The following is a 72,089-nucleotide window of genomic DNA, read 5'->3' on the forward strand; positions in this document are numbered from 1 at the left end:
TCTAAGAAATCTGGATGAGAGGCGAACACCCTATGGGATCGCTTGGTTCTTGTAAAAGATACCGCATTATCTGGAGCCGAATTAGGGTCATCAACCTTTAGCACGATTGACAGCTTCAATGAGGGAATCCACAGTCGATTGAAACTCCAGGTCCAAGGACGCCTCAGACTCATACTCAGAGTCATGATCGCTGCAAAGCCCTGGAGAGGGTGAGCGAGAAGTGGAGTTACCAGAGGCTGAATGGCGTGGTGAATGCTCAGGAGAGGTAGTGCGGATCCGTTTTTTGGATGACCGTACCTCCTTCAGGTGAGAGCAAGCCCCTGCTGGCCGATGATTCCCCTGTAAGGGAGGGGTCTCTTAACCCAGGTAAACGAGTGCCCCGCTCCCCAGAGGGGTCATGAAGGGATTCAATCGCTTTGGCCAGCGAAGCCATGGATTGTGAGTGACGCGGCCCACTCAGGGGGGCTAGATACACTAGGGTCGGTTGCGGCGGAGGGCTCCTGGGCACATTGGGCATCACAGGCTGGGCAGAGAGGAGGCCGAGGGAGAGGAGCCTGGCAGGTGGTACACGCAGTGAAAAAGGTGGTATGAACCTTTGTAGCCTTTTTATCCCTTGACTGCGACATGACGTATCCCAATATAAGTAAAAACGCTGCTAGTGGAAGCTATGAGGTGGTAAAGCTGCAGGGAAGCACATAGTGCAGTCTCCTTACCCAGGTAGTGTGTCCCGCAACCAGATGAGGCGGCGTGCTGAGTAGGGGAGAAGACCGGCTTCCAGGGCTTGACACGTGCAGACTAAGGGCGGCCAGAGCAGCGGTGTTGCAGGGATGATGGCTGCCGAGATTTGGGGGGTAGTCTCGCATAGAGCGAGAAGCCCAGGTCTGTGGGCAGAGCCGCTGGAATGATGCAATAGGTGGGCGGGGCCTATCGGGATGCGGCCTACACAAAGGCCGAAGCCGGGGACTAAATTTCTGGCTGCGGCCGGCGCGCACCCGCGGACTGCCGAGAAAGAGCCGCGGAGTCCTGCGGGGACCGTGCCGCTATGGAGCCCTCCTAAGCCTGCCGGAAAAGGACCCCTCCTGGGTGGCACTTACCCCGACATGAAGGGGATGCCAAATTTTGCAGGTCAGAGCTGTGCCCGGAGTAGATAGGATGGTGCAGGGTTGGGGGAGCCTCCATCCACCATCCCCCTTGAAAGGGGGGTGGAGAGGAACCGTCCACCTCCTTCCATCATCCGCTCTTTTCAGTGGTGATGCAGTGGGGGCTGCATGGACACCACAATGTAAAGTGCCTCTGAACATCCAAGGGTCAGACCTGGTGGGCAGGGCGAGATGTCCGGCAACAGGCCTGGCTGCAGAAGAGGATTCGTGGCGGTGACACTCCAGTGCTCGTCTGTTAAGGGAGGGGAGGAGAACGGTGCTCTTGAAGGGGCCCGTCGCCCCTAGAATCAGCTCAGGCAGTGGCATCCCACGTCGCAGGAGAGGATACGGAGAGGTAATACTCCCGTGCTCGCCTGTTGTAGGTTCGGGGAGATCAGAGCCTTGAAAGGTTCCGTCGCCCCCTTCATCCGGGTAGAAAGGTTAAATACAAAAGGTAAAAGTTCTGGTCTGAATAGCAGACCCAGTGTGCCTCCTACGGACACTAAGCTTGAACTGGGTCTCTGGAAGCCAGCACGAGGGTGTATACTGCAGGGGAGGAGCTAACTTTGTCTCAACTTAGTGTCAGCCTCCTAGTGACAGCAGCATAACACCCATGGTTCTGTGTCCCCCAATGTGGTGAAGGAGAAAATTGGATCTTAAAAAAATAGCGTCACAAGCAAAACTTCAATTTTTTTCCTTTTTTTTTTTTTTTTTTTTTTTTTAACAAAGCTGTGAATTTTTTTTCACCCCTAATATATTCATAAACATTTTAAGTTTATGTTCATATGACATCTTTAAGACATGGAGATGGTTTTCCTAGGCAAAGTTGCTTCAGAACACAACAGAAGTCTTTCCCGAAGCAGCTTTGCTGGGGGTTAGGACAGTTGCTAGCAGAAGCCGCCAGAAAAATATGCATGCCATTTCTTTTAACTGCTGTATGATTTCTGAACCCTGAAGCGGATAAAGGAAGCGACATCAGATGACATATCCGTAGCAATGCCATTTTTATGCATTATTTTTTGTTCCGTTTTTTTAGGCGAGTTAGGCAGATTATGTCTGAAAAAACATCAAACGCCATAATCATACTGACCTGTGCAATGACTTTGCCAGGTATTAGCCATCAACCAGTGAACACCGTAAGAAAAAAACATTTCACCACAATTGGAAAGTTCTCCCTGCTTTTCAGAAAAAGATATAGCAAAATAAATAGTGTCATTCATAAAAATACCTTGTCCCACAAAAGAAAACAAGCCCTTATACATCTAGGTCAAGTGAAAAATATAAAAGTTATGGCTCTTGGAAGAAGTGGAGGTAAAAAGGAAAGCTGAAGAATTCAGTCACCGGGTCCTTAACCAGTTCTTCACCAGGCACATTTTCAGGTTTCATCGTAAATGTGATTTTAAAACGGCGCTAAAAAAGAAAAATTCTCATTTGGATAGTAAGATAATATTTGCCTCTTTTTTGCGACACATGGCGCATAATGTTTACATTATTTTATATACGGTACATTTCATTTTTTGTTGATAGAGGAAAAATGTAAGAAAAATAGGAAATATGTGTTTCACTTTTTTAATTTTTATTATGGCCACAAAAGACTGGTAAGAACATTTTAAATTGTATTCCCCTTTTTGTACTATAAGGACTGCAACCTGTAAGTAGCATTTGTAAAGCGAAGAACTGAGAGGCAGATTTCACCAGGAATATAAGGAAATATCTGAAAACCTGAGAACTCACAGCAGCCATAAAAGAAAAAACAAAGTCTCATAAAAACAGGTTTTCTTTTAAGACAAAGCAGAGAGTGGATTTAAGAGGATAAGAAAGTATAAATGAAATACATACAAGTCTCCTTCCTACTGGATCTAGTCCTGGGTCTCAGATTCCAATGTAATAGAAACATTAAACAAAGAGCTGTGGACTGACTAAATTCTCTCGGCTGCTCCAAACATGGCAGTTAGCAGGATGCAAATACTGAGTTAGGCTACGTTCAGACTGGCGTTGTGCTAGTGTGCGTCGCGTTAGCGTCGGGCGACGCACGCGTCATGCGCCCCTATGTTTAACATGGGGGACGCATGCGTTTTTGTTTGTTGCGTTTTGCGACGCGTGCGTCTTTTTTGCCGCTAGCGTCGGACCAAGAAAACGCAACAAGTTGCATTTTTCTTGCATCCGATTTTCGGCAAAAAACGACGCACGCGTCGCAAAACGCAGCGTTTTTGCGTGCGTTTTGCCGCATTTTTCGGTGCGTTGTGCGTTGCGTCGCCGACGCAGCGGCGCACAACGCTAGTTTGAACGTACCCTTATTGAAGGGAGCAGCTGTCAAATGTATGAGGCCACCTATCTGCCAGGAAGACCTAAAGTTGAGTGAAAAAGTGTTTGCCCCTCCTGATTTCCTATTCTTTTGCATGTTTCTCACACTTCAGTGTTTTAGATCAAACAAATTTAACCCCTTAACGACCGCCGATACGCCTTTTAACGTCGGCCGCTAAGGGTACTTAAACAACAGCGCCGTTAATTAACGGCGCTGTGGAAAAAGTAAATAGCGCCCCCCAGAGTCGGATTTTCTCCGGGGTCTCGGCTGCTGGGGGTAGCCGAGACCCCAGAGAACATGATTCGGGTTTTTTTTTTACCGGCCCCGCTTTTGCGATCGCCGGTAATTAACCGTTTACCGGCGATCGCAAAAAAAACAAACACTCGATTTCCCTTTTAATTTCTCTGCCCTCCGATGTGATCGCACATCAGAGGACAGAGAAATGGGGTCCCAGGTAGCCCCCCAATACTCACCTGTCTCCCCGATGCTCCTCGTGGCTCCCGATGGGCGCCGCCATCTTCTTCCGGCAAAAAAATGGCGGGCGCATGCGCAGTGCGCCCGCCGGCCGGCACCGGGAGGATCTTTGGGGTCTCGGCTGCTGGGGGTAGCCGAGACCCCAAAGAACATGATCGGGGTCGGTTTTTCCGACCCCTGTTTTGCGATCGCCGGTAATTAACTGTTTACCGGCGACCGCAAAAAAAAAAAAAGCAAAGTGTAATTCTCTGTCCTCTGATGTGATCGCACATCAGAGGACAGAGAAATAGGGGGATTCGGGGACCCTATCATACTCACCGGTGTCCCTGGGTCCTCCTGCTGCTCCTCCTGGCCGCCGGGGAAAAGAAAATGGCGGGCGCATGCGCAATGCGCCCGCCATCTATCGCCATCTGACGGCCGGCAGAAGAGCAGTTGGGGCTAAAATTAGGGTTAGGGCTAGGGTTGGGGCTAAATTTAGGGTTAGGGTTGGGACTAAATTTAGGGTTAGGGTTGGGGTTAGGGTTGGGGCTAAATTTAGGGTTAGGGTTGGGACTAAATTTAGGGTTAGGGTTGGGGTTAGGGCCAGGGTTAAGGTTGGGGCTAAATTTAGGGTTAGGGTTGGGGCTAAATTTAGGGTTAGGGTTCTTTCACACTTACGTCGGTACGGGGCCGTCGCAATGCGTCGGCCCGACATACCGACGCACGTTGTGAAAATTGTGCACAACGTGGGCAGCGGATGTAGTTTTTCAACGCATCCGCTGCCCAATCTATGTCCTGGGGAGGAGGGGGCGGAGTTACGGCCACGCATGCGCGGTCAGAAATGGCGGACGCGACGTACAAAAAAACATTACATTGAACTTTTTTTGTGCCGACGGTCCGCCAAAACACAACTGATCCAGTGCACGACGGACGCGACGTGTGGCCATCCGTCGCGATCCGTCGGCAATACAAGTCTATGGGCAAAAAACGCATCCTGCGGGCACATCTGCAGGATCCGTTTTTTGTCCAAAACGACGGATAGCGACGGATGCCAAACGCAAGTGTGAAAGTAGCCTTAGGGCTAGGGTTAGGGTTGGGGCTAAATTTAGGGTTAGAGTTGGGATTAGGGTTAGGGTTGGCATTAGGGTTACGCTTGGGATTAGGGTTAGGTTTGGGATTAGGGTTAAGGTTAGGGTTGGGATTAGGGGTGTATTGGGATTAGGGTTAGGTTTGAGGTTAGGGTTGAGATTAGGATTAGGGGTGTGTTGGATTTAGGGTTTCGATTAGGGTTATAGTTAGGGTTGACATTAGGGTTGTTTTGGGGTAAGGGTTGTGATTATGGTTAGGGTTAGTGATTAGGATTATGGATCGGGTTGGAATTAGGGTTTGGGGTGTGTTGGGGTTAGGGTTGGAGCTAGAATTGGGGGGTTTCCACTGTTTAGGTACATCAGGGGGTCTCCAAACACGACAGCCAATTTTGCGCTCAAAAAGTCAAATGGTGCTCCCTCCCTTCTGAGCTCTGCCGTGCGCCCAAACAGTGGGTTACCCCCACATATGGAGCATCAGCGTACTCGGGATAAATTGGACAACAACTTTTGGGGTCCAATTTCTCCTGTTACCCTTGTGAAAATAAAAACTTGGGGGCTACAAAATCTTTTTTGTGGAAAATAAAATATTTTTTATTTTCATGACTCTGCATTATAAACTTCTGTGAAGCACTTGGGCATTCAAAGTTCTCACCACACATCTAGATAAGTTCCTTGGGGGGGTCTAGTTTCCAAAATGGGGTCACTTGTGGTGGGTTACTACTGTTTAGGTACATCAGGGGCTCTCCAAACGCGACATGGCGTCTGATCTCAATTCCAGCCAATTCTACATTGAAAAAGTAAATCGGCACTCCTCTTCCAAGCTCTGCGGTGCGCCCAAACAGTGGTTTACCCCCACATATTGGGTATTGACGTACTCAGGAGAAATTGCACTACAATTTTTGTGGTCTAATTTCTCCTGTTACCCTTGTGAAAATAAAAATTTGGGGGTAAAAAGATCATTTTTGTAGAAAAAATGCGATTTTTTATTTTCACGGCTCAACGTTATAAACTTCTGTGAAGCACATGGAGGTTCAAAGTGCTCACCACACATTTAGATAAGTTCCTTAAGGGGTCTAGTTTCCAAAATGGTGTCACTTGTGGGGGGGTTCCACTGTTTAGGCACATCAGGGGCTCTCCAAACGCGACATGGCGTCCAATCTCAATTCCAGCCAATTCTGCATTGAAAAAGTCAAACGGCGCTCCTTCACTTCCAAGTTCTGCTGTGCGCGTTCTGCTGTGCGCCCAAAAAGTGGTTTACCCCCACATATGGGGTATTGGCGTATTCAGGAGAAATTGCATAACAAAATTTATGGTTACATTTCTGTTTTTACAAATGTGAAAATAAAAAAAAATGGTTCTGAATTAAAATATTTGCAAAAAAAAGTTAAATGTTCATTTTTTCCTTCCACATTGTTTCAGTTCCTGTGAAGCACGTAAAGGGTTAATAAACTTCTTGGATGTGGTTTTGAGAACCTTGAGGGGTGTAGTTTTTAGAATGGTGTCACACTTCATTATTTTCTATCATATAGACCAGAGGTCCCCAACTCCAGTCCTCAAGGCCCACCAACAGGTCAGGTTTTCAGGATTTCCTTAGTCTTGCCCAGGTAATAATTGCATCACCTGTGCAATGCAAAGGAAATCCTGAAAACATGACCTGTTGGTGGGCCTTGAGGACTGGAGTTGGAGACCTCTGATATAGACCCCTCAAAATGACTTCAAATGTGATGTGGTCCCTAAAAAAAAATGGTGTTGTAAAAATGAGAAATTGCTGGTCAACTTTTAACCCTTGTAACTCCCTAACAAAAAAAAATTTTGGTTCCAAAATTGTGCTGATGTAAAGTAGACATGTGGGAAATGTTATTTATTTACTATTTTCGTGACATATCTCTCTGATTTAAGGGCATAAAAATACAAAGTTTGAAAATTGCTAAATTTTAAAAATTTTCGCCATATTTCCGTTTTTTTCATAAATAATTGCAAGTCATATCGAAGAAATGTTACCACTAACATGAAGTACAATATGTTACGAAAAAACAGTCTCAGAATCAGCGGGATCCGTTGAAGCGTTCCAGAGTTATAACCTCATAAAGTGACAGTGGTCAGAATTGCAAAAATTGGCTCGGTCATTAAGTACCAAATTGGCTCTGTCACTAAGGGGTTAAATAAATATTAGGCAAAGATAACACAAGTAAACACAAAATGCCGTTTTTAAATGATAGTATTATTAAGGGGAAAAGAAATCCAAACCTACAGGGCCCTGTGTGAAAAAGTGATTGCCCCCTAAAACTAATAACTGGCTGGGTCACCCTTAGCAGCCACAAACGCAGTCAGTCACTTGCGATAACTGGCAATGAGTCTTTTATAACACTCTAGAGGAATTTTGGCCCTCTGATCTTTGCAGAATTGTTGTAATTCAGCCACATTGGAGGGTTTCCGAGCATGAACCGCCTTTCTAAGGTCATACCACAGCATCTCAATAGTATTTAAGTCAGAACTTTGACTAGGCCACTGCAGAGTCTTAATTTTTCTTAAGCCATTCAGAGGTGGACTTGCTGGTACATTTTGGATCATTGTCCTGCTGCATAACCCAAGTGCGCTTCAGCTTGAGGTCACAAACAGACGGCTGGACATTCTCCTTCAGAATTTTTTGGTAGACAGTACAGGAAAGAAATATATCTTGGTACCGTGTCAGCCAGTGGATAGAAAAATATTTAGAATTGAGAGTCCTCAGTGGTTGATACCTTTTAATGGCTAACTGAAAAGATGGTAACAAATTGCAAGCTTTCGAGACGACACAGGTCTCTTCATCAGGCAAAGACTAAAACAAATTCTGAAGAATCACATATTTATCTATGTTGTGCATAAATATGTGATTCTTCAGAATTTGTTTTAGTCTTTGCCTGATGAAGAGACCTGTGTAGTCTCGAAAGCTTGCAATTGAACTCTCAATTCTAAATATTTTGGTAGACAGTAGTATTCATAGTTCCACTTACCACAGCAAGTCTTTCAGGTTCTAAAGCAGCAAAATAGTCTCAGACTATCACCACCATATTTTACTATTGCCATGATGTTCCTTTTCTGAAATGCTGTGTTACTTCTACGCCAGATGTAATGGGACATACACCTTCCAAAAAGTTCAATTTTTGTCTCGTCAGTCCACAGAGTATTCTCCCAAAAGTCTTGAGGATCATCAAGAGATTTTCTAGAAAAACCGAGACAAGCCTTTATGTTATTACTCAGTAGTGGTTTCTGTCTTGGAACTCTGCCATGCAGGCCATTTTTGCCCAGTCTCTCTTAGGCCGGGATCACACACAGCGAGATACGGCCGAGTCTCGCAGGTTAAAGCCAAGCTCTAGCACCGGCACTCCAGAGCAGAGCGTGTGGCCTCAAGGGAATACATGGGAGCTGCACGCTCCGCAGTGCCGGTGCCAGAGCTTGTTTTTAACCTGTGAGACTCGGCCGTATCTCGCTGTAGTGTGACTCCGTCCTTATGGTGAAGTCATGAACACTGACCTTAAAGGGACTCGGTCACCTGAATTTGGAGGGAACAATCTTCAGCCATAGGGGCGGGGTTTTCGGGTGTTTGATTCACCCTTTCCTTACCCGCTGGCTGCATGCTGGCTGCAATATTGGATTGAAGTTCATTCTCTGACCTCCATAGTACACGCCTGCGCAAGGCAAGATTGCTTTCACTGTGGTTTGCTGGAGTCCAAAAGCTTTACAAAATGGCTTTATAACCTGACAGGCCGATAGATCTCAATTACCGTTTCTCGTTTTTTCCAGAATTTCTTTTGATCAGGGCATGATGTCTAGCTTTTGAGGATCTTTTGGCCTACTTCACTTTGTCAGACAGGTCCTATTTAAGTGATTTCTTGATTGAGAACAAGTGTGGCAGTAATCCGGCCTGGGTGTGGCTAGGGAATTTGAAATTCCCAAAGATGTGATAAACCACAGTTAAAACATAAATTAAGGAAGGTGTAATCACTTTTTCACATAGGGCCCTGTAGGTTTGGATTTATTTTTCCCTTAGAATAAAGGCCTTCATTTAAAAACTGCATTTTGTGTTTCTTGTGTTATCTTTCTCTAGTATTTAAATTTGTTTGATGATCTGAAGCATTTAAGTGTGACAAATATGCAAAAAAAAAAAAGGAAATCAGGAAGGGGGCAAACACTTTTTCACACAACTGTATGTCTGGGCAGGTGAAAGTCCAACATTGAGGGCAATGAGAAGTGTGTACACATATGATGAACATGCCCTGATAAAAATGACATTTGCTGAACGTGCCTTGGGTTTACACCATGAGTAATACAGACAGCCAGAGCACAGATGTCAGACACCAGAAGTATACGTAATAAACCATTTAATAAGATTAGAAGTAGTTTGTACACACGATTTTGGATGTTTGGTGTGCCTCAAGATAGAGTTGCTTCAAAACAAGCACAGATGAAAAGTCAAAATCCTAAGTTGCTCTGACATAGGTCCTACAAAGAGCAAAGCAATAATCAGCTTCATTTCCTGATATAATTCAGTGAGCGGAACACAGATCTTAACAGTTTGCTGGATAACAGTTTAGCAGATGGATGGCTCTTCTATGGCTTGTGCTCCTTCAGTCACGGCCTTTACACACTTGGCCATAGTCTGTGATGCACGGGTAATGGGATCTGCAGAACGAGAGAGAGAGACAACAATGAGTCCTGAATACAGCTATACAAGACATTTTCTAGTTCGCACTGGGGATGAGCGAATAGCTTTGGACAACTCCTTATCCGAATAGAGGCATCGAGAACCCGGATACCAGGAGCGCTCCCGATAATCGGCTGTTCCAAGCCGCAGCTGCATGTGTCACGGCTGTGTGACAGTCACAACACATACACAGAAAGCCTGTTTGTTGTGACTCTCACACAGCCGCGACACATTCAGCTGCGGCTCGGAACAGCTGATTATAGAGAGCGCTCCAGGTATCCGGGTTCCCGATGCCGCTCTTCGGATAAGGAGTTATCCAAAGCTATTCGCTCATCCCTAGTTAGCACCATTCCAAAATAACAAAAATCTTTGAAAACCCCGGTTATAGTTTGCAATACAGTATTGATCAGTTTTATAACCAATTTGTAAATCTATTTCATTTCAACAGTAAATAAAAGGGGTTTTCTGGCCTGAGAAGAAAAGTCTCCTGCCACCCTATGTGTTTACCAAACAACGGCCAAGAACAAATAGCTCTATCACATCATATACGATATATTACCAATAAAATACATAACAGGAAAAGTAACAGGGATAGTGACACCTAAGTACCATGCCCAGCAAAAATATGATGCAATACAAGTGTAGGAGGGTATAAACGAGATAAACAGTCGGACAATGAAGGGAGGGATGATGGGACAAAATTAGTACACTCAAGGGTTAATATTATGGCTTACATAAATATGCAAGTGCACAGACAATATAAATAAATAGTCACAGTATATTACAGTACATCAATAGTAAAATATGTAAAGCAATCAAAAAAACAACCATACTATAGGCGGGGCCCCCCCCCCCCCCCGAGGAGGCATTGATCACGAAACGCGCGTCGGGGCCTCTCCCGTGTCCGGCATTTAGGTTGGTATCACCTTCATCATTATGCAGCATTTTCTGAGATGTCTACTCTGGGACTTGGGGACTTTAATTATTAATGATAACTTTACTCGCCTATAGTATGGTTGTATTTTTGATGGCTTTAAATATTTTACTATTGATGTAATATACTGTGACTATTTATTTATATTGTCTGTGCACTTGCATATTTATGTAAGCCATAATATTAAACCTTGAGTGTACTAATTTTGTCCCATCATCCCTCCCTTCATTGGGCTTATTTGTCCGACTGTTTATCTCGTGTATACCCTCCTACACTTGTATTGCATCATATTTTTGCTGGGCATGGTACTTAGGTGTCACTATCCCTGTTACTTTTCCTGTTATGTATTTTATTGGCTACTTTTTGTACTAACTCTTAATAAAAGTAATACATTTAATTGTATTCTGCTCTGTGATTCACTTTTTTGCTTGTGGTAATACACCCTATGTGATAGCAGACGGCCAACTTGTGGAAGTGAGCAATGCAAAACTATCACGATTTCCCAGCACTTACCTAATCAGCAGTCACGAGTCATTGAGAAAACAAAAAGAGACTCTAGCCGGCACGTGACTAGAGTTGAGCGAATATGTTAGGAAATGGTCGCCGAATCTGATTTTGCCATATTGGTACGCTATTCATGGCGAATTTATGTTTGATGATCGGTTCTAAACATATTTGTTCATTCTTACTCCCATTGACTCCAATGATGTTCAGCGAATATTGGAAAAATAATATTCGCCACCGATCATAATCGGGATCAAATTTTGAAAAATTCGCTCAACTCTACACGTGACCACAACCATGAAAATCACATACTTGTGGTCTAATGACAAAGGTGAAGTCAGCACAGTGTGCACATCACACACTGGCACAATTGGCAGCCTGCAGTCACTAATCACAGCCCGAAAAATTCCCTTAAAGTATGTGCACATGGTGTCTTAATAGGCCGGCAAACTTACTGAGGTTTTCTTAGGCAAATATAATATTAGAAAAAGACAGCATTTTTTTTTTCCAAAAGCAGCTTTATTAGCAAATTTCCGATTGTTATTGCAGTGGTTCTGCTGCCGGCATCTTTTTTTGAATAGTTTACACTATAACTAGCGAGTGACTTCCTAGCAGAATCAGTCTGTCGGATGAGCATGTAGCTTCAGTTAACCATTTCACAGTTTTCAAACTCTAAAGAAGCAGAACAAGACTGAATGGAGTCTCATGGCCAAGTTTTTGTCCAAGAAACTAAGGTTTGAAGGAGGATCTGGAGTGTTTCAGCTCAATTTCACCTGCAGAAACACAGCAAAAAGACCCAGTGTGCGCACACCCCTAAGGTATTCTTAGTACATATTAGTTTATTGCCTATGTGTTTTTATTATTTGTGACATCATTTCATATTTGCACTGTTATGCTAACAATTTATACTCCCAAGGGTATTAACATTTTCAACACAGCTGGACTTGCCCATTTCACTACACATTTGTGAGTAGCCGCAGCACAATCTGCAGTAACTGAGGTTTGTTACAGATTTTGACTTTCCATTGCAGCACACAGGAACTGACCTGCTGCAGATCTCATTCACTTTTATCTTACCTTATTCCACTACAAGCTTTACATCCAAAAATCTAGATGGAAAATCAGTAGCGATTCTGCGCTAATGAACAAGCATCATTATTTGGGCTGTGCTGGCTCACACCAGTTCTACTCTGGTCCCAGTACACAACACCAGTGAATAATGAACCTTTGCTGATCTGTAACACAAGCCTATTTATTGACGAATATATATTTATATAGTGGCCATTATATTTGAAGCTAGAAGACCATTAACCCCTTCATGACCATGGGATTTTTCGTTTTTCCGTGTTCGTTTTTCACTTCCCTCCTTCCCAGAGCCATAACTTTTTTATTTTTCCGTCAATTTGGCCATGTGAGGGCTTATTTTTTGCGGGACGAGTTGTACTTTTGAACGACATCATTAGTTTTAGCATGTCGTGTACTAGAAAACGGGAAAAAAATTCCAAGTGCGGTGAAATTGCAAAAAAAGTGCAATCCCACACTTGTTTTTTGTTTGGCTTTTTTGCTAGGTTCACTAAATGCTAAAACTGACCTGTCATTATGATTCTCCAGGTCAATACGAGTTCAAAGACACCAAACATGTCTAGGTTATTTTTTATCTAAGTGGTGAAAAAAAATTCCAAACTTTGCTAAAAAAAAAAAAAAAAAAAAAAAAAAAAATTGCGCCATTTTCCGATACCCGTAGCGTCTCCATTTTTCGTGATCTGGGGTCGGTTGAGGGCTTATTTTTTGCGTGCCGAGATGACGTTTTTAATGATAGCATTTCAGTGCAGATACGTTCTTTTGATTGCCCGTTATTGCATTTTAATGCAATGTCGCGGCGACCAAAAAAACGTAATTCTGGCGTTTTGAATTTTTTTCCCGCTACACCGTTTAGCGATCAGGTTAATGCTTTTTTTTAGTTGATAGATCGGGCGATTCTGAGCGCGGCGATACCAAATATGCGTAGATTTTATATTTTTTTAAATTGATTTATTTTGATTGGGGCGAAAGGGGGGTGATTTAAACTTTTATATTATTTTTATTTTTTTCACATTTTTTTTTACTTTTTTTTTTTACTTTTGCCATGCTTCAATAGCCTCCATGGGAGGCTAGAAGCAGGCACAGCACGATCGCCTCTGCTACATAGCAGCGATCTGCTGATCGCTGCTATGTAGCAGAATTGCACGTGTGCTGTGAGCGCCGACCACAGGGTGGCGCTCACAGCGACGGGCGATCAGTAACCATAGAGGTCTCAAGGACCTCTATGGTTACAATGGAGACGCATCGCCGACCCCCGATCATGTGACGGGGGTCGGCGATGACGTCATTTCCGGCCGCCCGGCCGGAAGCGGTAGTTAAATGCCGCTGTCTGCGATTGACAGCGGCATTTAACTAGTTAATAGGTGCGGGCAGATCGTGATTCTGCCCGCGCCTATTACGGGCACATGTCAGCTGTTCAAAACAGCTGACATGTCCCGGCTTTGATGCGGGCTCACCGCGGAGCCCTGCATCAAAGCAGGGGATCTGACCTCGGACGGTATAGTACGTCCGAGGTCAGAAAGGGGTTAATCCCTGACTTACCTGTCATATAGAAATCTTTAATTGACAACTGAGGAGCAACCAACGGGTCAGCGAGGAGCTGCTGGGCCGCAAGCTGAAATCCAAAGAAAAAACATTACTTGAGATCTGGGTTTTCCAGGCGACTTTCTGGCCAGCGTGCCGCTCTGAGTACCTGTGAGAGCTCCACGGCCTGCTTGAAATAATTTGCTTCTTCCACATCATCGTATCGCACCAGGTTAGGAGACACTTCATGTAGTCTGTTCCTTACGGCATCGAGGTTGTCATATGGGAGTGTCACACCTGCCAACTGTAAGACGGAAACATGTCAGATAAATGGAAGAAGATTAGTGATCAGACAGTTTCTTCAGCATTTCATAACTCCGTGCTGGACCATTCCTCCAAAATATTTATTAACCCCTTTGAGACTGGCCATTTTTCAATTTTTTTTAACTCTTTCCCACAGGCACATTACAGGATTTTCCTACACTTGTCTCATGTATAAGCTACACTGATAAAACAGGTATAGTGGACAGGCATTTGTTACAGCAACATTGCCCATTAGCCTCCAGGGAAGCGTGTGATTACATCATAGTACCTCGGACAGGGCCCGGATGATTTTCCAGTCTTCTCTTGCCATTCCAGGTGGACTGACTGCAAGCAATGTTTTCTGCGCTCTGCCTTCTGTATTGACATAAGTACCAGACTTTTCTGTATAAGCAGCTCCGGGAAGTATGACATCTGCCATAGGAGCCCCTACATCTCCATGATGACCTGGGTAATTGGAGTAGAATATAACATAGAAGGAATAATAATCTTATTAGAAAAGATCATATTTAACTTAAGAGTGTGTAGTGGTTCAGGAACCTCCTCAGGCTCAAACAAAGCCAGTGTAATACGATAAATACTAGTCAGGGAGGAGGGGGATGCAGCTGTAATATCTGTAACTTGGCATGTGAGAATGTGTGCGGTGACACCGAGGTCTCAGTTGTAGACTGCATACACAGTATATATAGACTGGACGCAGGGAATATAGTACAAGCCTCAGTGACTCACCTTGGTAGATAATGAAGCAACCTTTCGGCAAGTCCTGACGAGTGATGCATCCAGCATCTGCACCAAGCAGGAAGAGAACTTTTGGAGGATTTTTGCGTATTGCGTCCACCCCTGGTTTATAGCCCAGATCTAGCGCAGCAACTTGGCTGGCAACTCTGGTGAGACATTGAAAGACTGAACATATTGGTCTCTGTCCCAAACAAGGGGTCCAATATCTTATCTACACATCAGGATGCAGTTCAACGTTCACTTTGAGAGGACTCAAACTAAGAGCACGCGCTTGATATTTGGGATATCGACAGAATAATCCATAGTGCAAATACTGTTCCTGGCCAGAAACCGACCAAACAACTCATATGGCCCACTGTGATAAATCATCAATATGCTCATGCTAGGCCTACAATTGGAAAGCCAAGACTACAAACTAAAAACTAGGAATACACATGTGTGACTGTACAGGACACCGACAAAAACCCAGGAGTTTCCTATAGCAATACTTCAATGCTACTTAAGGGGCTGTCTGGTGAAAATAAGTCATCACCTATCTGCAGGAAAGGTGGTAACTTACTGATTGGTGGAAGTCCGACAGCAGAGACCAGCACTAATCGGGAAAACTGTATTCCCATTACAAAATGGAGTAGCACGCTCTATGAGGCTGCTGGCAAAGCCTAGCACAGCGGTCAGAAGTCCCCAAGGGAATGAAGAGAATGATGGTCGGGCCATGCGCACTGTTCCTCTATTCTAAGGGGTAAAAAGGGTTCCCCATTCTGTCGATCAGTGCAGGTCCCAGAGGTGAGACCCCAGTGAAAAAGGGGTTGTCTGGTGAAAACATGTTAAGTCTGAACTGTGAGCAACAAGTTACAAATGATGTAGCCAAAACTCTAATATAAGCAAATCATATGTACACCTACATCGACCGGCAATATGAGGAACGGTTAAGGTTTTCCCTACTAAACTGTCCATATAGCCAATTTATATGCTAAATTGACCCTCCACCCTGGTACTGTAAAGTAACTACACATTTGTCATATATAGGTACATTCTGGAGCCCTCCGATTCCCTTACACAACCTCCTCATGCATCCAAGATGGCTGGTGCAGTGGCGTATGGATTAGTGGCAAGTGTGACCCATACCTCCACAGCACCACAGGAATGGCAGGGGAGGCTCAGACTTACCACTGCTCCATAAGCAACTGCTGTGTCCATCTTAGATTCAGATAGACCGGAACACCATTCTCAATGAACAACACAGTGGAAGGCAAAAGAGGCATCAGGTAGAGTGACCATACATGACACAGGCACCAGGTAGCGCCCACACATGACAGAGGCACCAGGTAGAGTAACCATACATGTCAGGAGGCATCAGGTAGAGTGACCATACATGTCAGGAGGCATCAGGTAGAATGACCATACATGTCAGGAGGCATCAGGTAGAATCGGGTAGAGTAACAATACATGACAGAAGCACCAGGTAGAGTAACCATACATGTCAGGAGGCATCAGGTAGAATGACCATACATGTCAGGAGGCATCAGGTAGAATCGGGTAGAGTAACAATACATGACAGAAGCACCAGGTAGAGTGACCATACATGACAGAGGCACCAGGTAGAGTGACCATACATGACAGAGGCACCAGGTAGAGTGACCATAGGATTTTGCGTGACCGAGAGGCTTTTTGGATACTGTGTCTAAATATCCGAGCACCCTCTGGTTTAAATCTCAGAAGAGAAATGATGTTGTACTATTAGCTTTGTTGTATGTCGTAACAGATAATTTTGTTTTCTTTTTTCCATCAATATTTTTCCTGATATTTTTGTGCATTTTAATCTGATTTTTTTTTTCTTTCTTGTGTATGTTCTCACCAGGTTGGATTTTGGGTGTATGTTGATTGCCTTTTTAATTACTTATTTCTCTCACCTGTTTTGTTTATTTATATCGACCTGCTGAACCTCTTTCCTCATGCTGAAGACTAAGAACATGTTTGTGTTCAAAACGCGTTCAGTGAGGGCTGATATGTGATCCTATGCCCAGCCACTTATTGGGATTGACAATTTTATGGATTTGTTTCAATAAAGTTTATTGGATTTTAATACATTAGAATTTTCCCTTTTTCCTGGAGCAGGATTACCGAACCCAGAGTGACCATACATGACAAATAGGCTATGATCCAGATGCTTTGCATTCTCTGTGTGAGCAGTGCTGCAGATTATTTGTTTGCAATGGTGTGCCAAGCGGCCAATCCCTGATTGTAGGCTGGCTGTCTCATTGGTATTACCGTAGTCGCCATCTTTACTTGGGCCCACTGCACCATGACAGTGCATTTGATTCAAGGCATAGACAGGTAAGCACCTTTGCCTGTTTTTCTGTTTTTTCTAGAATAGTGGAGGTTTTATCCTCTTTTTCCTCCTTCTGTGGTTTTTACAAAACAAATATGTAGTTACTTTTCAGTGCCAGATTGCAGGGTGGCTATAGTACCAAACAATGGAGCCATCCTTGTACCACGACACTTCTGACCTCAGAGCTATAAACCGATGATATTTCAGCAATAATCATCATCACAAGAAGCTAAGTAAAGCAAAATAGTTATAGAGGAGCTATAGCTTGACGTTTTAGTTTAAGTGTTGCTTTATCCAAACTTTACCTCTGCAGAATATTCAGCACTTTCCAATTCTCTGAGACCCCGCTACTGCTCCTGGCATTTTGGGCAACAGCAGATACAGCGGCATGGATTGCTGCCCCATCTTTGCGCTGCAAAGCACTGCTGCCTACCACAATCATGGGTTTTTTGGCCTGGTTAAGAACCTACAAATACATACAGAAGTAAGATAATCACTTTACAGAGATGCAGTTATTCCAAGTAACCAAAAAAAAAATACAACACACCATAATCAGTGAAGCATCAGGAATAACGTAAGCATAAAAACTGTCTGCTTTACACCTGGGGACTGGTGATTTTTTTTTGTTTTTTTAAAAAGGGGTCATATCCAGGGCCTCATTTCGGCATCAGGTGGTGAGAAGCGCTGCGGATCTTGCAATGGCCACCTTCTAGGGATCAGCAGGCCTTGTACACAACAGTCAGCTAATTAGAATTGGAAAATAGCGGGAGATTTATCAGAAGCAATGGAAGCAGTGGCCGATCCTCCCGATTACAGAGGTGAGAAGCGCTGGGAAACCGCTAACTGCAGGAAGAAATACTGACTCCAGAGACGGCAGCAGACATTAGGGACATTTATTATTGCACTTAAACCCTTTTGCAGCACTGGCACTAAATTATGCCCCAACACCTCCACTTTCTCAGACGCGTACAGCACTGGTGTATTCCTCATATGATGGCTGCAATATCTTCACAGGAATGATGCATACTCAAAGAAAAAATGACAACATATCTATAACATGCCAGTCAAAGAAACCATGGTCTACAACATCTTCTTGTCACACTGCACAATTCTCCGCAATGATCGTTTGTCCCATTTGTAGTAATGGCTATACTCTACATCTGGCAGGCACAGACTATCCTGAGCTGGACATACCTTACTGAACGGATGTTTCCCACTTGCAATATCCTTGATTATCTGAGGAGACTCTCCCAAATGGTCGTAAGTGTAGGTCAGATCGACAGGACTTCCTACCACAGCCACCTGGAGGTCATTGTGAAGCCAGCTTATCAGAAGACACACATGGTTAATTCATTTTAAGATTTTCAGCAACTTGATTATAATAAAATGTCAGCTGGAGGAAATGTACATTTTTCATATAAGGAGCACATCTGATGCCACCACCATGAAGTGGCCATATCATGCAGCGGATATCAGTGGGGACACTCGGAGCCGGATGGGGGATGACCGGGTAAAAAGGGACAAACCTCTTGCGAATTCTTGCATTAAATAGTGGCGCTTCATATCGTGGGTTGGTACCAATAAGCAGTAAGACGTCAGCTTCCTCCACACCAGCAATCCTTGAATTCAGCAGGTAATTTGATCGCAGGTCAGAGCTATACATCAAGGGAAGAAACAATTAAAAAAGATTAAGGAACCGCAGCAACTTAATGCTAAGTTACATTTGTCCCACAATCACAACCTATCACGTGTCCACGGGCTGGATAGTTGATAAATTGTTTATTGCCGGGGTCCCGCCACCAATCACGAGAATGACTGGCCTCACGCTCTCCATGTGAATGGATCCGCAGGTCAGGGTGTGCACTGCTGCTCCAGTCAAAGTCTATGGGGCTGACTGGGATGTAGTCAAGGTCACAGACCCCAAATTTTCAGCAACATATCCTGGGGACAAGTGATAAAGGGATTCTCCCACAAACACAACTTAATACGACATGCAGCTCAAAAGTGGCTGTCTCATCAAGAGACCCTGTGACTATATACAAAACCAGTAGCCCTGCGCTCCGTGAGCCACAACAATGAGACACTCCCAGTCATGTCATTCTACATTTCCTATAAATGTCTGCCTCGCTGTTGCTTCCTTGTCCAAGTCAATTCACCAGATCACAGGCCCTTCCAGCTCGGAGCGGACAATCTCCGATGAGAGAAACCGTTTAAAAGGGTGGTCTGGGCTTCTAATATGGAAGTCAAATCTTCCAGATAGGTCATCAATGTCAGGTCAGTAGGTGTCTGACACTCGGCACCCCCACTGATCAGCTGTTGTCATGTATAAACTATACAAATCTTTATTAAGTAATCACAACACATATAAAAGCATTAAAAATGAGAGTATCAGACACAGGCAAGGCACACACAGGGCCTGTAAACACACATATCAATAGCAATCTAAACATTCATATGCAGAGAGGAGTTGCATATACACCTCAAAAGTGAAGGGTGGAACAAATACAGTCTTACCAAGCAGAAAAACCTAAATAAAGCAAATAATATACCACAATGAGGCAAACATGATCCAAACATATTGGAATAAGTATCCCAGAGGCAGATGTCTGTTAAAACTAGATGACATGTAGACTATAAAATAGCATAATAGAGAAAAATGTCTGACAAATCTCATAGAATGCCCTATGAAAACAAGATTTAAAAAAGGCAAAGAGGGAACATTCCTGGACTGAACTACATATGAACCAAGAAGACCATGATAAAATTCCCATAATAAGCAATATGTGAAAATAAGCATAAACCTATGTGGCAGCACCCCTGATGCGCATTTCGCGTACAGCTTCCTCAGGAGGATTTTGTGGTTAATTACGGTATGTGGGGGGACAGCCCTTAAAGGAAACCTGTCACCCCCTAAATCGAAGGTGAGCTAAGCCCACCAGCATCAGGGCTTATCTACAGCATCCTGCGCCGGAGCTGCAGCGTGAATACAAGAAGAGGACGTCATCGTAAGAAGATGGGAGGCGCTGGACCAGACCGCGACACCCATTGGACCGCAGCGGGACCGCCCCTGGGTGAGTATAATCTAACCTCTTTTTCTCATCTTTTAGGATACATCAGGGGCTTATCTACAGCATTACAAAATGCTGTAGATAAGCCCCTGATGCTGGTGGGCTTAGCTCACCTTCGATTTTGGGGGTGACAGGTTCCCTTTAATAATTTTAGCCCATTGGGTAACGAAGGCTAAGCATTGCATGGAGTTAAAGAGCACATCTCTGTTCAGTGTGTAGCCGCCTCTGCCGAGACCTATAGGTCACCTACTACCCCCCGATGTGCGATTTTCGGCAGAAGTGGCTAGACACTGAACAGCGCTGTTCAGCTCCATTCAACAATTTCCTATAGCTAGCCCCAAGACTGATAATATCTCGTCAGTTGTGGTCCCGAGTGTCAGACCCCTACTGACATCAATGATCTATCCTAAAAATTGGTCATCAATATTAGATGCCCGGACAACGTCTAATATTTTTTATGATATTTTTTGTGCAATAAAAATGACATATTAACTTTACTTAAGGCGATTCCAACATTATCTAGGTGTAGGAACAAATAAAAAGAAAAACAGAAAAATTTTTCAACAGTTAAAATGCAAAAAAAAATGGTCACTTATGGAACAACCTACGGTAACTATAAAAGGGTCACATGATTTAACCCCCTATGGTGAATGTTGTAAAATATAAAACAAAAAAACACATAAAAAATGCCATTTTCTGATCAGACAACCAAACAAATGAAAAATGTAAATGAAAAACTTGGGGCTAAAGAAACATTTTAGTGGAGAATCTTTTTCATTCCATTTTCTGTTACGTTTTAATTTAATATTTAAAATGGGGTCTTGTTTTTTGGCTCCTCAAAGTCTAAGCCAATTAAAGGCCTCTACATTTTGAAGTCTAACATCTAAAGGAGACATCTGGTAAATGTTATTTATTAACTATTTTGTGCTGTGTGACTGTTTTAAAAGCTCAAAAATTCAAAGTTCAAAAATTGATAATTTTTCTACATTTTTTAGATATTTCAGAGGTTTTTTATAAATAAAAATAAAATCACATCAACCTAAATTTCACATTAAAAAAGAAAAATGCGTAATGGAAAAAAACAATGTCAGAATAACTGGGATGGAAGGTGAAAATTGACTTAGGTGGGAAGATGTTAAAATAAAACTGAAGTACTATTTTTATTAGACAATTAATGTAAAGTCTATTACCCAGCTCCAGAATTTGGGAAAACTTCTTCAGTACACAGAGAATCCGAATTTAGACGGTTGAGCAAATCTTTGAGAGCAACTAAAGCCTCAGCATCCACCAGGCCTCCAGCAATAGCAGCAACATCTTTGCCCTGGACACACTGCAACTAAAATAGAAGATTTATAATTGGTAACGATTGTATAACTAGTTCTGCCACAATATACACAAGTACACAAGATGTATTGCATAATGTTGAAAGAGGGTGTCCCACCTAGTGAACTTCTTCACCAGGACCCCTTGGCAATCAACTAATAGTTGTAGGTCCAGGAGCTAAAAACCCAATTGAGGAAGCAGAAGAAATGAGGGATGCCATTAGGCTAGGACTACATGGCAACTTGGGCAGAAAAAACTTTTATGTTGCCAAATTTTGCTGGTTGTCACTGCTACATCGCAAGTGCAATACAAGTGAATGGAATCAAATTACGACCGCGAGCAAAAAAAAAAATCTACTATGGCTGGACTTTTTTTTACTTCCTTGTTGCAGTCACAGAACCCTCTGGGTCACAATATGATCGCCTTAACTGCGGTATAGTAGTGACACCCAGTAAACTCACCAAAAGACACAGCCCATTTTTGTTGATTTTCCTCACCATATTCGTAGAGCAATAACTTGTTTTTCCTTTGATGTTACTGTGTGAGGTCTTTTTCTTTGGGTTTGGGGGGAGGATATTTGTCTGAATACGGTATATTTGTAATGTTTTTATATTTTATTATATAGTTAAAAATGGCTTCATGTAACCAGGGTTGTGAAGTCGGTAAGCCAAACCTATGACTCCCCAGCACCGCTCACTACTGAGCATGTACATAAAGTGCAGCACAGATTCATCTCATCTACGACTCCCCAGCACCGGTCACTACTGAGCATGTACATAAAGTGCAGTACAGATTCATCTCATCTACGACTCTCCAGCACCGGTCACTACTGAGCATGCACATAAAGTGCAGCACAGATTCATCTCAATTAAAAGCCGAGATCCTTAAATCAGAAAGAGAACAGACATTTATAGGACATTTCATGATGTACAATAACAAATTGTATTGTGGTACCGTGTTAGCCAGAAAAATCGATGTGAATACTTTTCTGCCCAATGATGACAAACGTATTCTAGGAGTGATACCTTTATTGGCCAACCAGAAAATAATATGTTTGCAAGCTTTCAGAGAACAGTGGCTCCTTCTTCAGGCAAGATTACAAATAGTATTTGTAATGTAATGTATTTGTAATTTTGCCTGAAGAAGGAGCCACTGTGCTCTGAAAGCTTGCAAACATATTATTTTCTGGTTAGCCAATAAAGGTATCACTCCTAGAATACTTCTGTCATCATTGGGCAGAAAAGTATTCACATCGATAGGACCTTTCATAACTTTCCTAAATTCTTATGACAACATTTACATCACATCCTGCATTGTACTCCTGCACCCAATTTATTATGTATTTTAGCAGTAAGTCGGTCCATTTTATACTGACTACACATCCACCTCCAGTTTTGCATTTAACACAAGGTCACGTAGTCCTCTACAATGGGAGGCACTTTGTAATAACCCTCTTATCTAGTCACATTGGGTCACAAGGAGAGTACCTTCTGCCCCTACCATGACATCTATATGTCCTGACAAGAAACACGAATAGGGTTTACACTTATGGGACAACCTATTTAGGAATTCATTACTCATGTTTCTTGCACTACACTTAATGCATGCATTATTTTAGAGGTCTATAACGCTTACCACTCCAGCCACCCTCGTCAGTACATCTTCCCATGCAGCTGGAACCAGATAACCTTTGTCATCCTTGATCATTGGTTGAGTAAGTCTTTGACGCTTCAACCCATCATAAGCAAATCTGTTCACAGATAAATTATATCATTTGCGTAGAACATTAAAAATATTGTTGGCTAGATGCAAAGTAGTGAATAATGGGGAAAAAAACAAACCTGGTTTTATCAGAAATCCATTCTTCATTGATATCCTCATGCATTTTAGGCAATATTCTCATCACCTCTCCACCTCTAGTGCTGACCACAATGTTACTACCCAGAGCATCCAGGACATCAATGGACTCGGTTTTCCTATTTACAGTGTCAGACAAATAATTAACGTTCTTCTTTAGGGTTTTTTCAGTGGATATATAAAACATATCAAAGTTATAGATGTCCGGTTTATTGCGTCCAACTGTTGGAGACAATTCCCTATAGTACTGACTCATTAATTCTTACATAAACAAATTAAAAAATGGAAAGTTTCTGGTCTGATTGTCCACTTCTTGAGGAAACAAAAACTATATCCATTATAAGTCAGGGTTTTTGTTTCCTGAAGAAGAAGTGGGCTACACTTAGAACTGCATACAAAAATAAAAACAAAAGTAATTTTATATTATCTCCAGCATTTGACGTTTCTGTATCAGCTGGCAGCGTGGATACAGACCACAGACTTTCCATTTTTTTTTTATGGTGAAATCACCCGTGGATCTGCAGCAGCCATACAACCTGGGATCAGGTTAGCAAATATTCATACCCTCCTTGATTATTATTACCAGATAGCACAAAAATAGGGGTGTTATCTTTTCTCCTCAGCTGTTTACACCCAATATAAAAAATAAGCAATTTAACCAATGTTCACAGTTAAGCATACTGAACATAAAATTCACAAGTTTCAGATCTTTACGTACCTAGTTTCCCAGGGTCGAGCAGTGAATGCATATGGTTTGGAAGTTAACGCTCCAACAGGGCACAGATCTATGATGTTGCCAGACAACTCTGACATAAACATTTTCTCTACGTAAGTTCCAACTTCCATCTCATTTCCTCTTCCTGTTGTTCCAAGGTCGTCAACACCAGCAACCTCACTGGCAAATCTGTGAAGAAAGACCCCATTTACAAGAACCAGACACCATTTAAAAAAATGTCTTGAGCTCAAATTATAGATTTAAAATGATTGGACATTACAATTATACTGGGTAAGTATACTTATATTAGGCATTTCCTATAAAAAAAAAAAAAAAAAAATTATTTCGCTATCTACTGTGTGCCCTTAATCAAAATTACTTGATAATTATTGGAAAAATTACAAATCTAGAGATGAAAAAATGATAAAACTTTATTGGCTCTCAACAACAATTTTGTACATAGCACATAACCCCCACCCCATTTAAACATGGATGGGGCACAGACTAATACTTTCGGCTATGTGCACAAGTTCAGCATTTTTAGCCTTTATTTGGCCGATTTCCGCCAAAAAAACGCTTACATAAGCATCCTATCATTTTTAATGCATTCCGTATTTTTTTGTGTACATGCTGCATTTTTTTCCACGGCGGAATCACATTCCGGAGAAAAACGCAGCATGTTCATTTTTTGTGCGGAATCACTGCGATTCCGCACACATAGGAATGCATTGATCCGCTTGCTTCCCGCATGGGGCTATGCCCACCATGTGGGAAGTAAGCGGATCATGTGCGGTTGGTACCCAAGGTGGAGGAGAGGAGACTCCAGGCCCTGGGAACCATATAATTAAATTAAAATAAAAAAATTGTGATATTCTCACCTTCCAGCAGCCTTCTCGCTCCTCGCGATGCTCCAGTTCCCAGTTATGCCTTGCGACAAAGACCTGTGATGATGTAGCGGTCTCGCGTGATGCTACGTCATGTGGGGTCATTGCCGCGAGGCATTACTGGGAAAGGGAGCTGCCGGGAGCATCGTGAGGAGAGGGAAGGCTGCGGGGGACATCGGAAGGTGAAAGTATCACGATTTTTTATTTTTCTTTATTATTTTTAATATTATGTCTTTTTACTATTGATGCTGCATAGGCAGCATCGATAGTAAAAAGTTGGTCACACTTGATCAACCTGTCAATCAGTTTTCCTAGCGATGCTACAGATCACTTGGAAATCGCTAGCATTCTGCAAGGTAATTACGCTTGCAAAACGCTAGTATTTAGCGGGAATACGCATGCCAATTCTACGTATTTCCTGCGACAGGAGTTGCGGAATTGCAGCTTCAGGGTATGTTGCCTCCATTGATCAGTTGCAGACAAATTGTAACAATTTGTGCAGGCCACTGAAAAGAATAGTCATCCTCATTACACATAGAGGCACTAGGTCAGCCAAACTGGAAGCCACGCTCCATTGAGGTCCTGAGCAAGAAAGTCTCCCTCTGTAACATCCATATGATCTGGTAGAGCATACGAGTAGGGGATATTAAGCAGTAAGAGGCATAAGCCAGTCTATTATATAACACTAGATGGTGGCCCGATTCTAACACATCGGGTATTCCAGCTTTAAAAAAAATGTATTAATATTTCATAATTGAACTTTCATATGAATTTTATAAATGTTACTCAAATATATATGTTCTATCAAACTATGAACAACAGTGATAAGCAGTTCTGCTGGAGCTAGAGACATTTCTTACTTCTTGTGTGTCACTGTTCTCCACTGCCCTTATCTTATACTTGGTTAACCTCATTCTGCCCCAACCCCCCTACTTACAATGTATGAAACTGAAACTGAAAATGTGTTGCAAATTCTTAGTAGTAAAGCTCCTCCTCTAGACTAGATGTTTGGTGTGCGTCTTCCAAGCATCTCACAGCTGCTACTCAGAAGAGGAAGACTGTAAGAAGTATTATCCTTTCAACAAACTTTGCATCAGTTAACTGTGAGTACATGAGGAATAACAGTATTACTGACCACTATATCAGTTGTACGACTTGGCAATAATTTTGTACAATTGTTTTAAGGAAAAAGAAAATTTACAAAAGAAAATCCCATGGCAGACAATATGATCAGTGATGACAAAAATTCCACATTAAGTGTCACCTGCTTAACCCAGCAGAAAGTACGGCGGCGTCTAATAATCACTAAAATTGACAAATCTCCAGGCCCAGATGGGATACACCCCCGAGTACTGCAGGAATTAAGTACAGTCATTGATAGACCATTATTTTTAATCTTTAAAGAGTCCATAATAACAGGGTCGGTACCACAGGACTGGCATATAGCAAATGTGGTGCCAATATTCAAAAAGGGGACAAAAACTGAACTCGGTAATTATAGGCCAGTAAGCTTAACCTCTACTGTGGGTAAAATCCTGGAGGGCATTCTAAGGGATGCTATACTGGAGTATCTGAAGAGGAATAACCTCATGACCCAGTATCAGCACAGGTTTACTAGGGACCGTTCATGTCAGACTAATCTCATCAGCTTCTATGAAGAGGTAAGTTCCGGACTGGACCAAGGGAACCCAGTAGATGTAGTGTATATGGACTTTTCAAAAGCTTTTGATACGGTGCCACACAACAGGTTGATACATAAAATGAGAATAATGGGGATAGGGGAAAATATGTGTAAGTGGGTTGAGAGCTGGCTCAGGGATAGGAAACAAAGGGTGGTTATTAATGGAACACACTCGGACTGGGTCGCGGTTAGCAGTGGGGTACCACAGGGGTCAGTATTGGGCCCTCTTCTTTTTAACATATTTATTAATGACCTTGTAGGGGGCATTCAGAGTAGAATTTCAATATTTGCAGATGACACTAAACTCTGCAGGGTAATCAATACAGAGGAGGACAATTTTATATTACAGGGTGATTTATGTAAACTAGAAGCTTGGGCTGATAAATGGCAAATGAGCTTTAATGGGGATAAATGTAAGGTCATGCACTTGGGTAGAAGTAATAAGATGTATAACTATGTGCTTAATTCTAAAACTCTGGGAAAAACCGTCAATGAAAAAGACCTGGGTGTATTGGTGGATGACAAATTCCTATTCAGTGGCCAGTGTCAGGCAGCTGCTACTAAGGCAAATAAAATAATGGGATGCATTAAAAGAGGCATAGATGCTCATGAGGAGAACATAATTTTACCTCTATACAAGTCACTTGTTCAATCACACTTAGAATACTGTGCACAGTTCTGGTCTCCGGTGTATAAGAAAGACATAGCTGAACTGGAGCGGGTGCAGAGAAGAGCGACCAAGGTTATTAGAGGACTGCGGGGTCTGCAATACCAAGATAGGTTATTACACTTGGGGCTATTTAGTTTGAAAAAACGAAGACTAAGGGGTGATCTTATTTTAATGTATAAATATATGCGGGAACAGTACAAAGACCTTTCTGATGATCTTTTTAATCATAGACCTGAGACAGGGACAAGGGGGCATCCTCTACGTCTGGAGGAAGGAAAGTTTAAGCATAATAACAGATGTGGATTCTTTACTGTAAGAGCAGTGAGACTATGGAACTCTCTGCCGTATGATGTTGTAATGAGTGATTCATTACTTAAATTTAAGAGGGGACTGGATACCTTTCTGGAAAGTATAATGTTACAGGATATATACACTAGATTCCTTGATAGGGCGTTGATCAAGAGAATTAGTCTGACTGCCGTATGTGGAGTCGGGAAGGAATTTTTTTCCCCAATGTGGAGCTTACTCTTTGCCACATGGGGTTTTTTTTTGCCTTCCTCTGGATCAACATGTTAGGGCATGTTAGGTTAGGCTATGGGTTGAACTAGATGGACTTAAAGTCTTCCTTCAACCTTAATAACTATTATTTGGATTGTGAATGCAGAATTAAAAACCTGAGAATGTCAAAGAAGCGTCATATTAAATCAGCTGTATTTGAACATTTCACCATCACTCAAGATAGAAAACATTATGTCTGTCAGTGTATGACAAATGATCCAGACGAAAACAAATGCTGTGAAGCCAAGATCAGTGCATATTCAGGCAAAGATAAAAATGCTCCTACCAGAGCTTCTAATTTAAAGAGACATTTTACAGCGCTTTCATCTAGAAGTACTGAAAGCAGTGAATGAGAAAGACTGCACCAAACCAATGAACCAGTGCCCAGCTCTTCCAGCCAAACAAAGGAGCAGAGAACTTTGCAGCCATTAGTTGCAAAATATTTTGTCAGTGACAAAGTTACTGTGACGATGACAGTAGACACATTTAAAAAACAGATCATAGAGCTTGTTGTAAAGGATAGTGTGCCTATTTCAATATTTTCACTACCAGCTTTTATGTGTCTGAATGGGGAAATGGCCCGCAAGCTTGGTGTTTCTCTGGAGAGAGAGAGTATTAGAAAATTAGTAATAGAAGAAGCTTTTAAACAAAAGGAAGAACTTAAAAAAACTCTCAAGGGACGCTTTCTGTTTCTTAAAATGGATGCCTGCACACCTCACAGAGTGAACTATTTTGCCGTCAATGTCCGATTTCTTTGTGACAAAAATGAAATAGTTACCAAGACATTGGCAGTAAAAGACACCAAAGCTCATCACACCAGTGAGTTTCTCCAGGTCTTGGTGGAAAAGGTTCTGCAAGACTATGAACTTAAGGCCAGTTTCACACGTCAGTGTCTCCGGTACGTGAGGTGACAGTTTCCTCACGTACCGGAGACACTGACACACGTAGACACATAAACATCACTGCATCTGTTCAGATGTCAGTGATTTTTTGCGGACCGTGTCTCCGTGTGCCAAACACGAAGACATGTCAGTGTTCGTGGGAGCGCACGTATTACACGGACCCATTAAAGTCAATGGGTCCGTGTAAAACATGTACCGTACACGGACGTTGTCCGTGTGCAGTCCGTGTGCCGTGCAGGGGACAGCGCTACATTAAGCGCTGTCCCCCCCGCTGGTGCTGAATCTGCGATTCATATCTTCCCTGCAGCAGCGTTTGCTGCAGGGAAGATATGAATAATAGTGTTTAAAATACAGATCTATCTGTCCCCCGCCCTCCCACCCCCTGTGCGCCCCCCCGTTGTTCTGAAAATACTCACCCGCCTCCCTCGCTGGCTGTCGCTGCTTCCTGGTCTGGCCGCATCTTCTCCTGTATGCGGTCACCTGGGGCCGCTCATTTACAGTAATGAATATGCGGCTCCACCTCCCATAGGGGTGGAGCCGCATATTCATTACTGTAATCGTCGGCCCCACGTGACCGCATACAGGAGAAGATGCGGCCAGAACAGGAAGCAGCGACAGCCAACGAGGGAGGCGGGTGAGTATTTTCAGAACAGGGGGGGGCGCACAGGGGGTGGGGTGGCGCACAGGGGCTGGGGGGGCGCACAGGGGCTGGGGGGGCGCACAGGGGGTGGGAGGGCGGGGGACAGATAGATCTTTATTTTAAACACTATTATTCATATCTTCTATGCAGCAAACGCTGCTGCAGGGAAGATATGAATCACGGATTCAGCACGATGCAGGGGACAGCGCTAAACTTTAGCGCTGTCTCCTGCACGGTGCATGTGGTACCCAGTGGGCACACGGGCAGCACAAGTGTGCCACACTGATGTGCCACGTACGGACACGGATAACTCCAGTACCGATTTTATACGGTACTGGAATTATCTGGACGTGTGCAACCGGCCTAAAAAAGAGCAAGTTCTTTCTGTCGTAACTGACAATGCTTCAAATATGATAAGTACTATTAAGCTAATGAATGAGAGTAATGATGGTGACCAGCAGCTAGAAGAACATTCTGGGTCCACAGACACACAAATGTTTGAAATAGAGGAACACAGTATTGTAACTGAGGAGCAAACTGAAGTTGCTTCAGATGAACAGCAACATGATAGTTTAGATGATCTTGTGTAAACTGTGTCAATACGTTCTTTCATTCATCACATGCGCTGTGTTGTGCATACGCTACAGCTGGCTATAAGGCTATGTGCACACGTTCAGGATTTCTCGCAGAAAATTCCTGAGAAAAAAACGGACATTTTCTGCAAGAAATCCGCAAGAAAACCGCATGCGTTTTTGCCGCGGTTTTTTCCGGACACTTCCCAATGCATTTTGTAGTGGGAAATCCGCAAAAAAACGCAAAATTAATGAACATGCTGCGGTTTTTACCCCGATGCGTTTTTTTTTTCACGGAAAAAAACGCATCATGTGCACAAAACATGCGGAATTCATTCTAAATGATTGGATGCTTATTGTATGCATTTTTTTTGCGGTTTTATAGCGGTTTTATCAGAAAAAAACGCAACGTGTGCACACAGCCTTAGAGACAGTCTGCAAGAAGGACATGCTGCTGCACTGATTGGCAAGGTGAGAAAATTGGCTACTGTTGCCAGAACCCCTAAAGTTGACTCAATTTTGAAGAGACGTGCTGGAAATGGGGCTATTATTGATCAAGCCACACGATGGGGCAGTGCTTACTTAATGATTCAGCGCTTGGTTGAACTGAAAACCTTTCTTGTAGACATGGCTAACCCTCAACTGACGCAAAATGAAAGTCAGTGGAATCAGGTGACTGAGCTGGAAAAATTGCTAGAGCACCCATTTACAGTGACAAAAAAATTACAAGCAGAGGACTTAACTCCAGGTATTTTCTTAAAGGGGTGGAAGAACCTGATGTTTCGCCTGTCCCAAGGAGGAGGGTTAATTGCAAGTGGCATTGCTACATCAATGAAACGGAGAGAGGAGCTACTATTACAAAATAACATTCTTTTGGCAGCTGTTTATGTAGACCCAATGCATCGGATTCTTCTAGATGATCAACAGCTAATTAAAGGAAAAAAAGCTCTGTTTGAAATAGCAGTAAGGATGAAAGGGTTGCAGAACAGTCAGGAGGAACAAGAAGAATTTGGTTGTCCTGCCACATCTTTACCCTCATCAACTGATGAAGAATTTAATTTCGAAAAATATTTGGATATTTGGATCACAAGGACCGTGCAAAGCGTTCCCGCATAGAAGAGTCATCCCCATCAAAGAACACAGCCAGTACATTTCAGCAGAATTTTTCATGTGCACTAAAAGAAATTGAGAAATTTGACCGTTCATCAAAAATAACAGTGCAACAAGCGATTCCTCTGTATCCTGACATTGTCAGAGATGTTGCCCGAGTGGTTACTGCTTTGCCACCAACCCAAGTTAGTGTAGAGAGGTTGTTCTCTGCTCTCAAAATAATTCGATCAGATTTGAGGGCATCCATGAAGGAGGATCTGACAGAGACAATACTTTTTCTGAGGACAAATTTATAGATTTCTTCTTATTAACTGCATAACAGTGTTTATTGCATATTTACTTACAAGAGTTTAGAAAAGTTTATAAAAGTTATTTTCTATATTCTAATTGTATTATAATATAGTTTTTGCTCTAAGTGGTCTGATTACTTTTATGATGGTGAGAAACTGAATAAGCACGATGTTAATATTTGACAACAGTAAATTTATTGTTACGAATTGGCCATTTATGAAGGAGTCGGAGCCGGAGCCTGATTCGGAACCTGATAAAATCCAGGAGTCAGAGTCGCAACTGTGGCGTGAAAATCACATTGTCTGTTTTTTAACATTTTATTTGCATATTATGGTGGAAAATAAGTATTTGGTCAGAAACAAAATTTCATCTCAATACTTTGTAATATATCCTTTGTTGGCAATGACAGAGGTCAAACGTTTTCTGTAAGTCTTCACAAGGTTGCCACACACTGTTGTTCGTATGTTGGCCCATTCCTCCATGCAGATCTCCTCTAGAGCAGTGATGTTTTTGGCTTTTCGCTTGGCAACACGGACTTTCAACTCCCTCCAAAGGTTTTCTATAGGGTTGAGATCTGGAGACTGGCTAGGCCACTCCAGGACCTTGAAATGCTTCTTACAAAGCCACTCCTTCGTTGCCCTGGTGGTGTGCTTTGGATCATTGTCATGTTGAAAGACCCAGCCACGTTTCATCTTCAATGCCCTTGCTGATGGAAGGAGGTTTGCACTCAAAATCTCACGATACATGGCCCCATTCATTCTTTCATGTACCCGGATCAGTCGTCCTGGCCCCTTGGCAGAGAAACAGCCCCAAAGCATGATGTTTCCACCACCATGCTTTACAGTAGGTATGGTGTTTGATGGATGCAACTCAGTATTCTTTTTCCTCCAAACACGACAAGTTGTGTTTCTACCACACAGTTCCAGTTTGGTTTCATCAGACCATAGGACATTCTCCCAAAACTCCTCTGGATCATCCAAATGCTCTCTAGCAAACTTCAGACGGGCCTGGACGTGTACTGGCTTAAGCAGTGGGACACGTCTGGCACTGCAGGATCTGAGTCCATGGTGGCGTAGTGTGTTACTTATGGTAGGCCTTGTACATTGGTCCCAGCTCTCTGCAGTTCATTCACTAGGTCCCCCCGCGTGGTTCTGGGATTTTTGCTCACCGTTCTTGTGATCATTCTGACCCCACGGGGTGGGATTTTGCGTGGAGCCCCAGATCAAGGGAGATTATCAGTGGTCTTGTATGTCTTCCATTTTCTAATTATTGCTCCCCCTGTTGATTAATTCACTCCAAGCTGGTTGGCTATTGCAGATTCAGTCTTCCCAGCCTGGTGCAGGGCTACAATTTTGTTTCTGGTGTCCTTTGACAGCTCTTTGGTCTTCACCATAGTGGAGTTTGGAGTCAGACTGTTTGAGGGTGTGCACAGGTGTCTTTTTATACTGATAACAAGTTTGAACAGGTGCCATTACTACAGGTAATGAGTGGAGGAAAGAGGAGACTCTTAAAGAAGAAGTTACAGGTCTGTGAGAGCCAGAAATCTTGATTGTTTGTTTCTGACCAAATACTTATTTTCCACCATAATATGCAAATAAAATGTTAAAAAAACAGACAATGTGATTTTCTGGATTTTTTTTCTCAGTTTGTCTCCCATAGTTGAGGTCTACCTATGATGTAAATTACAGACGCCTCTCATCTTTTTAAGTGGTGGAACTTGCACTATTGCTGACTGACTAAATACTTTTTTGCCCCACTGTATGTAGTATATAGCACAGTCCACGCAGTATATAACACAGCCCACATAGTATATTGCACAGCCACGTAGTATAAAGCACACCCCACGTAGTATATAGCACACCCCACGTAGTACAGTTATATGAAAAAGTTTGGTCACCCCTATTAATCTTAAGCTTAATGTTTTATAAAAATTGTTTGTTTTTTTCCAACAGCTATTTCAGTTTCATATATCTAATAACTGTTGGACACAGTAATGTTTCTGCCTTGAAATGAGGTTTATTGTACTAAGAGAAAATGTGCAATCTGCATTCAAACTAAATTTGACAGGTGCATAAGTATGGGCACCCCACCAGAAAAGTGACATTAATATTTAGTAGATCCCCCTTTTGCAAACATGACAGCCTCTAGTCGCTTCCTGTAGCTTTTAATGAGTTCCTGGATCCTGGATGAAGGTATTTTTGACCATTCCTCTTTACAAAACAATTCCAGTTCAGTTAAGTTTGATGGTCGCCGAGCATGGACAGCCCTCTTCAAATGATCCCACAGATGTTCAATGATATTCAAGTCTGGGGACTGGGATGGCCATTCCAGAACAGTGTAATTGTTCCTCTGCATGAATGCCTGAGTAGATTTGGAGCGGTGTTTTGGATCATTGTCTTGCTGAAAGATCTATCCCCTGCGCAACTTCAACTTTGTCACTGATTCATGAACATTATTGTCAAGAATCTGCTGATACTGAGAGGAATCCATGCGTCCCTCAACTTTAACAAGATTCCCGGTGCCGGCATTGGCCATACAGCCCCAAAGCATGATGGAACCTCCACCAAATTTTACTGTGGGTAGCAAGTGTTTTTCTTGGAACGCTGTGTTTTTTGGCCGCCGTGCATAACGACTTTTTGTGTGACCAAACAACTCAATCTTGGTTTCATCAGTCCACAGGACCTTCTTCCAAAAAAAACATGGCTTCTCCAAATGTGCTTTTGCATACCTCAGCAGACTCGGTTTGTGGCGTGCTTGCAGAAACGGCTTCTTTCGCATCACTCTCCCATACAGCTTCTCCTTGTGCAAAGTGCATTGTATAGTTGACCGATGCACAGTGACACCATCTGCAGCAAGTTGATGCTGCAGCTCTCTGGAGGTGGTCTGAGGATTGTCCTTGACTGATCTCACCATTCTTCTTCTCTGCCTTTCTGATGTTTTTCTTAGCCTGCCACTTCTGACCTTAACAAGAACTGTACCTGTGTTCTTCCATCTCCTTACTATGTTCCTCACAGTGGAAATTGACAGGTTAAATCTCTGAGACAGCTTTTTGTATCCTTCCCCTGAACAACTATGTTGAATACTCTTTGTTTTGAGATCATTAGACAGTTGTTTTGAGGAGCCCATGATGCCACTCTTCAGAGGAGATTCAAACAGGAGAACAACTTGCAAGTGGCCACTTTAAGTAGCTTTTCTCATGATTGCATACACCTGGCTATGAAGTTCAAAGCTCAGTGAGGTTAGAAAACCAAAAAAAGTGCTTTAGTAAGTCAGTAAAAAGTAGGTCGGAGTATTTAAAACAAGAAAATGATAAGGGTGCCCATACTTATGCACCTGTCAAATTTTGTTTGAATGCAGATTGCACATTTTCTGTTAATACAATAAACCTCATTTCAAGGCAGAAACATTACTGTGTCCAACAGTTATTAGATATATGAAACTGAAATAGCTGTTGCAAAAAAAAACAACTATTTTTATAAAACATTAAGCTTAAGATTAATAGGGGTGCCCAAACTTTTTCATATAACTGTATATAGCACACCCCACGTACTATATAACACAGCCACGTAGTATATAGCACAGCCCATGCAGTATACACTATGTTCCAAATTATTATGCAAATGACATTTTTCTCGGATTTTCCTAAATGGTCGATGCAAATGACAGTCAGTCTAATAAAAGTCATCACCCGTTAAAGTATACATCGAATTTTATTGAAGAAACCTCCCAATGATAACAGTATAATCTCCAAAATGAATAAAAACTCAAAATGCACTGTTCCAAATTATTAGGCACAGTAGAATTTCTAAACATTTGATATGTTTTAAAGAACTGAAAATGCTCATTTGTGGAATTTGCAGCATTAGGAGGTCACATTCACTGAACAAAAAAGCTATTTAACTCCAAAACATCCTAACAGGCCAAGTTACATGTTAACATAGGAACCCTTCTTTGATATCTCCTTCACAATTCTTGCATTCTTGAGTTATTGGAGAGTTTCTGCTTGTACGTCTTTGCATGAAGTCAGAATAGCTCCCCAGAGCTGCTGTTTTGATGTGAACTGCCTCCCACCCTCATAGATCTTGTGCTGGATGATACTCCAAAGGTTTTCTATAGGGTTGAGGTCAGGGGAAGATGGTGGCCACACCATGAGTTTATCTCCTTTTATGCCCATAGCAGCCAATGACTCAGAGGTATTATTTGCAGCATGAGATGGGGCATTGTCATGCATGAAGATGATTTTGCTCCTGAAGGCATGTTTCTGCTTTTAGACCATGGAAGAAAGTGGTCAGTCAGAAACGCTATTTACTTTACAGAGGTCATTTTCACATCTTCAGGAACCTTAAAGGGCCCCACCAGCTGTTTCCCCATGATTCCGGCCCAAAACATGATTTCTCCACCTCCTTGCTGACGTCGCAGCCTTGTTGCGACATGGTGGCCATCCACCAACCATCCACTACTCCATCCATCTGGACCATCCAGGGTTGCTCGAAACTCATCAGTAAACAAGACTGTTTGAAAATTAGTCTTCATGTATGTCTGGGCCCACTGCAACCGTTTCTGCTCATGAACACTGTTTAGGGGTGGCCGAATAGTAGGTTTATGCACCACAGCAAGACTTTGAAGGATCATACACCTTGAGGTTCGAGGGACTCCATAGGCACCAGCAGCTTCAATTAACTGTTTGCTGCTTTGTAATGGTATTTTGGCAGCTGCTCTCTTAATCCAATGAATTTGTCTGGCAGAAATCTTCCTCATTATGCCTTTATCTGCATGAACTCTGTGCTCTGTTTCAGTCACAAATCTCTTCACAGTATAATGATCACAAAGTTTTTGTGAAGTATCTAATTTTTTCATACCTTGTCCAATGCATTGCACTATTTAACGCTTTTCAGTAGCAGAGAGATCCTTTTTATTTCTCATATTGCTTGAAAACTTTGGCCTGCTTAATAATGTGGAACATCATTTTTAAGTAGTTTTCCTTTAATTAGAATCACCTGGAAAACTAATTATCACATGTGTTTAAGATTGATTTCAGTTATCTATTGAGCCCTGAGACACAATATCATCCACAAGTTTATTTGAAAAACAAAACAATTAAATCTTTATGACACTTAAATCCAATTTGCATAATAATTTGGAACACAGTGTATAACACAGCCCATGCAGTATATAGCACAGCCCAAGTAGTTTATAGCACAGGGCACGCAATATATAACACAGACCACGTAGTATATTGCACAGCCACGTAGTATATAACAGCAACGTATATAGCACAGCCACATAGTATATAACACAGCCCACGCAGTATATAACACAGGCCATGCAGTATATAACACAGGGCACGCAGTATATAACATACCACACGTAGTATATAGCACAGCAACGTAGTATATAACATAGGCCACGCAGTATATAGCACAGGGCACATAGTATATAACACACCCCACGTAGTATATAGCACAGCAACATAGTATATAACACAGCGACGTAGTATATAGCACAGCCACATAGTATATAACAGCCCACGCAGTATATAACACAGGCCACGCAGTATTGACATAGGGCACGTAGTATATAACACAGGGCACGTAGTATATAACACATCCGACGTAGTATATAACAAAGCCCACGTAGTACATAGCAGTGTGGGCACCATATCCCTGTTAAAAAAAACAATTAAAATAAAAAATAGTTATATACTCACGTTCCGTCGGCCCCCGGATCCAGCCCAGGCCTTTAGCGATGCTCCTCGCGACGCTCCGTTCCCAGTAATGCCTTTCGGCAATAACTCGTGATCATGTAGCGGTCTCGCGAGACCGCTACGTCATGATCTCGCGAGACCGCTACGTGATCTCGAGTCATTGCCGCACTGCAATCTTGGGACCAGAGCGTCGCGAGGAGCGGGAAAGGTTGCGGAAGACGCCGGAAGGTGAGAATATAATGTTTTTTTAATTATTATTTTTAACATTATCTGTTTTTACTATTGATGCTGCATAGGCAGCATCAATAGTAAAAAGTGAAGCGGTGTTTAAATCCCGCCCCAATATCGCTGATTGGTCGCGGCTGGCCGGCCGCGACCAATCAGCGACCCGAAATTTCCATCACGGAAGTTACAGACAAACAGACGGAAGTACCCTTTAGACAATTATATAGATAGATCAGTAATGTACAATAACAGGCTGTTACCGAATACATCTGGTACACTGAATGCAACGTGTCATGATGGTCTTCACTAAGGGTCCGAGGTTCTTGTCCTCCACAGCACGTTTTCCTTCCATAAACCTGCTTCTATCACTACCAAACATCATTGACTGATCCTGCAAGAGAGAGAAAAAAGATACGTTACACAGTTCATCTTCATTCGGCTTAATGAGATGTTCTCAAGTTATCCCCTATCCATGAGAAAAGAGAGAACATTCCAATTGCTGGGGATCCGACCATCATGACCACCGATTCCGAGAATTGAGGCTCTGCAGAGCATCAGCTAAATGTAGCGGAGGTTGATCATGCACACTGCCTCTCCATTCACTCTAATAGGAGCCCAGAATCTCAGCCAAGCGCTGCACTTGGCAATCTATGGTGCGGTAGTGGGAATGAACGACCTGAGCTCCATTCACTGGGGGCTCTTCAGAGCCTTGGTTCTCAGGAGTGGTGGGGGCCACGGCAATAGAACACCCAACCATCGGAACATTATCCTTTATCTTGTGGATAGGAGATAACTTTTAACTTAAGAAAAACCCTTTACTATTCATTTAAGAATAGTACAAACACATATAAACCGTACATTACTGCAATACATGCGCGTCTACTCCACTTCTGCAGTATCTACTCAACATGGAGAACTGTTCATAGGAGGTCCAACGCTGCAAGTTATACCTTTCTGCAAGTTCTAACTATTTACACGGACAAACTTTACCTGCAAGTCACATTCTCCACCTTGATCACAAATAGGACAATCCAATGGGTGGTTTGCCAGCAAGAACTCCATTACTCCTTCCCTAATTGAAGCAAAAAGTGAACAGGTCATTATAGGCACAGAAATTGGTGTGCAGTCTTAGCTTTTCCTTCAATTCATGTTTTAAAATCAACTACTTTAAGGCTGTGTGCACACGTTGCTGATTTTTCGCGGTTTTTCGCGATAAAAACGCTATAACACCGCAAAAAAAAAAACAGCATACAATATGCATCCCATCATTTTGAATGAATTCTGCATGTTTTGTGCACGATGCGTTTTTTTCCGCGAAAAAAAAAAACGCATTGCGGTAAAAAACGCAGCATGTTCATTAATTTTGCGGGTTTTTTGCGGATTTCCCAAAATGCATTGGGAAATGTCCGGAAAAAAACGCATAAAACAAAAGCACCAAAAACGCGCAAAAAACGCATGCAGATTTCTTGCAGAAAATTTCAGGTTTTTCTCAGGAATTTTCTGCAAGAAATCCTGATTGTGTGCACATAGCCTAAGCCATTACCACTGATATACATGTTCAATGACCCTCTGGTTTGCTCACCTTGCTTTTCTGCTTTTTTCTGAATTTGTCAATATATTCCAACCTTTCATGACGGGCATAGCACAAGCTGCCACCGGCTGAGAACAGATGGAAAGTTGTACTGTGAGATTACTTTAAAGTGCAAGCCATTGGTGCTGTTTTACACATAATACAAGGTTAATAAATCAGTATTCTATATCATGAAAACAACAGTGCACAGAGAGGTTTTTATCATTTCTGGTGCCACAAACTCAAAAACAAGTGCAAATATATTGCTTTTCTCTGTGCACCAGCTCCAATGCTTCTAAAAAGTAGGTCATGTTGAGAAAACGGGGCATGGAGATTCACAGCACCACAAATTTACTAAACTACAATGTACAGAAGCTTCACCAGATGAAATTCCCCATAGATTATAATTTCTCATGCACTGACAGCACAAGGATGGACAGGCATTCGTCTTAATAAATTACTTCCATAGAGCAGAACAGAATATTGTAACTACTGGAAGTAATAGAACTGCAGGTGCAGCTAAAGGGATGTCTGGGTGATGGACTTATAGCTTTACACACCTTGGGAGCTTTCTCGATCTCTACAAGACACATGCGACAATTTCCAGCTACTGACAACCGTTCATGGTAACAGAAGCGCGGTATCTGTATGCCCACCTTCTCGCATGCCTAAGGGGGAGAACGAATGAGGCAGGTTTCATTACTTTAACACAAATTTACAATAATAAATTACAGTTCCCAGTCATTTATTAAAATCTCTTGTAATTCGGGATGGAAATTATGACCACTGCCCTGATTTATTGGACTATACCGAAATACAACAACAGAAAGAGACACACTCCTGGGTGAATGGTGGCCTTTGGATATGTTCAACCGATGTACCAGGAAAGCAACGAACGTCAAGGAAAACAAAGGCTAAATGTGAACACAGCTGAGCTATAATAATAGTGTATGCAAGAGAAAACCAAGAGAAGAGTCACAAAGTTCGAACAAAATAAAACAGTAGAATTGCTGTTTAGGAACAAGGAATAGAAACATGCGACCAGCCAGCGGTCACGGACCTTCGTGGTGGGCAAACAAGCAAAAGAAGGCAATCGCTCACCGCAGATATGAATGGAAATGTGTTTGACATGGGAAATGAATCTTATGTGCTGCAGCCCACTGAGTGGAGATTTACTTAGCTAAATATGAAAATTCAACAACAATTTGCCGAAAAAAACAAGTGTTTGCTGGGCGGACCGAAAATCACTACTCAATGTAAGTGTATGATATCCAGAACGAGGATCCCATGGACTTACACTGAGAGCAGGTGACCGTTACCTCTGACTTCCGGTCAGTCAGGAACTTTGGTCACAAGATGGTAGAATGGGACTGAAGCGCCGCTAAGAACAGAAGTTGGAGCCTAGTAAGTATTTTACTAGGGGCAGGGAACATACATTAGTGATACCACTCCAGCAGTGAAATAAAAGGGTTTTAGTCCCTTTCTACACCGTCCTTGACAAGGAGACTGGGTCGCTGGAAAAGGACATGGCCTACATTGCACCAAGATTTGGTACCAATGTCTCCCACGAAGGAAGATAACTAATAGATGGTATAACTTTAGAATAGAAAGTATAAAGAGGCGCCAGATTGAACCACTGGGATAAATCATGAGCATTCTAACATTATCTACTGTAAATGTCCATGGTCTAAGAATTAGTATCGATAAAACAGGATTTTTGGTTGCTTACCGTAAAATCTGTTTCTTGGAGCCTCCATTGGGGGACACAGGAACCATGGGTGTATGCTGCTGCCACTAGGAGGCTGACACTATGCAAATAAAAAAATTAGCTCCTCCTCTGCAGTGTACACCCCACCGACTGGCATTAAACTCTTCAGTTAGTGAGAAAGCAGTAGGAGAAAGAACAAGGTTGAAAAACCATAACCACAAACTTGAGAACTGTAAACGTGAGAACAGTCAGAGAACATATAACAAAAACATTGGGAGGGTGCTGTGTCCCCCAATGGAGGCTCCAAGAAACAGATTTTACGGTAAGCAACCAAAAATCCTGTTTTCTTTATCGCCTCTCATTGGGGGACACAGGAACCATGGGACGTCCCAACGCAGTCCCAAGGGCGGGAAAACAGACTTCCATCAGGTCAGAGGACTCACCACTGCCGCCTGCAGGATCCTTCTGCCTAGGCTGGCGTCCGCCGATGCGTAGGTATGGACCTTGTAAAATTTGGCGAACGTGTGGATGGAAGACCAAGTTGCCGCTTTGCAAAGCTGTAGGGCGGAAGCCCTGTGGTGCACCGCCCAGGAGGCGCCGACTGCCCGGGTAGAGTGAGCCTTAATCCCAGGAGGGGGCACTCTGTTCTTGACCCGGTAAGCCTCCAAAATTGCCGTTCTGATCCAGCGAGCAATAGTCGCTTTAGAAGCCGGCTGGCCTCTGCGCGTGCCATCAGGAATGACGAAAAATGAATCCGTCTTCCGGAAAGAGGATGTTCTATCCAGATAAATCCTCACTGCCCTGACTAGGTCCAGCTTGTTCAACGATCGCTCCAGAGGATGAGTCGGAGCTGGACAAAAGGAAGGTAGAACGATGTCCTCGTTGAGGTGGAAGGTGGAAACCACCTTAGGAAGAAAAGAAGGTGGAGGTCGGAAGACCACCTTGTCCTGGTGAATGACCAAAAACGGAGGGCGGCAAGACAGTGCCGCCAGCTCGGAAACGCGGCGAATGGACGTGATGGCCACAAGAAAGGCCACCTTCCAAGATAAAACTGATAGAGGAATCTCCCTAAGAGGTTCAAAGGGAGAAACCTTCAGAACGTCCAGTACCAGGTTTAGGTCCCATGCCTCCACAGGGGCCCTGTACGGCGGGACGGCGTGGGCTACCCCCTGAAAGAAGGTCTTAACCTGTGGCCGAGAGGCCAAGGTCTTCTGAAAGAGGATGGAAAGCGCAGAGACCTGACCCTTCAGGGAACTAAGAGCCAGGCCCGAATCCAGTCCTGCCTGAAGGAAGGCCAAAAGAGAAGGCAGGGAAAAAACCATAGGCGGCACGCGGTTGGACTCGCACCAACGGAAGTAGGCCTTCCAGGTGCGGTAGTAGATCCTGGAAGACGAAGGCTTCCGAGCCTGAATCATGGTGTGAATGACCCGGTCCGAAAGGCCGGACGCTCTTAGAACCGCGGTCTCAACAGCCACGCCGTTAAACTGAGCGACCGAGAATTCGGGTGGCAGATAGGACCCTGGGACAGCAGATCGGGCCTGTCTGGAAGGCGCCAGGGAGCGTCCGCGAGAAGGTTGACGAGCTCCGCGAACCAAGCTCTCCTGGGCCAATCCGGGGCGATCAGGATGACCGGCACCCCTTCCGCTTTGATCTTCTTCAACAGTTTGGGAAGTAATGGAAGGGGTGGGAACAGATAGGGCATCTCGAACTGTGACCAAGGAATGGCCAGAGCATCGACGCCCACTGCGAGAGGATCGCGTGACCTGGAGACGAATTGTGGAACCTTCCTGTTGATCCGAGACGCCGTGAGATCCACATCCGGAGTTCCCCATCGAAGACAAATCTGATGGAAGACCTCCGGATGCAGGGACCATTCCCCCGCCGCGAGACCCTCGCGGCTGAGGAAGTCGGCGGCCCAGTTTTCTACGCCGGGGATATGCACCGCGGATATCACCGGAACCGTTGCCTCTGCCCAAAGGAGGATCTTGGACACCTCGGCAAGGGCCAAGGAGCTCCGAGTCCCCCCCTGATGGTTGACATATGCCACAGCCGTGGCATTGTCCGTCTGGATCCGGACTGGAAGGCCCCTGAGAATCCTTTCCCAATGGCGGAGGGACAGAAAGATGGCCCGAATTTCGAGGACGTTGATCGGCAGCGCGGACTCCTGTAGCGACCAACGGCCCTGAACCGTCAGGTGGCGAAAAACCGCACCCCAGCCGATCAGGCTGGCATCCGTTGTCACCACCTGCCAGTGAACCGGAAGGAAGGACCTGCCCTGGGAGATGAGAGGAGACGTCAGCCACCAGTTGAGAGACCGCTTGACCCGAAAGGAGAGTCTGATCGGCCGATCCAGGGAGAAGACCGACCTGTCCCACTGAGACAGAATGGCTTGCTGAAGGGGTCGAGAATGGAATTGGGCGAAGGGAATCGCTTCCAAGGTAGCTACCATCCTCCCCAGAACCTTCATGGCCGATCGGAGGGAGGGAGGCCGAGGACCCTGGAGCAAGAGAATGTCCCGACAAAGGGTGGATCTCTTGTCCTTGGGAAGGAAGACTCTGGACTGACGAGTGTCGAAGAGCATGCCCAGAAAGATGATGCGCTGAGAAGGAATAAGGCAGGACTTCTTCCGGTTGACCAGCCATCCGAAACGGGATAAGGTGTCGAGAACAATGGACAAGCTTTCGTGGGCCTGAGCAAAGGACGGAGCCTTGATGAGGATGTCGTCGAGGTATGGAAACAGAACCAAGCCTCTGACTCTCAAAATGGCCATCAGCGCCGCCATGATTTTCGTGAACACCCTTGGCGCGGTTGCGAGACCGAACGGCAGGGCGACGAACTGAAAATGATCTTGTTGCACTGCGAAGCGCAGGAAACGGTGATGTCCGGGAAATATTGGAACATGTAGGTAGGCGTCCTGGATATCTATAGAGCATAGAAATTCCTGAGCCTCCATGGAAGCAATTACTGAACGAAGGGATTCCATCCTGAAGTGTCTCAGGCGAACCCTCCTGTTCAACAATTTGAGGTCCAGAATGGGACGAACCTTGCCGTCTTTTTTCGGTACCACAAAGAGGTTCGAGTAGAAACCCGTGTACCGTTCCTTTTCTGGGACGGGAACGATTACCCCGGATTTGAGCAGAGAAGCGATGGCTGCGAAGAAGCCCGGAACCAAAGCGGGATCTTTTGGAGGACGAGATTGGAAGAAACGATCTCTGGGTCGGGAGGCGAACTCTATTTTGTATCCCGAAGACACAACTTCCCTGACCCATGCATCCTCTACTGCGGAAATCCAGACGTCCCTGAAACGGAGAAGACGGCCCCCCAACCTGGGAGTTGGGCTGGAGTCTTGCCGAGAGTCATGCGGAAGTGGATCTTCCAGTCCTGGGCCTGGACGATCTACCCTGGGAATAGCGAGGACGCCAGGACGGAGTGGGCCTGAAGGACACCGCCTTCTTCTCTTGACGTGCCTGTGGCCTCTGTTGCTGCTGGGAAAAGGAGTTTGACGCAGCGAAGCGACGAAAAGGCCGGAACGAGCGAAACTGCCGTCTAGGAGGAGGGCGACGAGGTTTAGCCTGGGGGAGAAGGGAACTTGTGCCCCCAGTGGCGTCCTTAATGATCTGGTCCAGCTGGGAACCAAAGAGACGAGAGCCCTGGAAGGGCAGACTAGTGAGGGACTTTTTGGAGGACAAGTCCGCCTGCCAGGCCTTGAGCCAAACGGTCCGGCGGATGGCAACGGCATTGCTGGAAGCCTGAGCCGCACAAGACGCGACATCCAGGGAGGCGGAAACCAGGTATTCACCAGCGTGGGAAATCTGGTTGGCAAGTTCCGCTAATTGCGCGGGAGGAGCCCCGTCCAGGATACCTCGCCGCAGATCCTTGGCCCATTTTGAGATGGATTTTGAGGCCCAAGTGGAAGCAAAGGCCGGGCATAGCGCTGCTGAAGCCGCTTCGAAGGCAGATTTTGCGAAGGATTCTATAACTCTGTCGTTAGAGTCCTTCAGAGACGCTCCGCCGGACAGTGGGAGCACCGTGTTGGTGGACAGCCTGGACACAGGTGGATCCACCGAGGGAGAGACCGTCCAATTGGCGGTAAGATCTGGTGAAAAAGGATATAACACCCCCAGGCGTTTTCCCCTCTGAAAACGTCTGGTCGGATTCTCTCTCTCTCTGGTCAGGATTTCCTCGAATTCAGGATGAGGGGCAAAAAATCTTGAAGGTGGTTTGGCCCGTCTAAACGAAACCGCCTGATCTGCGGGTTCCGTAGAGGGATCCTTAATGCCGCAGGTTTGGTTTATAGCCCGAATGAGGTTCTGGACCGACTCACTCATGGTGGCGATTTGGCTAGGATCCAACTCCGACATCTCCTCTGAGGGCGCATCAGATAAAGCCTCGCCTGACTCAGGGGAGGAGGAACGGTGCGACACCAACCGCGGGGGAGGGCCGTGCGGCGAGATGGAACGCGAAGAGGACTCAGACCGACGTTGCTGTCTGGACCTTTTGTGGCTAATCAAGGAGGGCTCGGGCGGCGGTTCCTGCGACCCGCTGGCCACTGCAGGGGTCTGCAGGGGTAACCGATCCAGCGCGGACACCAGGGTTTGAGACACCCGTGTTAAATCGGCCACCGATTGTGACAGAGAAGCGGCCCAGCCTGGGATGGGGGGATCACTCTCGGGCGGAACAGCCGGGGGATCCTGGGCGGTGGGAACAATCGGGTTGCTGCAGGACTGACACAGCGGGGAGGACTGACCTGAGGGAAGTTTGCTGTTACAGGACGAACATGCAAAGTACGTGACTAAGGCAGAAGATGAAGAGGTAGGGGGACGAGAGCGGCCCCCTTTAGAGGTAGACATTTTTAGGGACCCTGAAGATGCCAGTGGGTTAGGGGACAGTGGGCAGAGGGGGGTGTCAGTCTGCAGTGCAGCTACTCACGGACCCGGTCCTGGAAGATGTCCCACTTGTCCTCGGCGGAGAACTTCCCTGAGGTGCTGATTCTGCGATGCTGAGCCACAGAAGATGCGAGTGCTGCTGCTGTGAGAAGCGGTGCACACCGGCCGAGGGACCCACGAGGAAGGGGGTGGAGCCAGACGCAGAGGCGCCGGTGGGCAGGGCGCAGTATGTCGGGCGGGAAAGAAGCCCGCCCGCAGAACCGGAAGTGAGGAGCCGAGAAACCGGAAGTAGGCCCCGGCGTAAGCCGGGACCTAAATTAGAGACCGGCGCCGCCGGAGAAGGGAACCGCGGCGCCGGAGCAGCGCGCCGCAGAGTCCGAGAAGAGCGGCAGTCCGCCAAGGCTGCCCGAACGGAACCGGCGGGGCCGCGGCGCCAGAGGCAGGCCCCGGCAGAAGCCGGGACCCAAACTAGAGGCCGGCGCCGCCGGAAAATCGCGGCGCCGGAGAATCGCGGCGCCGGAGCGTCGCCAGAGGATCGCGGCGCCGGAGCGCCGCCTGAGAATAGCGGCGCCGGAGCGCCGCTGGAGAGTGGCGGCGTCGGAGCGCCGCAGAAAGCAAGCGGCACGGCACCCTGCCAAGGACGCCGTGCAGACACAGGACACACCGCGGCCGCCGAGAAGCGAGACCGCAAGGGGGAGCGGCGCGGCAGCCCGCCAGGCCGAGACTCCACAAGGGAGACACCGTGGCTGTGCGGCCGCCAATGAAGGAGAGCCCCGGAGGAAAATGAGCCACAGCCCCCGTGGCTGTCCCTGGGATCCCCCCAAAACAAACGCCATGAGGGAGGACCGGGGGACATCTGGAGAAAAGATCCCGGGGGAATGGAGAGCCCGCCAGGGGGAAATACTCACCTAAACATCCCACGCCGTTACTAACCTGAGGGGAATGAGACGTCCACGGAGCTGTGATGGACGTCCTCGTCTCCTCCGACCGACAGGCTCTGGTAGGCGAGTGGGTGGGGGACGGAGCCAGGACCGGACTTCTGAGCACGCTTCTGTGCTAGGATCTTGGTCCTGGAGAGGGATCTATGAGGATACGGGGTGGCAGTACACGCCGTACTCATAGTCCGTATTGTGGGACTACAGGCGTGACTGCTCACCCTGTATCCCTCTGGAAGAAAACCTGAAAAGAAACGACGCACATTGAGGTAGATAAGGGTCTAATGAAAGACCCGTGTCCACCTCCTACTGACACTAAGCTAAACTGAAGAGTTTAATGCCAGTCGGTGGGGTGTACACTGCAGAGGAGGAGCTAATTTTTTTATTTGCATAGTGTCAGCCTCCTAGTGGCAGCAGCATACACCCATGGTTCCTGTGTCCCCCAATGAGAGGCGATAAAGAAATAGACCTAAATATATAAAAATGGTAAATCACAACCTCAGAGTGACACACAAAACGAAGTTTAGGTAAAAGGTGTTATTTAGTGCCCCATACATCTCGAGTTCCAGTCCTTGTGCTCGGCTAGAGCCTGACTGATCAGACTAGGATGGGTGCACTATAACTCTCCATGCGTGTGACCAAGAGGCGCTGGATAACCCCTTTAAGAAGAATTCTTGGGTAAGCATTCATGGTAAAAAAGAAATTATATACATCCTAAATACTAAAAAGAAATGAAGAAAGAATAACTGGAGTGTACCTGCAGCACTGTGGTGCCAGGCTCCACCATTATCGGTTTGCCATCCACAAACACCTCCAACATATTGCTGGCAGCTGTGCTTGTCTGTCGGACTATTAAAAAGAAATAAATTAGTATAAAAAACACAACAGAAAATATTAATAACATCGAAGTAAAATAGCTTTTTGTTAAGGAAGATTTTAAAAAAATCTGAGACAAATTGATACAAAAATATCAAATGAACTGAGTCAAGCAGACAGGAAAGTCCCATAGGACAACGCAGTAACCGGGTGCGGGATAGGCAACGCAGTAACCGGGGAGGGATAGGCAACGCAGTAACCGGGGGAGGAATAGGCAACGCAGTAACCGGGGAGGGATAGGCAACGCAGTAACCGGGGGAGGGATAGGCAACGCAGTAACCATGGGGCGGGATAGGCAACGCAGTAACCGGGGAAGGGTTAGGCAACGCAGTTACCGGGGGTGGGTTAGGCAACGCAGTTACCTGGGGCGGGATAGGCAACGCAGTAACCAGGGGGCGGGATAGGCAACGCAGTAACCGGGGAAGGGTTAGGCAACGCAGTTACCGGGGGTGGGTTAGGCAACGCAGTTACCTAGGGCGGGATAGGCAACGCAGTAACCAGGGGGCGGGATAGGCAACGCAGTAAGCGGGGAAGGGTTAGGCAACGCAGTTACCGGGGGTGGGTTAGGCAACGCAGTTACCTGGGGCGGGATAGGCAACGCAGTAACCAGGGGGTGGGATCGGCAACACAGTAACCGGTAACACAGTAACCGGTGGCGGGAAAGACAACGCAGTTACCGGGGGCGGGAAAGGCAGCATATAAAACAACTGGAGATAATGATCATAGAATATTTATCAAAGCTTGTATAAGGGAAGAATGGAACAGCAGCCAATATCCCTAAGGCCACGTACACATGACGTCTTTCTTCAGGCAGAATCCGCTAGAAAAACTTATGGTTAAACACTAAGAATAATGAATGTTAGCACTTCTAAGTAAAAACGACTTGCTCTGCATGTATTCAGGTGTCTTGAATGTCTTTTAACCACTTCAGGTTTCTAACATTAATAGGTTAAAAAAGTCATGTCTATTCTTCTGGTGTTTTCCTCTTTACAATACAAGCCAAAGGGAATGCTGAAAAAACGCCCAGCAGTCGCCCAGATGTCTTTTGGAGCATTTTCCAACTTGTTTATTTTTTATTATAAAAATGTTACTGGTTTCTTCATTTTTCAATGGAATGAAAAAACTTCTGAAAAGAAAAAAAAAAGCAAAAAACAAATCCCCCAAAAATTAGGAAAAACCTTTAGAAAAACATTAATAAAACGACTGAATAAAAGGAGACAAGATGTTACAGGGAAAAAAAAATGAGTTTCCTGAAGCATCTTCTACTTGAGAAAGCTGTCGGTTTCGCCTGAGCTCAGAAGACGCGGTGGGCTCATACCTCAGTAAGGGCACGGCTTTCCTTTTTCAGCATTTGTCTGGTGCTAGCTGTAATAAATCCTCCATTGTGTACAAGCATCATTTCCATCTAACCACCCAGCGCATACTCACCATTGCTTTTAGTGGCATTTGTCAGAGCTCTGCACACGGCAGGAAGAAGCAGCATGGTGCTGAGGAAAAAAACAAGTGACATATAAAAGCATGACTTAGTGAGAATGCTACCATATTGTCTGTGCAATGACTAAAGAAAAACAACTAGAAAGCAAATAAAACAGATTTTTCGCCCTGTAGTCCGCCCACTGGTTACATGCGGGGTATGACAGTGTGAGCTGCAGGTTAGCGGCCCGGACCCTCATTCTGTCCCACTGACAGCACATGGACCAATGGTAGACGATGCGCCAGTGCAGATGAGAACTGTACTCGGACACCTGGTTTCTGTATAAGCACGGCTAGTCTCCTCTGATTAGCATGTAACTAGCAGGCAGATCCTCCCATCTTCTGCTATACGGCGAGCGCTTGGGGCTGTACACAGAATCAGTCACGTTCACAACTTGTGCATATGGCTGGTCCACAAAGCTCAGCACTTGGCTACATTTTAACTTATAAAAAAAAGTTTACATATTTTCATCAAATGTCGAGTTCACCAATCTGCAAGCAACAGAAGTAAATTCAGTAAGCCCATTCTACAAGAAAATATCCGTGCAGAATAATGGGTACAGTGCAGATTTTAGGTGCAACAGTGAACTTATTACTGCTGTGGATTCCACACACAGAAGTCCCGGGCCACCACTGAAGACCCTGCTGAATAGGGCTAATCTTCATGTAGGCCCAGGGGAGTGGAGGCATTTATAAAGTGCAAGAGAATAATAATAATCTTTATTTTTATATAGCGCTAAAATATTCCGCAGCGCTTTACAGTTTTGCACACATTATCACTGTCCCCGATGGGGCTCACAATCTAGAATCCCTATCAGTATGTCTGGAACGTGGGAGGACCCGGAGGAAACCCACGCAAACACGGGGAGAACATGCAAACTCCTTACAGATGTTGTCCGTGGTGGGATTTGAACCCAGGACCCCAGCGCTGCAAGGCTGCAATGCTAACCACTGCGCCACTGTGCTGCCCTAAGAGAAGCGTGGAGAACATCCCTGCAATCAATGCTAAATCTATAACGTACACATTTTGATTCGGGGCATAGCGGAAGCCATTTGTAGTCACACCGAGGGAGCATGTAGCAACGTATCACACCCCATATGCGTCCTGACTTTATCTCATAGGCTCTGCTCTCAGATGTTGGGGAGAAGTAGACGCCCTGCACAGATCCCGCCTCCCACCATTAAAATCTTCTCTGGTGGGAACAATGACCTGACTCCCATGGACTTTAGGACAGTGAAGGTCCTAGTGATAGATGCGCTTTCATCTTTATGTCTTTCAGTTCCTATAACTTATGGATCCTCTCATAGCTGGAAATATTGTTTGCTCAGAATGACTGTTCAAATCAAGTACAGGCGCTCGGTGCATCATGGCGAGGTCAATCAAATGAAGAGTACACCTTCCCATCTGTTTGTTTTCATTGATCTGATCCTCTTTAAAGCCAAAGCTGTCAATCAAAGAGCGGGGGACCGTGGAACCACGGGATATAATGGGTACATGTTCTATCCACAATAATTGGATATCAGACATAATACAAAACTTGCATGTGTGAATGGAGACTTAGGGTTTGTTAACATGTATGATTTTGGGGAATATCCGCTCCCAAAAAAAGCCTAAAAAAAACAAAAACACTAGAAAGGCTCTTCCTAGCAGACCTCCCGGGCACTGTGGTAGCGCTGGCTGCAGCCCTCCCGGGCACTGTGGTAGCGCTGGCTGCAGCCCTCCCGGGCACTGTGGTAGCGCTGGCAGCAGACCTCCCGGCCACTGTGGTAGCGCTGGCTGCAGCCCTCCCGGGCACTGTGGTGGTGATGGCAGCAGCCCTCCTGGGCACTGTGGTGGTGCTGGCAGCAGCCCTCCCGGGCACTGTGGTGGTGATGGCAGCAGCCCTCCCGGGCACTGTGGTGGCGCTGGCAGCAGCCCTCCCAGGCACTGTGGTGGTGATGGCAGCAGCCCTCCCGGGCACTGTGGTGGTGATGGCAGCAGCCCTCCCGGGCACTGTGGTGGCGCTGGCAGCAGCCCTCCCGGGCACTGTGGTGGCGCTGGCAGCAGCCCTCCCGGGCACTGTGGTGGCGCTGGCAGCAGCCCTCCCGGGCACTGTGGTGGTGCTTGGAGCCGCCCTCCTGGGCACTGTGTTGGGCTGGCAGCAGCCCTCCCGGGCACTGTGGTGGCGCTGGTTGCAGCCCTCCCAGGCACTGTGGTGGCGCTGGCAGCAGACCTCCCGTGCACTGTGGTGGTGTTGGCAGCAGACCCTCACGGGCACTGTGGTGGTGCTGGCAGCAGCAGACCTCCCGGGCACTGTGATGGTGTTGGCAGCAGACCTCCCGTGCACTGTGGTGGTGTTGGCAGCAGACCCTCACGGGCACTGTGGTGGTGCTGGCAGCAGCAGACCTCCCGGGCACTGTGATGGTGTTGGCAGCAGACCTCCCGGGCACTGTGGTGGTGCAGGCAGCAGCCCTCCCGGGCACTGTGGTGGTGCTGGCTGCAGCCCTCCCGGGCACTGTCAGCAGACTGCCCGGGCACTGTGGGGGCGCTGGCAGCAGCCCTCCCAGGCACTGTGGTCAGGGCCGACATCAGCACCCGGGCAAGTGCCGGGCGCTGAGCAGGCAGGGGGCCCACTCGCCGTCGGGGACACTGGTATGCTATAGTGTCGGCCCCCACGAGTGGACCCCCTGCCTGCTCCGGGCCCCGGCACTTGCGATACTTACCTCTCCCGGTTCCAGCGCTGCAGCGTCTTCCATCCTCTGACTGTGACATTCAGGTCGGAGGGCACGATGACGTCACCAGTGCGCGCCCTCTGCCTGAGCAGTTGCAGCACAAAGAGCAGGAAGACGCCGACTGTGAGGAGCCCAGAGCAGAGTCAAGCAATGAGAGGTGAGCATTTCATTTTTTTTTTTTTAAATATTTGGAGCAATATATGGGGACTATCAGAAGGGGCCCATATATGGAGCATTATATGGGGCTAATCCTATATGGAGTATCTTGGGTCAATAATATAGGGAGCATCTTATGAAGCCAATTCTATAGGGAGCATTATATGGGGCCAATTCAATATGGAGCAGTATATGGGGCCAATTCAATATGGAGCATTATATGGGGCAAATTTAATATGGAGCATCTTATGGGGCCAATTCAATATGGAGCAGTATATGGGGCCAATTCAATATGGAGCAGTATATGGGGCCAATAATATATGAAGCATCTTATGGGACTAATTATATATGGAGCATTATATATGGCCAATTATATATGGGGCCAATTATTTTTGGAACATTATATGGGACCCATTCTGTAAGGAGTATTATATGGGCCCATTCTATATGGAGCAATATATGGGACTCAGTATACTGTATGGGGCCGATCATATACTGTATGGAGCATTATGAGGCCCATTATATATGGAGCAATAGATGGGGCCCATCAAATACTGTATGGAGCATTATATGGGGTCAATTCTGTATGAAGCAATATATGCGGCTCATTCTGTATGGAGCCCTCTGTGGTGCCCATTATACTGTATGGAGCATTATATGAGGCTCATTATTCTGTTTGGAGCATTATATGGGGCTCATTATTCTGTATAGAGGACTATGTGATGCAAATTATACTGTATGGGGAATATATGGGGCTCATTATTCTGTTTGGAGCAATATATGGGGCTCATTATTCTGTATAGAGGACTATACTGTCCGGTTTCTGAGCTAATTTAGAATGTGCAATAGATATCACTCCTGTAATGTAAGAAGTGAAATCTTTGGCATAATACTATGCCTATATTTCTCTGCCGTATCCGTGTATTATGAATTGTGGCATGTGTTAAAGGGGCCCACTGGGATTCTTTCGCCCAGGGCCCATGAAAACCTGGAGCCGGCCCTGACTGTGGTGGTACTATAGCAGCCCCCCCGGGCACTGTGGTGGTGCTGGCTGCAGTCCTTCCGGGCACTGTGGTGGTGCTAGCTGCAGCCCTCCTGGGCACTGAGGTGGTGCTGGCTGCAGCCCTCCCGGGCACTGTGGTGGTGCTGGCTGCAGACCCCCGGGCACTGTGGTGGTACTGGCTGCAGCCCTCCCGGGCACTGTGGTGGTACTGGCTGCAGACCCCCCGGGCACTGTGGTGGTGCTGGCTGCAGCCCTCCCGGGCACTGTGGTGGTGCTGGCTGCAGACCCCCGGGCACTGTGGTGGTACTGGCTGCAGCCCTCCCGGGCACTGTGGTGGTACTGGCTGCAGACCCCCCGGGCACTGTGGTGGTGCTGGCTGCAGCCCTCCCGGGCACTGTGGTGGTACTGGCTGCAGCCCTCCCGGGCACTGTGGTGGTACCGGCTGCAGACCCCCCGGGCACTGTGGTGGTACCGGCTGCAGACCCCCCGGGCACTGTGGTGGTACCGGCTGCAGACCCCCGGGTACTGTGGTGGTGCTGGCTGCAGACCCCCCGGGCACTGTGGTGGTACTGGCTGCACACCTCCCGGGCACTGTGGTGGTACTGGCTGCAGACCCCCCGGGCACTGTGGTGGTGCTGGCTGCAGCCCTCCCGGGCACTGTGGTGGTACTGGCTGCAGACCCCCCGGGCACTGTGGTGGTACTGGCTGCAGACCCCCCGGGCACTGTGGTGGTACTGGCTGCAGACCCCCCGGGCACTGTGGTGGTGCTGGCTGCAGACCCCCCGGGCACTGTGGTGGTGCTGGCTGCAGCCCTCCCGGGCACTGTGGTGGTACTGGCTGCAGACCCCCCGGGCACTGTGGTGGTACTGGCTGCAGACCCCCCGGGCACTGTGGTGGTACTGGCTGCAGACCCCCCGGGCACTGTGGTGGTACTGGCTGCAGACCCCCCGGGCACTGTGGTGGTGCTGGCTGCAGCCCTCCCGGGCACTGTGGTGGTACTGGCTGCAGACCCCCCGGGCACTGTGGTGGTACTGGCTGCAGACCCCCCGGGCACTGTGGTGGAGCTGGCTGCAGACCCCCCGGGCACTGTGGTGGAGCTGGCTGCAGACCCCCCGGGCACTGTGGTGGTACTGGCTGCAGACCCCCCGGGCACTGTGGTGGTACCGGCTGCAGACCCCCCGGGCACTGTGGTGGTACCGGCTGCAGACCCCCCGGGCACTGTGGCAGCAGCGCAGTCACCAGCAGTCAGAGCTGTCAAGGACACGGCAGTGACCCCGCGCGTCTCTCCGCCTCCGGCCGCCCCTCTACACTGCGGCCCCTGCAGCCCCCCAGGCCCGCACATCCCGCGCCCCTCACTCACCCCGCCTTCTGCCCTTCGGGGCTCTGCAGCTACTTGGCCTGACAACCCACAGCAGAGACTATCTGACCCCGGTCAATATGGCGGACTCGGCAATCTCCGGAGATACTCGGTTGTAGCGAACACTCGGCGATTTCCGGAGAGCTCTACAAAACTTCCGGTAGTGCAGCGCGTCGCCGTTATACAGGTGAGTAAAGCTGGGAGCAAACCTTTCTACGCTGGTGACTGCATTTTCGTACTTTATGAATCAGAGAGGAATTACCGGGGATATTCCGGTATTAGAGCCCGTGGCTCCCGTTAGCTCCTGGGGTCGCGGCTCCGAGGCCCGGCTGCGCTCCTCCCCCTGGGTCACGTGCTCGCGCCTGACTATATAAGGCGCGGCGCCGGGCCCGCAGTTCTCTTTCGCACGCCTCCTCTGTACAGCAGTCATGGGCTTCGGAGATCTCAAGTCCGCGGCCGGCCTGAGGGTCCTCAACGAGTTCCTGGCCGACAAAAGCTACATCGAGGGGTCAGTGCCTGATACATGTCTGCGTGGAGCGAGCGGCGGCCATTGCTCCCGGCCTGCTGCTGGACACGTGCTGGGGAGCGCCCTCGGTGTACCACGTAGCATAATGGCGCCGCGGGCTCCGGTAGGAATGGCCCGCCAATAATGTGTGGCGAGGGCAGAGCCACGGCTGTGAGTGAGGCTGCGCTCACACGCTGCGTTTATTTATGCAAACTGAGCTGCTGCTTCCAGTACTGGCTGTGAGATCTGACGTCTCTTGCGCGTAACTTATGTTTTCCTGACTGGAGTGGTGAACGGTAATACGGAAATTACATCTGCTGCATGCACCACAATCCGCAATACGTGCAAAACGTTACCATGTGTTGTAGACAATATAATCTATCCAAATCTGCAGCTTTACTGCCAGGAGAGCAGGTCTTGAGTGCAGATAAAAGCAGCATGTGGATGTATCTCACTGTGTCTATTGCTGTATGGCAGTGTGAGCCCCTGCCCGGTGTATCACCCAGTGCACAGGACTGCCATCCTTACTGAGCCATGTCTGCCCCATTACTGGTCACATGGTGTATGGCAGTGTGAGCCCCTGCCCGGCATATCACCCAGTGCACAGGACTGCCGTCCTTACTGAGCCATGTCTGCCCCATTACTGGTCACATGGTGTATGGCAGTGTGAGCCCCTGCCCGGCATATCACCCAGCGCACAGGACTGCCATCCTTACTGAGCCATGTCTGCCCCATTACTGGTCACATGGTGTATGGCAGTGTGAGCCCCTGCCCGGGGTATCACCTAGTGCACAGGACTACCGTCCTTACTGAGCCTTGTATGGCGGCTTGGGACTCACCACTGTATCGATGGCTTCTGCAGTTTCCGCCATATGTAGTGCAGGAGTCGCGCACTTTATGCTAACCATAAGTGTCAGTAAAAACATAACTTCCCCTGTGCCGGCTGCGGGGCTAATGTTCTTTTTATGTTCAGAAAGAAGCTGCCAACACTTGGGTGAATGTTAGTGTTTAGGCCACGGTCACACGTTCAGTATTTGGTCAGTGTTTAACAGTATTTGTAAGCCAAAATCTGAGGAAAAGTATAAGGCTAGGGTCACATTGCGTTAGTGCAATCCGTTTAGCGCTAACGCAATGTTTTTAACGGGGCCCCGTCCCGGGGTCGCGGTAACGTCCCCGCTCGCGCAGATCCCCGATCTGCGAGAGCGGGGAACGGACCGCGGGCGCGCCTCGGACGCTGCAAGCAGCGTCCGTGGCGCGCCAGGAAACACCGGCGCGTCGCTAGCGCGTGCCGAACATGGCACGCGCTAGTGCTGCGCGTTCCCATTGCCGTGAATGGGCGCGCTAACGGACGCGTTGCACGGCGTTAATTTCGCCGTGCAACGCTGTCCGTCAGCGCGTTCCCATTAATGCAATGGGAACCTAGCCTAATAGACACCCGTCACCGCTTCTGTATTTATCACCCCCTCCTGGTCTTGGCTTGCGCATACTGAGGTAGCCTCCCCCAATATTGGAGTGCACATGGCATTACCCCTCTGCCCGTGCTCTGGTCACACACAGGCTGTCTGCTCCTCTGTGCAGTAGACCTGATGCTCTGTGGACTTGCAGTCATGACTGACCTGTGCCCATGTTGTCCTCAGGTACGTGCCCTCCCAGGCTGATGTAGCCGTCTTTGACGCTCTGTCTGGCGCTCCACCGGCTGATCTATTCCATGCGCTTCGTTGGTACAACCACATCAAGTCTTATGAAAAGCAAAAAGGCAGGTGAGTCCTGGCAGTCAGGGATAATGCTGCTTAGATATGTATTGTGGCCCATTCTTCTGGAGCTCCATGTATCTCCTACACCTGTCACTGCGGGCTGCTAATCTGATGAATGAACTAATCACCATCTTTCGGCTGATATGTGATGCACATGTTCTTTCTGACTTGACCTGCCATGGCCGGCTGTCACCTTATGGGTGCAATGTTTTATACTATGTTAACATGATAAAAATGTTGAAAGCTAAACAATGGGCACATAACCAAAAATCCTTGAAAGAGATGAAAATATGGCGTTTTAGGCCTGTTCGGATGAAGTTGATGGCCTCCGTTTAGTCTGTACACCAGGAGAAGCTTTTGATCTGCACACAGTGTCTATAAGGGTCTGATTATGTCAGATGAAATCTTACTTCCTTTGACTGTGGCCAGGCTTGTATGTTGGGGTACTGCAAAAGTATGTTCTGGTGAGGTAGACAGTGACTCCATACCCTGGTGTATAGGAATGCGACATTTTCCGACCTTTGGCTGGCTAGATACGGCAAGATTACAACTCTCCTGCCTGTGGTATGTAAGTATACCGCACTGCAGATGTATACATTGCAGTCGCAAATCCAGAGGTATGAGGGTTTCGTCTCTTATAGACTTGCATTGAGCACTTGTGACGTAGTTTATGACTTTTGGCCAGTTACATGTTGCTGTCACAAGATTGCGCTATGGGATTGGAGTGGTGCTGGGAAACTTGGTGTGTGCAATACCTGGCACAGGGACATTGCAGTAGAAGCATCACTTTCATGCTTAAAAAAAAAAATTGTGTGCAGTTTTAATATTGGCAGTGTATTACTGCAAGTCAGCACCAGAGTACAAGTCAGGAGACTCCAATCAGAAGTCCACTGATGTGACTAGGTCACTGGGCTGCATCTTTAATACGAGATAGAATATGCAACATGTATTTCACATATAAACGGGAACAATATTTTTGTAATGCAAGTGAATGATTGAGCCTTTCTCTTTAGCCTACCTGGTGTGAAGAAACCCCTGGGAAAATATGGCCCAGTGAATATTGAAGACACAACAGACAGTGCTGCTAAGAACGCTAAAGAGGATGATGACGATGACATTGATTTATTTGGCTCAGATGATGAGGAGGAGGTAAATGCTGTTCGTATTAAGAGTACTCAATTGCTGGCCAGAGTCGGCTTATACTCGAGTATATACAGTAAATAAGTGTCACTGTTGTAAATAAATGTCACTGTTGGAACCAGAAGAAGGCACAAGCTATAACTAATGGGAGCTGAACCGTGGAGTGAGATCGGTAAGAGACCCGTGAGCAGATAAGAGATTGTTGCTGCATCTGACTGGTAATGTGATGATTGAACTCAATCACCATCTTTCGGCTGATACGTGATGCACACGTTCTTTCTGAGTTTACCAGTTGGCACTTGTGGTTTTACCCTGTTGGTGCTGGGTTCAACTTGTAACTATTGCAACTTTTTTTTTTTTTATACAGGAAAATGAAGACTCCAAGCGCATTAGAGAGGAGCGCCTAGCACAATACGAATCAAAGAAATCCAAAAGTAGGTAGCCTGCACTTTGTATCTAGTGCTCATCTTGACAAATCTGTGTCTCAATTAAAGTAGTTATCTAACTTCTAAAATGTGTTGTTATACTTGAGAAGCCTTTAATTGTGACCAGGCTATCTAATGTTCAGTCATGTGCACGGTTTGTCCACAAATACTGGTCTGGAATTGTGTGGCCATGTGGCAGTTCCAGCATTCCTCCTGTGGCACAGAAATGTGTTCTACAGACTTTTCCTTTCAGTTACTCTGATGGGAGTCGTCTGTAGAGTCGACATATGTTCATCTGTGAGTTACTGTGATCTTTTTGGCTTGAGGCCACTAGCTGATGTTTGAAGCCTCTAGTTATTGTAGAGGTGGTTGTTTGTAGATCTGCTTGGCTAATGTCTTGTATTCTCCACAGAACCAGCACTTATTGCTAAATCTTCCATCCTGCTTGATGTGAAGCCATGGGATGACGAAACGGATATGGCAAAGCTAGAAGAATGTGTCCGCAGCATCCAGATGGATGGCTTGATTTGGGGCGCATGTAAGTACTTACCAGTGTGCATGTGGACTACAGGGCAGAACTTTTGGCATACATGATGAGCTAAATTGATCACCATCTTTCGGCTGATGGTAATGATGACTCTTTTATTTCTGATGTGCCACAACTAGAGGCTTTGTAGATGGACTACATGACTTTGTCTTCACCATTGAGTTGATGCAGTATTTTTCGGACTATAAGACAATTTTTTTTGGGGCGGGAAAAAATTGGGGTACGTCTTTGTCGGACGGAATATACTTACAAGTAGTGAAGGCAGCAGGAGTCGGGCAACTCTGCTGCTGTCTGATGCTGCAGGGCAATGATCACATTCCCTTACCAGGCTGGTGCGGGAGGGCTCTGCCAGCAGTTTGTGAAAGCCTGGAGCTCTCCGCACATCCATTACTGTGTTAGCCACTGGGCCGGCCATTTCCCAGAAGCCACCGTATTCGCAGCAATGGATGTGCGGGTGGGGCTCTGGCATTTCACAAAATGCTAGTGGAGCACCCCACACCAGAGTACCTCTGAACCTGCTGCATCAGTCTGGGATGGAGTCATTTTGCTGGACCACTGAACACCCCCTGTGACCACGCCCCACCAGTGCTGCCAATATGAATTCCATACTCCCCCCCCCCCCCCCCCCCCCCTCCCCTCCTCCTGGTGAGCTGACTTTGGACTGTAAGACTCACCCGCATTTGACACATTACATTTTTTTTTTCTCTATTTTTCTTCTGAAAATTTGGGGTGCATCTTAGTCTGGGAAAACACCGTACTTGATTTCCTGATGACTGCAATGTTTAGTTTTTCTGAAAAATGTATTTGACTCTGGTTTGTTCTGCAGGAACGCAATGGACCTCTTATTAGTAGTAGTTTTCTTTAAGACACACCAATGTAGTAATTTTCAGTCTTTCTATATGCAAGGTAAAATCTCTGTTTAGCTATAGAATTCTTATCGCCACTTTCTTCCCAACAGCCAAGCTTGTTCCGGTTGGATATGGCATCAAGAAGCTGCAAATCCAGTGTGTTGTGGAAGATGACAAGGTTGGCACAGATGTTCTGGAGGAAAAGATCACAGCATTTGAGGACTTTGTACAGTCTATGGATGTTGCTGCATTTAACAAAATTTAATTCCACAATTCATTTTTTTTATTTTGAGCACTTAATAAACTTGCTGTAACATCCAATGTACGGTCTCTTGTATTCGTGGGTTTTTTCTTATATGCAGTAGTGGCATCAAATTCTGCAGCTCTTTACGATCATCTTCATTGGAGCTCACAATCTAAATTCCCTATCAGTATGTCTTTAGATTGTATGGGTTTCCTCACACAAACTCCTTGATGGGATTTGATCCCAGTAATGCACTCAATACCCCCAGTCTGTGTGTTTTTAATTTTCCATTTGCCACGACAGCACCCACGAGAGAGGGGATCCGCCCCTAGGAACAGGAAACCTACAGAGATAAAAGGGGCGGCCCCCCCTCGCTCCTCAGTTGGTTTCCTGTTCCTAGAAAGGAACCCACAGAGAAGACTCTATGGAGTACAGAAGAGGAAAGTCCGCCTGAATGACGCCTGTCCGTCTCTGATGAGAGACCGTGGCTTCAGGACGGATGGACAGAGTTGGGGGTTCCTGCTGGCTCCCCCCTCATCTGCTACAGCTTGGAGCAACAATGTCCCTGCTGGGACATCGTTGTGGATTGTGACCAAGGAGTGGGAAGGTACCTCAGGTAAGGGGCCTCCGATTGCGGCGGTGCTACCTTGCAGAGAGGTCGGCGTCGCTTCTCCGTTCCTTTGATGGCGGCGGCCGGCAAGCAACAAGGGACGCCGGCGCATGTGCGTTGCTCCCTGGGCTAATACATGGGCCTTAAATTTAATTTCGTCAGGTCTCACCTTAGACCTCATCCGGATACCTCCGGATTCTTTTCTTCTTACATCCCTAAAATCCAGGCTGCAGCAAGAAGCACTGGAAACTGAAATAAAGTCTCTTTTGTCCAAACAAGTATTAATAAAAGTTCCACCATCTGAAATAGGAAAGGGCTTTTATTCTCCCTTATTTCTGATAACTAAGCCTGATGGGTCCTTTAGGACTATATTTAATTTGAGGAAGTTGAACACCTTCATAAGACCTAAAGCCTTTAAAATGGAGTCCATTCGGTCAGCCATTAAAAATTTATTTCCCAACTGTTACATGGTGGTGCTGGATCTTAAGGATGCTTACTACCATCTGCCTATACACCGGTTACACCAGCAGTTTCTTAGAGTAGCAGTTGTATTGGATGGTCAGGTTTGTCATCTGCAATACAGGGCAATGCCCTTTGGCCTATCTATGGCTCCGAGGGTGTTCACGAAATTGTTGTTGGAAGTAATGTCTTTTTTACGGTTGAAAGATACACTAGTCATCCTGTATCTAGATGATCTACTAATAGTGGGAAAAGACTCTCTACAATGTGAACAGAGATTGGAGGAGGTAGCCTTTTCATTGCAGTCTCTTGGTTGGATTATTAATTGGGAGAAATCCAGACTCCAGCCTGTTACATGTCAGAAGTTCCTTGGTCTCCTTTTAGATTCAGTTGATCAAGTATGTTGCCTGCCAGATAGTAAAAAGACCTCCATAATGGATAAAGTGAACTTAGCAATCAATAGGCGGAGTATGACTTTGAGAAGCGCCATGTCTTTGCTGGGGTCTTTAACTTCTTGTATTCCTGCAGTTGAGTGGGCACAGTTTCATACCAGGCAGCTGCAGAGATTTATATTACAGGAGAGTATTGAAAATCAGGGACGTCTAGATCAGATAGTTTTTCTTCCGTCAGAAGTTGTACACTCCCTCACATGGTGGTTAGATTGGAGAAATCTGTCAAAGGGAGTCGTATGGGTAATCACTCCTTCAAATATAGTCACCACGGATGCTAGTCCTGATGGTTGGGGAGCACATTTTCGGGATCAGATGGTCCAGGGTCTCTGGTCCAGATCAGAGTATAGTAATTCTTCTAATGTTAAAGAATTGAGAGCTATATTATTCCCTGCTCCACTTTCTTCCTCGGCTGCGAGGCTCTCACACGAGTTCTCTACGACAACACCTCTGCGGTGGCCTATCTAAACCGTCAAGGAGGTACGCGGTCGGACACTCTCATGGAGGTGACATCAGACATCATAATGTTAGCCGAAGCTCATCTGTTGTCCTTTTCAGCGGTACACATAAGAGGGGTAGACAACTTTCAGGCCGATTTTCTCAGTCGTCATACTCTTCATCAAGGGGAATGGATGCTCAACAGGAAGATTTTCAAAATGATAACTGCTCGATGGGGCATGCCTCAAATAGACTTGTTCTCAACAAGATCCAATCGACAGGTCAGGATGTTTGCCTCCCTATGCAGGCTAGACAATCCAGACATATTAGATGCCCTTCAGGTACCATGGACATTCGACCTGGCATACGCATTTCCCCCATGGAATCTATTGCCCATGGTGATGAGGAAGATAAGAGAAGGGGCAAGGGTTCTGTTAATAGCCCCCTTTTGGCCCAAGAGGCCATGGTTTTCATGGCTCAGAGCCATGTCGGTGACAGACCCGTGGATTCTGCCTCTGGCCGACAACATGCTGTCTCAAGGTCCGTTTTTCCATCCTCAGGTGAAGGGCATGAACTTAACTGCCTGGAATTTGAGAGGCAATTATTAAGCAGGAGAGGGTTTTCTAGTGGATTGATAGATACCCTTATGAAGAGTAGAAAGCCTTCTACCACCAACATTTATGTTAGAATCTGGAAAAAAATTTCTTCAGTTTCACACTACACAAATTTCGTCAGAGGTACCTATATTTTCAATACTGGAGTTTTTGCAAAAAGGACTAGAATTGGGGCTTTCGGTTAATACTTTGAAAGTTCAGGTTTCAGCATTAGGGGCCCTCTTCAGTTATGATATTGCAGGTGATAGATGGATATCCCGTTTTATATCTGCATGTGAACGGTCGAAACCAATAAATATCCCACAGGTGCCCCAGTGGGATCTATCTTTCGTCCTGGATGCATTAACACAAAGCCCATTTGAGCCTATTCATGCAGCCTCATTAAAGAACATTTCATTGAAAGCAATATTATTAGTAGCTTTGGTATCAGCTAGAAGAGTGAGTGATCTTCAGGCGTTGTCAATCGATCCTCCATACCTATCTATAACACCTGATAGAATAGTTTTGAAAACAGATCCATGTTACCTACCTAAGGTGGCCACTAGTTTTCATAGATCCCAGGAGATCGTATTACCTACTTTTTATAAGGACCACTCATCTCCAGAGGAAGTAAGACTTCATACCCTAGATGTTAAGAGGACTATTCTAGCCTATTTAGAGAGAACTAGGGACTGGAGGAAGAGTAGGGCCCTGTTTGTGTCTTTTCAGGGTAAAACCAAAGGATCCAGAGTCACGAAGGGGACGTTATCTCGTTGGATCAGAGAAGCCATAACCTTGGCTTATAGAGCCAAAGGAAGAGATCCTCCAATGCATGTGGGGGCTCATTCTACAAGGGCCGTATCAACTTCCTGGGCAGAAAGGGCAAACGTGCCAATAGAGCTTATATGTAAGGCCGCAACTTGGGCTTCACCGGGCACCTTTTATAGGCACTATAGATTAGACCTATCTGCTGCTTCTGATCTAATCTTTGGGGTTTCGGTTCTTGACTCAGTTAACCCACCCAATCTATAGTCTCTGAAAATCTCTCGTGGGTGCTGTCGTGGCGAATGGAAAATACCGGATTACTCACCGGTAATGCTCTTTTATAGAGCCCACGACAGCACCCATTCACATCCCTCCCTTTTCTTTGTATAGTTGCACGTGGTGCTTTTTTGGTGAGGTGTAAATATTAGAAAGATGTAGCATGAGGTTGTAAATATGTATATATATGTACAGTTAGGGCCAGAAATATTTGGACAGTGACACAAGTTTTGTTATTTTAGCTGTTTTCAAAAACATGTTCAGAAATACAATTATACTGTATATATAATATGGGCTGAAAGTGCACACTCCCAGCTGCAATATGATAGTTTCCACATCCAAATCGGAGAAAGGGTTTAGGAATCATAGCTCTGTAATGCATAGCGTCCTCTTTTTCAAGGGACCAAAAGTAATTGGACAATGGACTCTAAGGGCTGCAATTAACTCTGAAGGCGTCTCCCTCGTTAACCTGTAATCAGTGAAGTAGTTAAAAGGTCAGGGGTGGATTCCAGGTGTGTGGTTTTGCATTTGGAAGCTGTTGCTGTGAGCAGACAACATGAGGTCAAAGGAACTCTCAATTGAGGAGAAGCAGAACATCCTGAGGCTGAAAAAAAAAAAAAAATCCATCAGAGAGATAGCAGACATGCTTGGAGTAGCAAAATCAACAGTTGGGTACATTCTGAGAAAAAAGGAATTGACTGGTGAGCTTGGGAACTCAAAAAGGCCTGGGCGTCCACGGATGACAACAGTGGTGGATGATCGCCGCATACTTAATTTGGTGAAGAAGAACCCGTTCACAACATCAACTGAAGTCCAGAACACTCTCAGTGAAGTAGGTGTATCTGTCTCTAAGTCAACAGTAAAGAGAAGACTCCATGACAGTAAATACAAAGGGTTCACATCTAGATGCAAACCATTCATCAATACCAAAAATAGACAGGCCAGAGTTAAATTTGCAGAAAAACACTTCAAGAAGCCAGCTCGGTTCTGGAAAAGTATTCTATGGACAGATGAGACAAAGATCAACCTGTACCAGAATGATGGGAAGAAAAAAGTTTGGAGAAGAAAGGGAACGGCACATGATCCAAGGCACACCACATCCTCTGTAAAACATGGTGGAGGCAACGTGATGGCATGGGCATGCATGGCTTTCAATGGCACTGGGTCACTTGTGTTTATTGATGACATAAGAGCAGACAAGAGTAGCCGGATGAATTCTGAAGTGTAACGGGATATACTTTCAGCCCAGATTCAGCCAAATGCTGCAAAGTTGATTGGACGGCGCTTCATAGTACAGATGGACAATGACCCCAAGCATACATCTAAAGCTACCCAGGAGTTCATGAGTGCCAAAAAGTGGAACATTCTGCAATGGCCAAGTCAATCTCCAGATCTAAACCCAATTGAGCATGCATTTCACTTGCTCAAATCCAGACTTAAGACGGAAAGACCCACAAACAAGCAAGACCTGAAGGCTGCGGCTGTAAAGGCCTGGCAAAGCATTAAGAAGGAGGAAACCCAGCGTTTGGTGATGTCCATGGGTTCCAGACTTAAGGCAGTGATTGCCTCCAAAGGATTTGCAACAAAATATTGAAAATAAAAATATTTTGTTTGGGTTATGTTTATTTGTCCAATTACTTTTGACCTCCTAAAATGTGGAGTGTTGTAAAGAAATGTGTACAATTCCTACATTTTCTATCAGATATTTTTGTTCAACCCTTCAAATTAAACGTTACAATCTGCACTTGAATTCTGTTGTAGAGGTTTCATTTCAAAACCAATGTGGTGGCATGCAGAGCCCAACTCGCGAAAATTGTGTCACTGTCCAAATATTTCTGGCCCTAACTGTATATACCTGAACCTGTTAACTAAAACCTGGTGGCGGTTCCTCCTATTCTCTGTAAAACCACTGAGGAGCGAGGGGGGGCCGCCCCTTTTATCTCTCTGTAGGTTTCCTGTTCCTAGGGGCGGATCCCCTCTCTCGTGGGTGCTGTCGTGGGCTCTATAAAAGAGCATTACCGGTGAGTAATCCGGTATTTTCCTTGCATGGAATGGGTATTCCAGACAAATTAGAAGCGCGTTCATGAGGCACTGTTGGACTACTGGGGTCATTATTTTTAACCTGGAGCCCATGGGCGAATAATGCAACTGCTTTGTCATGCTTTTTTAATACACTACTCAAAAAAATAAAGGAAACACTAAAATACCACATCCTAGATATTACTGAAATATTCTAGTTGGAAATCTTTATTCATTACAGTAAAATAATATCTCCATGGAGGCCTGGATTTGGAATGATAGTCGATTTTCCACTTTGATTTTGACTAACAGGCTGATCCAACTTCAGTAGAAATTCCTCTTCTGATGAGATGGCGGATGTCCTGAGGGATCTCAAAGACCTGGATTAAAAGTAGAAAATCTGGAGAGCAAATAAAGTGCAAATAGGGTCTTAACTGGTTAAAAACATGGGGTGTATTGGGGAAAAGTACGCTCACCTTGTTCTGTTACAACATATAAAAAGCATGGATCAGCTGCTGCAAGACATGGGTCCAGGGACTGAGGATAATGGTGAAACGGTGTGTCCAAATCCGCGCTGCTGATGAAGGGCGGAAGATATTCTTCATAGCTTTATCAGCAGGGCAGATTTGGACACACCTTGTCTCAACATAGATCTGGATTAAAGCATCAGTCAACTGGACCGTCTGTGGCGCAAAGTGGCAATGATGGCTGGAGCAAGACATGATAGGTTAGGTTCGATACGATACACTTTATTGATCCTGTGGGAAATTATGGTATCACAGCAGCACGACTTAAAACATAAAAATCATAAAGTAATTACATAGTTGACTTGACAGTTTGTTGACAGAAGAATATTATACATTAGAATAGGACATACACAACGAGTGAACTGAAATGTAGAGAAATAAGTAGACATTCACCTTGGTGATTTAACCCTAATGTTATTGTTGTACATTCCCATGGCAGTTGGCACAAACTATTTCCTATATTTTTCCTTCTTACACCTCAGGAGTATAAGCCGGTTACTGAAGGTGCTCTTCTGTCTCATGAATACCTCATATAGTGGATGTGCATTATTGTTCATAATTGCCATACACTTTTTCAGAGTTCTTTTCTCCACTACCTCCCCAAAAGAGTCCAGCTTGCAGCCCACAGCAGAACTTGCCTTCTTAATAATCTTATTCAGCTTATTAGCATCAGAGGCCCGCACACTACTACCCCAGCACGTGATTGCAAAACAGATGGCACTTGCCACCACAGATTGGTAGAACATTTCTAACATTTTGCTACACACATTAAAAGACCTCCGTTTCCTTAGGAAATACAGTCTGCTCATCCCCTTCTTGTAGACAAACTCTGAGTGGCATCTCCAGTCCAGTTTGCTATCCAAATGGACCCCCAAATATTTGTAACTCTCCACCTGCTCTACCTCCTGACCAGCAATAGTGCTCGGTAAGCATTCCATCTTTATCCTGCTATAGTTAGCCACCAACTCCTTAGTTTTCTTAACATTTAGTTGCAGATAGTTACCATTGCACCAATCCACGAAATTCGACACCACCCTTCTATATTCCTCATCCCCCTGATCTCCCCTAATGCATCCCACAACCACAGAGTCATCCGAAAATTTTTGAAAGTGGCAAAGTGGGGATCGACGGGTCAGGCCATAGCATCAATCCCTTCATCGTGCAGGAACTGCTGACACGCTTCAGCCACGTGAGGCTTAGCATTGTCATTCATCAGAAGGAACCCTGTCCCACTGCACCAGCATATCGTTTCACAATGGGTCTGAAAATCTCGTTCTGGTGCCTCTAGATCAGAGGTCCCCAACTCCAGTCCTCAAGGCCCACCAACATGTCATGTTTTCAGGAATTCCTTAGTCTTGCCCAGGTAATAATTGCATCACCTGTGCAATGCAAAGGAAATCCTGAAAACATGACCTGTTGGTGGGCCTTGAGGACTGGAGTTGGGGACCCCTGCTCTAGATAACACATGGAGGGCTGTAACCCTCCAGAAATGCCTCCCTCCATCATTACTGGCACACTGCCAAACTGGTCATGCTGGAGGATGTTTGCAGGCAGCAGAATGTTCTCCAGATGTGAAGAGCCCAGGGTGCCAATGTTGAATCTGGCAAATGCTAATTGCCCTGCACAGTGTTGGGCTGTAAGCACAACACCCACTTGTGGATGTCAGGTGCTCATATCACCCTCATGGCGTCTCTCACAGTTTGAGCAGACACATGGATGTTAGTGGCCTGCTGGAGGTCATGTTGCAGGGCTCTGGCACTGCTCCTGTTGCCCCTCTCACAAAGGAGTAGGTAGCGGTTCTGCTGCTGGGTTGTTGGCTCTCCTACAGCAACCATCCAGTCTCCTGGTATCTGCTCCATGCTCTGGACACTGTGCTGATAGACACAGCTACCCTTCTTGTCACAGCTTGCATTGCTGTGCCATGCTAGATATGCAGCACTACCTGAGTAACTTCTGTGGCTTGTAGACACCACCTCCATACTACTATACAGTACCTCTAGGTGTGAGAGCAATGATAAAATGCAAAAGTGACCCAAACAGTCAAAGAATCAGAATTGGTCTGTGGTCACCAGCTGCAGAACCACTCCTTTATAATGGTTGCCCTGCTAATTGCCTTCATTTCTACCTGTTGTCTGTTCCATTTGCACAACAGCAGGAGAAATTGATTCAAAATCAGTGTTGCTTCATAAATGGACAGTTTGATTTTACAGAAGTGTGATTGACTTGAAGTTGCACTGTTTTGTTTAAATGTTCCCTTTATTTTTTGACCAGTGCATGTTAATCTTATAGCGCCATTTATTTCATGGTGCTTTAAATGTGAAAGGGGGTATAAATAATAAAAGTACAATCTAAAACAATACAAGTCAGTGATGGGTACAGGGGGAATGAGGACCCCCAAAATCTACAAACTATTCCCACTGCCTATGAATGACACAATCCTCTGTTCTGCATTTATCACTGCCTCCAATTTAAAAGGAACCTGCCATGAGCGTCACCTTACATCAACCATGGGCTGCATGAATTGGGCACTGGCTGCGCTATTGCAGCTAAATGTTTTACATTAAAAAGATGTTCATACAGTCTCCCCAGCAGATTGTGCACGCTCCCCCAGACTGATGGGTCTCAACACACGTCCGTCTAGGGCAGTGTTCCCCAAGTCCCGTCCTCAAGAGCCACCAACAGGTCATGTTTTCAGGATTTCCTTAGTATTGCAAAGGTGATAATTGCATCACCTGGACAGGCAAGCATTCAATGACGTGCAACACTAAGGAAGTCCTGAAAACATGACCTGTTGGTGGCTCTTGAGGACCGGAGTTGGGGAACATTGGTCTAGGGTGTCCTCCAAGACCTAGTTACTGGCCAGCTTCTGAAAGTTTCTCTGAAACACCAACATGCATGACTAAAGTGCATTTATTCAAATGTTCTACAACCCCTGGTGAAAATTATGGAATCACCTGCCTTGGAGGATGTTCATTCAGTTGTTTAATTTCTCTTTCCCCCATGATGGCACCACGGAGAGAGGGGTCTGCCTACAGGTGAAAAAGGGCGTACCTCTCTCCCACATCAGTTGGTTTCCTGTCCCTGACGGGGAACCTACAGCACGTACCTGAAGATACTTTGTGGGATACCAGGGGCTGATCCAGTCGGTTCCTGACAGGGGGCGCCCTGTCACGGCTGGGTCGAGCGGGTTTTCTCTCCCCCCTTTTCCCCTTCCCTGAAGCACCACGGCTGGGGTCTGCGGGCCTTATGGGTGAGTGTGAAGGGGGAGGCAGTGAAGAGGATCAAGCCTGCCTTCCCCACGGTAAAAAAAAAAGGAGGCAGGTGGCAGCGGTCACCGACATAGTCTCCCTACAACTGTACGGCGGTACATGGGAGTAGCGGCGGTTACCATTCCATGAGGTCCCAGGTGCAGAAGCCGGTATCTGGAGCGACACGTGGGACCGCTGAAACACCGGCGCCATTGCCGCCTGGGGGCTCCAAGCAGGTGTGCGGGCAGGTGCCGGTAGGCAGAACGCTGGGGCGCGCGGGCGTCCCCGCTTATATCTTCCCTTATGTGGCGCCCGTGGTCCGGAGAGCGACCGGAAGTCGAGCGGGCGCATGCGCAGATCACCACTTCCGCCGGAGGCGCAAGATATCAAAGGAGCGCTTCCAGGTGGGAAAACGTGGATAATTCAAACCTCCTTTGCACTAAACACAGTGCGGAGGCTACTATGAGCGACCAGGAGCAGCAGGATGCACAGGAGATTATACAGTTGTCTACTGAGCAAGCGCAGGTACAGCGGCACCAGCGCACACAGCATCAGCGCAAGGGAAACACTTCCTCTCAACAGCGCAGCAGCAGTGGACGCTCAGGGTCACAACGCAGCTGAGTTTCTGCGAAAACCACGCGACCGGTGACGAATCTAGTGGTGGATATAGTCCCCAGGCCTGAGACGGTATCTCTTATCCACAGGAGGGTGAGTGATCTACGTGAAAGTGCTGAGTTTAATACGGGGTTACTCTTTCTCCTAGGGAAGAAAATGTGCAGACAAATCAAAGCACAGAGTATGTGCTATATGTTCAGAAGAGCTTCCTTCCTCATGGGAGAAAAAGCTATGCAGCACTTGCATAGAGAAAACTATTCAGGAGGAATCCCCGCATTTGCCTCAGACCTAAAGTCATTAATAAAGAGCCAGGTGGAGAGTGCCCGCAAAGGCATTAAAACCTCAAAGAAAAAACGCAAATCAAGTCATAGGTCCCCTGAATCCAGTGTGGACGAGTCAGAAAGCGAAATATCTGATTCTAGTGGTTCATCAGCCTCCGAGACCTCTTCCCTATCCTCAGAAGGGGGACGCAGTTGCTTCCCTATCGAAGAGACAGACGCTCTCGTAAAAGCCGTCAGGACAACAATGGGTCTGGTAGATGAACGCCCTAAAAAAACGGTGCAGGATATAATGTTCAGTGGTTTGGAACAAAAGAAAAGAAGAGCATTCCCAATAAATGAAAAAATTCACTCTCTAATTAAGAGAGAATGGAAGAAACCAGACAAAAAAGTTCTCTTAACTCCCAAGAGAAAATACCCTTTCGATGACCCAGCCTGCTCATCTTGTAGTAAGGCACCAAAATTGGATGTGGCCATAGCAAAGGCCTCTAAAAAATTTGCCCTGCCCTTCGAGGACATGGGTACCTTAAAAGACCCTATGGACAAAAAAGCTGAGACTTTCTTGAAAAGCTCCTGGGAAGCGGCAGGGGGTGGACTAAAACCAGCCATCGCGGCCACTTGTACAGCCCGCGCCTTAATGGTATGGCTCGAGCACTTAGATTCCCAATTAAAGGAAAAAGTCTCAAGAGAGACAATTCAAAAGTCAGTGTCTGTGATGAAAGGTGCGGCAGCCTTTTTGGCTGACGCATCTGTAGATGCGGCTAGGTCAGCCTCCTTCTCAAATGCCGCGAGACGTGCCCTGTGGCTAAAGTGCTGGCCAGGGGACTTGCAAACAAAAACCAAACTATGCTCAATACCTTGTGAAGGCGAATTTTTATTTGGGTCAACATTAGACGACATCCTTGACAAAGCCGGAGATAAGAAAAAATCTTTTCCCGGGTTCCCCAATCAGTCTTACCAGGCGTCCCTTTCAGAACAGAAAGTTCATGTGGAGGAGACCCCCAAAAGGGAACAAAGATGGATGGGAAGACAAAAGGAATAAGAAGAGAGGCTTTTTGTTCAACAAACCCCACCCCCACCCCCCGACAATAAGAAATCACAACGAAGGTGTTCCCCGGGTCGGAGAGAGACTAATCGGTTTTCTTCCAGCCTGGGAAAAAATTTCAAACAGTCCCTGGATATTAGACATAATACGAGAAGGTCTCAAACTGAAATTCCGCACTCCTCCCGGCGATTCCTTCATGGTAACACCTCAGAGACAATCACACGAACAGTCAGCTGTCCAGGAAGAAATTTTGAACTTAATTCAGAAGGGAGTGTTGCAAGAAGTCCCATACCAGGAAAAAGGCATGGGCTTCTACTCTCCCCTCTTCCTTCGCAGGAAACCGGACGGATCGTACAGGGCGATCATAAATCTCAAAAGATTAAACAGTTTCCTCGAGATTTAACATTTCAAAATGGAGACAATAAAATCTTGCGTGAAAATACTCTTTCCCTTGTGTTTCATGACTGTTCTAGATTTACGAGACGCATATTACCATGTGCCTATCCACAGGGATCATCAAAAATATCTCAGACTGGCAGTGAATATCCAGGGGGAAGTGAAACACTACCAATTCCGGGCTCTCCCCTTCGGGTTAGCCATCGCACCTCGGGTGTTCACGAAAATAATGTCAGAAGTGATGGCCCACATACAGGAACAGAATGTCCTAATAGTTCCCTATCTGGATGACCTGGACGACCTCCTCGTGGTAGGGACCTCATTCCAACATTGCAAACAACAGTTGGATTTGGTCATGGCTTCACTGTCGAGTCTAGGTTGGCTGCTGAACATACCCAAATCCAGAATAGTGCCAACCAAGGTACAGGAGTACTTAGGGATAGTCCTAGACTCGATCACGCAGAAGTGCTATCTTCCTCAGGGGAAGATCCAAAAAATGACACAGGCTGTGTTACAGTTGACAATATCTCCAGTCACTACTCTAAGAAAAGCGATGTCCCTGCTGGGATCCATGACAGCCTGTATCCCGGCTGTGCAGTGGGCACAATGTCATACCCGGGACCTACAATGGGAAACTTTAGATTCAAGCATATCTCTGCGCGGAAATTTAGACGGGCAATTAAGTATCTCGTCAAGCACGATACACTCCCTAGTATGGTGGGCAGACCCAGTGAATTTAACCAAAGGGGTTCCTTGGGCACTACCGACGGAAAAAATCCTAACGACGGATGCAAGCCCCTGGGGGTGGGGAGCACACATAGACGATCAAGTAGCACAGGGGAATTGGAGCCAAAATCAAGAGCTAGTCTCTTCAAACATGAATGAACTGTTAGCGGTAAAATTGGCCCTAACGCACTTTCTAAAACTCCTTCA

General features: G+C 45.9%; 2 protein-coding genes across 3 annotated transcripts; one reads left to right on the forward strand and one right to left on the reverse strand.

The window, feature by feature from the left end:
* Nucleotides 1-9,329: 9,329 nt before the first annotated feature.
* NDUFS1 (NADH:ubiquinone oxidoreductase core subunit S1) lies at nt 9,330-54,376 on the reverse strand. Of its 2 annotated transcripts, none has more exons than XM_069733675.1 (19): nt 54,238-54,376; nt 48,703-48,761; nt 47,156-47,247; nt 39,430-39,537; nt 38,882-38,958; nt 38,290-38,371; nt 37,560-37,690; nt 24,066-24,251; nt 23,332-23,466; nt 23,126-23,240; nt 21,358-21,503; nt 18,626-18,754; nt 18,294-18,423; nt 17,405-17,565; nt 14,762-14,916; nt 14,304-14,479; nt 13,881-14,015; nt 13,730-13,802; nt 9,330-9,647 (listed from the first exon to the last, which is right to left on the reverse strand). In XM_069733675.1, the coding sequence occupies exons 2-19, from the start codon at nt 48,755-48,757 to the stop codon at nt 9,556-9,558; spliced, it is 2,178 nt and encodes a 725-aa protein (XP_069589776.1). In that variant the 5' UTR covers nt 48,758-48,761; nt 54,238-54,376; the 3' UTR covers nt 9,330-9,555. The 2 variants fall into 2 exon arrangements, with proteins under 2 accessions (XP_069589776.1, XP_069589775.1); XM_069733674.1 differs by having other exon boundaries at nt 53,979-54,280.
* Nucleotides 54,353-59,515, forward strand: EEF1B2 (eukaryotic translation elongation factor 1 beta 2). Its single transcript, XM_069733676.1, has 6 exons — nt 54,353-54,483; nt 56,118-56,240; nt 57,248-57,383; nt 57,742-57,808; nt 58,212-58,337; nt 59,305-59,515. The coding sequence occupies exons 1-6, from the start codon at nt 54,404-54,406 to the stop codon at nt 59,457-59,459; spliced, it is 687 nt and encodes a 228-aa protein (XP_069589777.1). The 5' UTR covers nt 54,353-54,403; the 3' UTR covers nt 59,460-59,515.
* The last annotated feature ends 12,574 nt before the right edge of the window (nt 59,516-72,089 follow it).

Source organism: Ranitomeya imitator, chromosome 7 (assembly GCF_032444005.1).
Source record: "Ranitomeya imitator isolate aRanImi1 chromosome 7, aRanImi1.pri, whole genome shotgun sequence".
NCBI classification, from domain to species: Eukaryota; Metazoa; Chordata; class Amphibia; order Anura; family Dendrobatidae; genus Ranitomeya; species Ranitomeya imitator.

What these genes read in the sequence shown, in the direction of transcription:
- NDUFS1 (XM_069733675.1), bottom strand. Translation starts at nt 48,757, where the DNA reads ATGCTGCTTCTTCCTGCCGTGTGCAGAGCTCTGACAAATGCCACTAAA. An exon ending in GGAAACATCCGTTCAGTAAG is followed by an intron (nt 17,566 to 18,293) that starts GTATGTCCAGCT and finishes ATGTATTTGTAG; the next exon opens with GTTCTTAACCAGGCCAAAAA. An exon ending in GTGCTGAATATTCTGCAGAG is followed by an intron (nt 14,917 to 17,404) that starts GTAAAGTTTGGA and finishes ATGTCTCACCAG; the next exon opens with AGTTGCCAGCCAAGTTGCTG.
- EEF1B2 (XM_069733676.1), top strand. Translation starts at nt 54,404, where the DNA reads ATGGGCTTCGGAGATCTCAAGTCCGCGGCCGGCCTGAGGGTCCTCAAC. An exon ending in GCTCAGATGATGAGGAGGAG is followed by an intron (nt 57,384 to 57,741) that starts GTAAATGCTGTT and finishes TTTTTTATACAG; the next exon opens with GAAAATGAAGACTCCAAGCG. An exon ending in CGAATCAAAGAAATCCAAAA is followed by an intron (nt 57,809 to 58,211) that starts GTAGGTAGCCTG and finishes TATTCTCCACAG; the next exon opens with AACCAGCACTTATTGCTAAA.